Below are 72,089 nucleotides of genomic sequence, written 5' to 3' on the forward strand. Positions count from 1 at the left end.
GCCATCCTCATGCACTCTGATTTTAGAATTATTGTTCCTTTCAATGACAAACGCAAAATGTGCCCTATTTTATTTTTCTATTGTATTCAACAACTCTGTTTTCATACGATTATTCAGGCTATACAGTTATCTACATTAATTTTATATTTGTTCTGTTATTATAACCTATTACTTTATCATTAGTAGGAGTATTGAATCAAGCTATACTGTATTAAATACCAACTTATGTGAAAGTGTACATTTGTAATGGCTGTGATTTTATTCGGCACATTACAAAACAGATTTTGTAAACGTTCAGTCTTAGGGAATGTACTTTCCAATCGTTATTGATCATGAATGGTATGCATTTAAATTGTCACAACCCCTCCGTTTTTTCAGCTTCAAAGAGCTTTCAAGAGTCTCGAATAATGAGCTATAATAAACTTTATTTATATGGCGCTTGTCTGAACACAGTTTACAAAGGGCAAGGCATAAAAACAAATGGCAATATACTTGAACAGAACGCTATAAACAAGAATATGTGCATAGATTTTAAGATTTTGAAAAAATTTGGAACGAGAAAATGGATAAGAAGAATAAATCTGTAATGATAAGATCAAATGTCGGCAAGATAAAAAAAACATAAAGTTTATAGTACAAGTCTGAAGTAACCTAAGAAACTTAGAAATAGAACTATAAGTAAGCTAAGGCTGAAAACTGTCAGGAACCTCACGATGGGTCGAACACGATCGTTTTCATGTTCATAAAATTATCTAATTTATTCTCAAACATTTTCTTTGTCAATAAAGACAGCAGGAGGAAAGCCATGATAGAGCACACACTACAAAAAAAGTACTTTGCACATTTGCAGTCACCACTAATAATGTGTATATATACGTATCCATAAATAGCTATTTCAAGCTCTCTACACCACTGATCTACTTGTTACAAAGTCAGGTAATGGTAACCAGTCATTTCAGCTGACAGCAAAGGCCCACTCTTCACTTCATATCAAATGGGGTGGTTACAGTAGCAGTCTCAACTGCTGCATACACACAACAAATACAGTGAATTGAGCTGTGCTGTGGGATACACCACCCCAGCTGTGGGATACACCACCCCAGCTGTGGGATACACCACCCCAGCTGTGGGATACACCACCCCAGCTGTGGGATACACCACCCCAGCTGTGGGATACACCACCCCAGCTGTGGGATACACCACCCCAGCAGAATGAGCGGTGGAGGCAACTCTATTGAAAAGGGAATACCCACAAAATGAAGCTCACTTCCAATAGGGAGTCAACATGTGGCTATGGTTTTTTTCCAACACTACTTAGTTTGGGTGTGATATGAATGAGATCCTCAAGGCCAAATACTGCTCTCTCTTATGTTGAAGGAGTAAGATTCAGTGTGCGTATTCCTTCCGTTTATTGACTTTGTTGTACCCTGCGGTTGAGACAAAGTCTCACTTGGTTGTGTGTATACACTACAGTCGGTGTTTGCGACATCATTCAAGTACATGCAAGTGTGTGTCTGTGTGTCTGTGTGTGTATGTGTGTCTGTGTGTGTCTATCTAAGGGCAGCTGTCATTCACTTTCAGCACCAAGGACAGTTTGTGTCAATGAAGCGACTGATTTCGCTGGCTTCTGGCTTTGATGGAGACTTGTTAATATTCACGTACTGTTCAAAGCCGTAAGAATAGTCGGTGAATTCTGAATTCTTAGAATTGGGCTGTGTATGTTTGTAGTTTAACTCGCGTGTCATTTGTATCATCTTGGACAAATGTGACTGTGTAAGCCTTACCTGTACAAGTCAGTCTTTCATAATGCCAGGAACAAGAAAGCCAAGAGTCCAATATGTGACTAGGCTTTGTGGATGTGTTCCACAGGCCGGTGACAGCAGGGAGATTGACACGAGATGAGGGTAAGTTATCCGCCTCAGTGCTGTTAGCAGCACTAAGACTGACTAAAGCACTTTGGACTGTAGAAGCTCAAACAAGCATCCTGAGTCCACAAAGTCAGCCTCCCATTCAGAAGTGAGTGGGGTACGGTGGTGCAGTGGTAAGCGCTGTCGCCTCACAGCTCGAAGGTCCTGGGTTCGATTCCCACCTGGGACGCTGTGGGCGCTGGAGTTGTGACCCCCCCATATCTTCAGTGCCTACTGCCCAGGTGGGCTATCTTGTCGAAAGGGCCTTTCTGTGTGGAGTTTGCATGTTCTCCCCGTAGCCCCCAGGGGGTTCCTCCGTACATAACCCCCCACTAAAAACATGCAGAAGATCGTCATCCGACCAGTGACGACAACATCTGAAGTTGGTCCAATGATGGTCCAATGAAGGTCCCCGGGCGCTGGAAAGAAATAGCGACCACTGCTCCTGGCCTGCCCCCTGGAGGAAAGGACAAGCCTGGATGGGTCAAATGCAGAGGACATATTTCACCGGCCACCGTCAGCATGAGTGTGTGTAGTGGCCGCATGCATGTGTTGTAGTGTTTGTGTGACAATAAAGACGGGCTGCCGTCTGAAATCGTGTTTAAGTGGAGGTGCCGCTACATGTAAAAAAAAAAAAAAAAAAAGTATGTATATATACAGTATATACATATATATACATATATACAGTATACACACACACACACACACACACACACACACACACACATATATATATACACACTTTTTTTTTAAGATGAGCGGTGGAGGCAACTCCATTGAAAAGGGAATACCCACAAAATGAATCTCACTTACTTCCAATATGGAGTCAACATGTGGCTATGTCTTATTTCCAACAATGCTTAGTTTTGGTGTGGTATGAATGATATCCTGAAGGCAAAATATTGCTCTCTGCACGGCCTCGCCCGTAGCTAGGCTGCTGCGTGGACTGGCCTCGCCTGCCCTATTGGCGTGCGTGTGTGTGTATGTTGCTCACTAAATGTTATTACATCAGTGATGTCACAATTCCTCCTTGTGTGTGTGTGTGTGCCCCATTATGATAGCACTGATGACATAATCAGTGTGTGTGCCCCCCTATGACCCACGTGCCCTTATGACATCACTTTTGACATCACATCATTAGCTAATTAAAAAATCTGGCTCTGTCAGGTCACCCGCATGGGTGCCCTTTACACACCCTGAAGGTTTCAGCCCTATCACACGTAAATTAAAACGGCATAGCTGTGGCCGAACACAGAACTTGAAACAAACAAATGAAACAAAGCCCACATACTCGATTTGATATATAATATAGATATATAAGATAGATATGTGTGTGTGTGTGTGTGTGTGTGTGTGTGTGTGTGTGTGTGTGTGTGTGAGAGAGAGTGAAAGTGAGAATCCTGTAAGAATAACTGAACAATATTATAATCTTCTAAGGCCGTAATTATGCTGATGGGAATTTAAAGTATGTATACACAGACAAGCAGCAAGCAAAAAATAGAAGCAATAAAAGTGAATTTGATTAGTCCAGTGTTTATACTCATTGACTGTGTTGACATGGACTTGAGAATCCCGGTATCGCTCAAAATAGGAAGTTCAATATCAGCATTGAACTATGCAAAGAAAGTGTGACCCAAAATAGATAATATTGTGTAGGCTAAATGGATTCGAAATCACTTTGACAATGACAAGTAGCCTACAATAAATTGCATGGGGACCTGTCATGGTGATATGAGTGGAGAGACAGATAGCGGCAATGTGAAACAACAAAACTGTAAATCAGACTAGTAAAAGTTGGGCTTGGAGGATAGTTCCCCTTTCGATGCAGATGCTGTTATTTGGTGGAGAGAGACTGCTCATCCACTGATGCTGCCTCTGGTTTAGCGGGTGATATTTAAAATAAAATGACGTCGATTGTAGTATGCGCCAATGCCAACGGAGGGGGGCGTCTCCAACTATTTTGTTACAAACACGAATCCGGAGTAAGGAGTCTTTTTCTTGGGTATGTAACAGCTGGTTAAACTAAACAATTGTAAATAGTATCGCTACTATTTTTAGTAAATGACGTCCATTACGATTTAGGAAGCCCTTTGTTTTCAGTCCCGCCTTTTGTGTCCGTAAATTAATTGAAGGGGGTTTGTTCGGGAAAAGGGCAGAGAATCAGGCAAAACATAACGTGGTGTCTCGCAAAAAGAATCGACAGGACATCATTTTTCGGTTAATAAACAACCTCCTTGACATGTAAAAAAACGATATTTTGAGGCGTTTCGCTATTCGAAGTCGAAACATTTGCCTGCAATGTGCATGTAATGCTGTTTGCAAATGGCTCGGGAGGGGGGGGAGGGAGTTGTTGTGGTGACTGAGACAGGTTAGACATTTTACTCAGAATATTTATTGAAGTAAACAAAGCATTATGATTTGTGACGCCGTCCTTTCCTGCAGGGAAACGGGGTTAGCGACTGCGTTTTTTCGGGGCGTCTTGAATGGCGTGTGGCGAAGCCGTGCCGATATGTCTATAAACGCTGTAGTTCCCGTTTCCTTTGACTTTGGCATTGTTTATTAAGGGCAACTGGATCAAGCTCTTGACGCCTAAAAACGTCCGTAAAGATGCAACGTTATCTGCCCTAGGCCGTACACTTCATCGTGTCCACGCAAAGCCAGATGATGCGTTTAATGCCCTGAACCCTTTGTTTGGAGTACGGGGGCCAGCAAAACACCCACACTGGCCGAGCGACGACGCGAGTAGGGGCTAGTCCGTCCTAGCCTAGCCGCGGTCTGCTCCGGTCGGTGTTGTGGCTCTCTGCAGCCCCACACTACGTTTCCTTTGCATGCGTTTGCACGAAACTTGGTAAAAATGCATGATCAGCTAAGGTTAGCGTTACTTGTGAAGCAGCCGAGCCAGCAGTACTATTTTCGACATGCCCTATTAATCGGTTTTGCAGAAAGGCGAGCTTCACGTTTAGCCGTAGCTGGATCCGAGGTGTGCTGAAAAAGATGCACGCAATATGGGGGGGTGGGGGGCGACAAGTCGAGATACAAATGTGCGTATGTGTGCTGCCGCTGCTGCTGCTGCAGCCGACGATCGCTGCTCAATGTGAGCGAAATTCGCTGCTCGGGTGGAAGAAGAGAGAAGGAATCCCGGGCTGGCGTTTCAGCTCCGCCTCTCGTGGGCGATGGTTTATTTTGGAAGTTCCACCTTTTGGGGCTTTGTAATAAGAATTACACGCGCTGATTGGCTGCAATGCACACAAGAGGAGGGACACACGAGCAAAGGAGGGCACAGTACATTACAAAATACGTAACCACGCCTACAGAGTCACGTGTTCCCAAACACCCAGGAAGTAGTAAATGCGATTTTGTTTGCAGGTTGAAATCCCGTTGAAATGGTTAAAAGGGAACAAAAACATCAAATGTGTGCAAGCTGCAGTTCATTTAAAGATCGATGTATTTAGGCGATATGCAGTGATTAACCTTAGCCCCGTGTTTCTTAACTAACTACGTTCTGTGTTGCGGTGGGGGTACATCGCGCTGGCCAGGCATATTTTTTTTATCCCAACACACACAAACGGGGCATTTAAAAGCATATTTCTACAATAAAAGTCGATATGCACACAGTATTGAACACTTCTCCATAAGCGGGATGCAAACCCCGGGTTGAACTTGTCGCGCTTCAAGTCAAATGCCATTCGAAATGGGCGTGTCCGTAACCAGGATAAATCCTTGAGTGACATTCCAAATTCACAATCCTGATCACTCGACCCGCCCCCCTGCGGATCCTCTGGGCGGATTGACCAATAATATCCCGCATAGGGCGGGGAAATTTACACAAGCCACACCTCTCAGCTAACCGAACGGAGATTGTTTTCCTCTCTGGACTCTGGAGGAGATTTTCACTTTGCAGTCCAGAGCTTGAATTGTTTATTTTAAATCAAAAGCCATACACAAGTTGCTTCTCGCATACCTCTCGCTTTGGCATCTCTTCCGGACAGCACTTTGATCGCCAACTACACACATAACGGGATATCAAAGAATAATCTGTGAACTTCAGCTCGCTGTATAGGAGAGGGGTGAGTTCAGTTGAATTCATTCAGCAGGCTAACCTGCTAACGTTAGCAAACGTTTTGAGTAAACCATATGGGTAATCGGCAGTCCTTTGCAAGTCACCAACTCGAAGCTAGACACGAAACAATCGTTCTAATACGCCGACAGTCAATTTTTGATCAACAAAGCCCGTGTCGGGAACAGCAACCCATATTGCTAAATGGTTAACGCTGCATGTGGTTCTCTGCTAGCCTAGATGGTGCTCGGAGTCGGGCGACTCGTGTTGTTTACATTAGCTACCAGCTAACTGGCAGCCCACAACCTCTGCCAACTAACAACTTCTCGGCAACTTTAGCCGAAATCGTTTGTTTTTACATATTTTCAGGCAAGATCGTCAGCCGACATGCTAGCAAGTCAGCGGTGGTGCTTACCTGTGGGAAATGGAGTGTGTTTGCTGCACCCCCTGCGCCATGCTTAGTAAATGGCGGGTGTGTGGAGAAAGCGTCGTGTTGTAACTCGAGGCCGGTGCTTGTGTCGCTAGGCCGTAAAGCGAATGGGGAAAGGGCGAACGCTGACGATTTTTACCATCTGTCAAACTCAATATGTATTCGACTGGATATTACGATACTATTCCAAAGAGAGTTGGTGTATGGTCTGGATTGCAGCCTTGCTCTCGAAAAACGGGCTTCACTGTCGTTAGTTGACGACTCAATGCAGCTCTAACGTTACTGTACTTGAAAGGTCGGAAGAGCTAATGAATGTTGCACAGTCGCTTCAGTTTTGACAGCAGATCTTTCACTTTACTTTGCCAAATATTTGGCCTTTGAAAGAAACGCCATTTATAGTCTCCTGTTGGGTAGCCTTTCTTCACTAACATCATTCATTCAGTGGCTCGGTAGTTGTTGCTGGCTTGAGGAAGTTGTGAATGGCAGACTCCCACGTTCCTCCAACACCTGTTTGTTGCATCGGTGACGTTACAGTGTGTAGATTTCATTGGCTACTGGGACTGCACACAAGTTTTACATTCAGTGCATGTTTTAATGGTCCAGCATTGACCTATTTGCACAGGCGACAACATCACAAAAGAGTGATATATCGATCTCAGTAAATGCATGCACTATGTCTTGCAGCCGGGAATCCCATCTTTGTCACATAATATAAATCCAAATCTACTGGAATGACTTTTCCTATCTCTCAAGGGATGTAGTTGAGGGTAAACACATCTTTTTATGTTGAGATAAAGCTTCGATTCAGAGTTCATAAATTCACAATATTAAATTAATTTAAGTAGTATCAAACTGTTGCAAGTTAAATTAATGTTTAAAAAAAAATTCTGAGGGTATACTTTTTTTTTTAAATATTGGTGATTTGGATGCCTTATGATGATCACTGACAAGTCATAGTTTACCCACCTTTTTATTCACCACTACATCACTGGCTTTAGTGTAAAAGAAATGCCCCAAACTAGTTGACTGCTGTACACTTCCTGGCTTCTTTATTGTGCAGTCAAAACTATGTAACATATTTCTTCTTGCTCCTACAAACAACAGAAGTGGCTTGCTGGCACTGCGTCTATCCATAAATTCAGCGCTGAATAAAAAACAGAGATTGCCATATGTTCCTCTGCAAATTATTGAAGGCAATCAAGAAGCTGATTTAATGGTTCCTTCTGATAACTTGAGAAAAGTCTTCCAGTGTGTGAAATAGTCCATCTGCTGTTTGTTCGCAGGTCTCTCAGCTCTCAGGAGTATGAGTTCATAATGAAGCGACGACTGGAGGATCAGGAAACGGTTTTTGCGCCCCAGCAGCAGCGGCGCCTCCCTGGCAGCGCGGAGGCCTTCCAGCACCGCGTCCTGGCCCCGGCCCCCGCCGTGTATGAGGCCGTGCCCGACAACATGCAGCCCACAGCAGGCAGCGTCCAGTACTCCGTCCCCCAGGGATACCAGGTACACACTGCTGCGGACCCCAGTGTGGATCTGCTCTAAGCTTAGACTGTTTGGCAGTTAAAACTAGGTCAAGTGTGAGTGTTTAATTTATTCGAGTCACTCATCAACTGTCGTTTTAATAACCTCCTTTGGTTGGTAGTGCCTGGCAGCCACAGTAAGCCAACACTCTGTTTAATCTCTCTCTGAAGTTGTCAGTATGAGGCCATTTATACCTGGCATGAACATGCATTTTCTGCCATCAGATTGTGCTTGACCACATTAGCCTGATTCCATTTACACCTGGCATTAACATGCGCTTTTCCTTATCCAGATAACTTATTAACACCCAAAATGGTTGTCCTCTTAATCCACATGCAGTTGCTGTATCCAGATTGAGAGGACACATTGCATTTACACTTGTGTTCAATGTGTACACAATGCATCCCTGACCACCTCCAGAGGTGGTTTGGCCGATCAGATTGCAATCCTTCTTCAATGTGTCTTGGGGGCGTTTACACCTGGCATTTCAAGTGGTCAAGCACAATCTGATTGCAATCTGATGGCAGAAAACACATGTTAACGCCAGGTGTAAATGGCCTCTATTATGTCTCACTCAGTGGTCGCATTAACCAAATATTTTCCGTCTTTTACTGATTTTTTTATTTTTATTTTTTACAATGACAGCAAAATCTGAAGGCTGTCTGTCATTTAACACCGCTAATAATAGATTATGACCGAACTTTTACGACCCCGTGTGTCTGTCAAAATGACATCAAGAAAGTCTAATGCAACCTCTGATCTGACTGTCATCAACATCAATTCCTCTACATTTTGTACTTGATTTAAGTGATTCTTCTTGACAGGAGATTAGTCTCAGTGCAGCCTCTCAAATTTCCTTCTTTCTGTATTCACCATTTGCCATCATTTTCATAGACCTTTGTACTTTCCCAGGTGCCCACGGTGGCCCAGAACAGCGGAGGACATGGGCACACTTCTAGCCCGGCCATCCACGGGGCGTCCCACCACCACAGCCCGGCGGTGCTCCAGTCCCACGGCCCGCCTGTGATGTCAGGACATGGCCACACGGCGGCTCCCCAAGCCACAATGCAGGGCCAGCAGTTCCAGAGGCTCAAGGTTAGCTGGCTGCTGTATTCTGACTTTTAATTTTCAGGTTCTCTGCAGGGATGGGCGGGAGTACTCCTTCATAACATCAGTACTTGAGTAAAGTTTCAGCTGTTCGGGTACGCACGCTTCGTCATGTGGATCTGGCAATACAGGAAGCATGGTGTCGTATAAGTAATGTTTGGAAGTATTTCGACCAAAACGACGAAACGATTTGGCATGGAGAAAGCGCTGCCTGGAGCACTTTTTGTGAGGAGAGATAAATGGACGGACCATGAATAAGGTGAACTGATTTTGGCTTAGCATCTGTTAGCCTCAGTAACTCCGGTGGCCGGCTGGTTAGCGCTTGTTTCAAGCGGACAAAAGTGTTGTGGAACAAGCGATGGCTCAGATATTCCCAATACATGTCGGGTATAATCCATACTGCTTTATGGTCACTGGTCCAGTAACGTAAATCCACTGATTACAATGTCTGGTGTTCTGCCAAAAAGTGAAATTAGCCCTGTTCGGAATCTGTCCCGATGACAGAAATAGTGGACTATTTAGTGTGTTCGCCATTTTTTTTATAGTGTCCGAATTCTCCACTGTTCATTTGAGTCCACTATAAAATACCCCCAATGCACAGCGATTTCTAGTGAACAGCAAATGTACCCTACATTTTCATCGGTATACCGCAATGCACTGTGGTCGTCTTTACCGGAGGAGAAGAAGGAACGTTTTAAAGCAAGATGGCGGGAGCAGGAGAAGCAAGGGCTGCCAGCGCTAATTATTTATAAATGTAAGTAACGTAAAGTTAGCTGTCTTTTCTGTATTTAACACCTTAGTAGTAACTACAGAATGAGCCGGTTTGTTTATGTGAGACAGGGCGCGGATTGCTTGCGCCACATGAATACCCGGCGCATCTTGTGACGCAATGATCTTCAGATTTTTTTTTTGTAGTGTCCGAAACTCATTTGATTGTTCCCCATATAGTTCACTATATGATAAACACTACATGGGGAATAGTGAGTGAGTGAACCATTCCGAACACGGCAATTGTCTGCTCGAAAGAAGCGCCAACCAGCCAACCACCGGAGTTACTGAGGTAGGCTAACAGCTGCTAAGCTATCGTTAGGTCGCCTTGTTCATGCTCCGTCCGATTATCTCTCCTCACAAAAAGTGCTCCAGGCAGCGAATGTTCCATGATGTGTGAACAGCCCTACACATCAGATTAGCCCTGCTCTGTCATTACCATCATGCAAAATGAACTGCTTAACACATAGCCAAACTTTATTTATTCCCACATGTGTTGACACACGGACCCCCCCCCTCCCCCAGAGTACCCGGTTACTCATTCATAATAGGAGAGCACTCGAATATTGGAGAATTCATGGGGTTTGGAAATAGTGTTTTCCAGGCCTCAAAAGGTATACCTCAAATAAATAGGTATAAATGGGCAGTGATGTCTTTCGTCATGGGATTACAATCGATAAGTAGTGCATTTTTGCAATATAACGTGTAGGAACTAGGGCACAGAACTTTTTTTGAAAATATATATATATCTCTAAATTCAACAGCAATGAATCTGAATTTCCCTTTTTGTCTCTTCCTAAGGTTGAAGATGCTTTGTCTTACTTGGACCAAGTGAAACTGCAGTTTGGCAACCACCCTCAAGTCTACAACGACTTCCTGGACATAATGAAGGAGTTCAAGTCTCAAAGGTTTGTTTTTCGATTTGACATAAAACACACTGTCCGGCGTTAGGCGACACACTCAAGCTCTACGCATTTTCTAGTTTGATTAGTCTGCCGTTTTAAGAGTTCTTCCTCACAGTTATATCTTGGATTTCATTTTCAATACGGTGGTATCGCCAATTTGCACGATGCAGCACTCATATATAATTAACTCCTGTAATCTACAGTAGGGATTGGCAGGATTAACAGACAGGTCATCTGAGAATTTGGGGATGTAACTTTTTAGTATCGAGGACCCAAAATGAAATATGCATTTGGACAGGAATCCAATGACTGACTGGACCACGAGGTAATAAAAAAAAATATATATATATAACCGGTTAGTTACCAGCAACGCGTGTCAGCTTATCGAAAGTAAAATTAACCAAGAATAACTGACATCCCCAATTCCCATTCCTCATCTACATCAGTGGAGGGTTTGAAATGTACCGTGTGGGTTTTTGCCTCTCCAGTATCGACACCCCCGGGGTCATCAGCAGAGTGTCCCAGCTCTTCAAAGGTCACCCCGACCTCATCATGGGCTTCAACACCTTCCTGCCTCCGGGCTACAAGATCGAGGTTCAGACCAACGACCTGGTGAACGTGACCACGCCCGGGCAGATCCACCACATCACCCCGCACGGCATTTCAGTCTCCAACATCCCCATCGCCGGACTGCCCACTGCACACCCGGTCCAGCTTCCGCCCGCTGCAGCCACCAGCGCCCCGCCCCTTCTGACGCAGCCCACCCCGGCCAAGATGAGCAAGGTGAGTACCGAGTAGTACAGACTGAAACGTGACTTTTTTTGCCTGTTCTACACACCACTTTTAGGTTGGTTTTCATATATAGATCATATTGTTTACTTTGTCGGTCAGTGATCCTCACTATTTTTCCCGTGAGCCGCACTGGCAGGACAAAGTCAATAATAGGAGAGCCACTTTTTACCGCAAAACACCAAAAGTAACCCCAACCAAGCATATCGGCCTACTAATTTTATATAGGGCCCTATGAAATCAGTTTTATTGTTTAAAATTTTTATGCCTCTGCCGGCGATAGCCAGGTCGGAGGCATGTCCGTACGTCCGTCCGATGTTCGTTAACACAATATCTGAGGAACACCCTGACAGAATTTCATCAAATTTGCCTCAAACGTCGACTTGGACTCAATGATGAACTGATTACATTTTGGCGGTCAAAGTTCAAGGTCACTGTGACCTCACGAACACCATTTCCAAGCTCGTTAACGCGATATCTCAGGAACGCCTTGATAGAATTTCTTCCAATTTGCCTCAAACATCGACTTGGACTCAAGGATGAACTGATTAGATTTTGGTGGTCAAACGGTCAAGGTCACTGTGACCTCACAACCGCTCGTTTCATGCTCATTAACGCGATATCTCAAGAACGCCTGAGAAATCCCAAATGTTTTTGGGATTCAACACATTAACATGCTTGGTCAGAAAAAGTCAACAGATCACTTTTGAGAAATAAAGTCGCCAGGTGGGCAATATGACGCAATATTCCACGTTGAAAGTGCCACGAGCCACCAATTAAAGCTTAGCAAGCGTTTGTGAGACGCACAATGAGTAACACTGCTGTAGGTCCTTTACTTTTGAATTCTTCAATCGCCCTCCCAGTTTGGTTGTTAGAGCCAAAAGTTGGGTTTCCTGACTTGACCGAAATATGTCGTTAAGTAATGTGTCGTAGCATTGTAGGTGCCTCTGCCAGTCTCTAAATTGTGCAGTTTATGCATTTATCAACTGAAATGATTCTGATTCATCACAGCCTAGAGTCTTTCTGTCTTTGGAAAATATTTTGTTGTCTCCACAGAGACTTGTTCATTCGTATAAAAATCGATCCTAAACTGCCCAAGATAATTTGTGGCCCCCACCCCCACCCCCATGCCACAGCTCATTAAACACCCCACAATCTTAAATCTCCTGGCCTTTCTGTCATCCTCTGCAGCCGCTGCAGTCTCCAGCCTTGACGCCGAGCAGCCAGAGCAATCCATCCATCCCAGCGTACCCCTCTCCGCGCTCGCCGCCCCTGCAGCTCCACCCTCCGCTCAGCGGGACCCCCGCCGGCCCGCCCACGCAGAACAACCAGCCGGTGGAGTTCAACCACGCCATCAACTACGTCAACAAGATCAAGAACCGCTTCCAAGGCCAGCCCGACATCTACAAATCCTTCCTGGAGATCCTCCACACGTACCAGGTCAGCGGCCGCAGCCAAAACATTAAAGGCCACTCATAGGGCTTTCACACCGGCAGGGCTCCGTGCCGGCTCCGGTTCCCGAACCCAAATTTGAACCGGCCGGCGCGTTCATCAGACAGAAAAGATAATTGGTTCGGAACCTGAAAAGTTGGTTCTCAGCGGAACCAAGAAATACTTGGTTTTTCCTTGGGAACCGTGACATCATCAGTGGGCATGTCTTATTCTAGGCTGTAAAAACGAGCAGGAAGGAGATGAAGGCAGCGACAACATTGAGAAAAATAATTTGCAGTGGTCTCCTGAGGAAACCAAATGTTTAGTGGCGATTTGGGCATCTACCGAATTTCAAGAAAAACTCAAAAGCAGTACAAGAAAGAGCAAGTTGTATGCCGAACTTGCGGAAGAGATGGCCATGGCTGGGTTCACCCGAACGCCAGACTAAATAATTAATAAACTTAAAAAACTGAAGAAGGACTACCGAATAATGTCCCCCCACTTTGGTTCCGCTTAAACTGGTGTGAATGTGGGCTGGTTCACCAGAAAGCACCAAGGTTCTGAGACTCCAGAACGGAACCAGAGCCAGAACCAGAACAGTGTCTGTCTGAAAGTGGTAACATTGATTCATTGTTAATTGGATGGCCATTAAATCACTGTTCAGTAGAGAAACACATAATGACAAGTTGAATTAAAGTTTAGGACAGAGTTTCTTCGAATTCCCTGATTTTACTCTGTGAGACAAAATGTGTTTTTTTAGAGGACTTTCAACATTTAACCTGACAAAATGTATTGAGCCAAAATACTCGTTGATTGATTCAATAAAATGTTGCGCTTGTATTCTAAACCTTTGGGCGTAAGTGTAACCCAGTGGTTTTCAAACTTGTTGTGCCCAAAGCACCCCAAAGGGCAAGACAAAACCCAAGGTACACCTGGATATCTGTGTAAAATAGCCCTATGCGTTATCACTCTAAATGTTTGACAAACAGCTTGTGAAATATTTATTAACAAAATAATTCAGGAATTCATTTGAAACTTAGTAAAATGACTACATCAAAGTAGCAACACACCCACTTTTTGTATAGTTGTAGGCTATATTTGCAATAATAATGTATGGTTGTCAGAAAATCCCAAGGCAGACCAGTGTGCCTAGGCACACCATTTGGGAAGCACTGGTGTAAGCGACTGTGTTTCTCTCTGGACGATTGAGGCAGTGACATGCTAGTTGTCTTGTGTCCGTCCTGCAGAAGGAGCAGCGTAACGCTAAGGAGGCCGGAGGGAGCTACACCCCACAACTGACGGAGCAGGAGGTGTACGCCCAGGTGGCCCGGCTCTTCAAGAACCAGGAGGACCTGCTGTCAGAGTTCGGCCAGTTCCTCCCTGACGCCAACAGCTCGGTGGTGAGCAAAGTCATCATGCATTCTGAGTAGGGGTGTCACGATACACTCAGTTCACGATACGATACGTATCACGATACTGGGTTCACGATAACGATACAATACGATACGATTTTAACAATATTTTTTTAAACTTGAATAATGACAATATATGACTGGAAAAGTAGTATTTTATTTGAAATGCACAAATACAAAACATGCTGTTGTGGGAAATTGTTATTACAATAACAACTAGAAAAAACATGAGATTGGAGATAAGGCTTATCTTGAAATAGAATGAGTTACACCGTCACTTAGATTTACTTTGAACTAAAAGGTTTCTCAGCAGTATAAATTCTCATTATGCATCTTCAGTTTTTCTTCAAACTCAAACAACAAGACTTTTCTTAGTCTATTTTTTATGCTTCAGTTTTTCCTGTCAAGTAAACAGTTTTGCCAGAAACTCAATTGAATGGTTTCTCTCCTGTATAACTTCTCGTGTCTCTTCAGAGACTTGTTCAACTGAACTACTTTCCACACAGTGAACTTCAACAAACAAAGACGTTTCTTAGTCTATTTTTGAAAAAATTTTTTTTTTTTTTTTTTTTTTTTTTTTTTTTTGCGATATGAGATTTCATCTCAACGATACATATCGTGACGTTTTACTATCGCGAAATTTCGTGGGACGATATATTGTGACACCCCTAATTCTGAGTACATCTTACCTCTGTCCTCGGGTCGATGGAACAGCAGTTATTTCCCCAGAATATTACTCATTTTTGGTTCAATGTCTCAGTTTTGCTCTCAGCCCAATTCCTAGAATTATAACTTTGTCTATATGCTATCATATGGAGTAACTGTATTGTGATTGCCCTATATAGTTGATTTAGGTTTGGTGACGGATGAGTCATATTTCTATCAGTGGGAGCAGTTTGCAAACACTATAAGTTACAGTGTTGGTAATAAAAAACATCAAATGTAGCTGAAAGTGCTGTCCAATAAATAGAGGAAAAGACAAACTAAGGTAGAATACAGAGTGAGAGAAAAACAGATCAATTTAAAACAGTAAACATTTTAGCAATCAGAGTTAAACAGTGAGACAAAAACAGGAAATGAGCAAATTGCAAAATAAGTAAATAGATCCCGTTAACATCCATATTGTGTCTTCTTTATAGCTATTAAGTAAGACTACAGCAGAGAAGGCAGAGTCGGTACGGAACGACCACGGTGCTACGGCCAAGAAGCTGCAGCTCAACAACAAGCAGAGGCCCAACCAGAACGGTTGCCAGATCCGCCGGCACCCAGCCGCCGGGGCCACACCCCCCGTCAAGGTACACGGGCTTTCTGTGCTTAACGCTGCTCCGGTCATCAGCTCCTGTTGCCAGGTCTGCCATAGAGAGCCGCAGTAACGAGTCCGGAAATCATCGATGCTAACAGCCCTGGTTCTTCACAGTTTTCGCCTATGGGAGTTTTGAATGGGTTTTTGGCGCGATGCTTCTAATAATCTCTCTGGGCAACGCTGGCTTAATCAAACGCGAACCAGTGTTTAGTAACATCATCTTCACACATGAAGACCACTTTTATGAGTTTTGAAGCTTTTATGTGCCGTTAAAAGGGTGGCTAGCTAGCAAACGGCTAAATGAGACTACACTGTTGAGTCGATGGGGATATATACGTCAATAACGTCACCACTTCAAGGACGAACACGGAAATTCTCTTTCCCTCACCTGGTTCAGCCCCGTTCAGCCCGGGGTAATCAGTGCACACATCAACAACAGTCCAGGTTGAGTGCTGACGTGACGTGGCAGCCTATGCGACAGTGTGTAGTTCTGGATTAGCTTAGCTCGAGGCTTTTTACTTCTAGGGCTCGCATTTACGCTACAAAACTCATGCAAGTGGTCCTCATGTGTGAAGATTATCCCGCTGAACACTGGTTCGCGTTTGATTAAACTTGCGTTGCCCACAGACATTATTTGAAGCATTGCGCCAAAAACCCATTCAAAAATCCCATAGACAGAAACAGTGAAGAACCAGGAAGTTCGGGACTTCCGCATTCAGCCTACAAAAATACGTCATCCCTGCGGCTCTGTATTGTTGCACTGTTTTGTTTTTTAAACGATTGTACCTGATGTCTTCCCTGTTACGTTTTGGTAATGCTACAGAAGAAGCCCAAGTTACTGAATTTGAAAGATTCCTCCCTGGCAGAAGCTGGCAAGCATGGAACCGAATCTCTGTTCTTTGATAAGGTGAGTTTTTAGTCTGCTGCACTTTTTTTATTTTTATTTTTTTTAATCTCGGCACACCCTTTTAACACGTTCACTGCCATTGACGAGATATCTCGGTTTACAAAATCCAACGGTTGACTGCCAATGACGAGATATCTCGGCTTAAAAAAAAAAAAAAAAAATTTGACGGTGGGACGTGGATCAACGCCCCCCATGTCTCCTATAAAAATATTGGAGCCACCGAACGTGTACAACCCATTCCACCGACCCACTAAGTGGCGACAGTGCCCTCCAAACTAGAAAAAGCCCAGCCAAAACTGCAGGGGAACGCGCGATGAAACCATTCTCTACTGTAAAATGGATTGGCGAAAACGCTTTCGTTTTCACGCTGGTTGCTGGCGGTGAGGGATTGCAAATTTGCATAATAGATTATGGGTGCAACACACTTTGAAACACGCAGCATAAATAAGACCAGAATCGCAAAAGCTTCATCAAAGCTCTCAACCGAAATCCCAAGAAACGAGCGAGCCCATCCAGACTTGCCCAAAGAGCGGCCGCCAGCAGACAGGAGCAGCAGCAGCAGCAACTCGCTTGTGACACGCCCGCTGCAGCCAAGAAGAACACACACGGAGGGAGGAGTTTGAAAGAGAGGGGGGTTTCCTGCTGTTATGGAGGAAATTACTGTTCAAAACTATTGTTTAGATGTCTGACGTCTTACTGATGCCAAAAATGAATGGTTAAAGTGACTGTTCTATCGAATTTCACAAAAAGCTATTTATCTCAGCTTAAATTTTCAGACGCTGAAACCATGCTGTATTCAAGTGCTAATGCCTACATAACTACTAACTCTACAAACTCTTTTAGACAGAGAAAGCACACATTCTATTAGTTCTTTTGAGATATTTTGTGTTCACAAAATCTTAGCAGAAAAGAATCCTCGGGTCTTGAAAGATGAGCCAGAATCCTCAAAAAAACCCTCTGGCAGAAGCTACCTACAGTAAAAAAAAAAAACGGCTGGCAGTGAATGTGTTAAGATTGGCAATTCACTTTGGTTCAGTTTTTGGTTTTGGTTCAGCTTTCCTTGTTTTTGTACAGTAGAAATAGGGACAGAAATGATAGTAAAGAGCAACAAGCCAAAATTCAAACTCAGTCTGTAAGTGTCTGTGTCTGCCTGATTGAGTTAATATGATGCCTGAACATTGACCCCACTTTTTGACAGGCGTGTTCATTTAGTTTCTCTACGAAATGATAAAAACACAGTCGTTCAAAACCTACCGCACCTTTTTTGTTCAATTCTTTTTCGGTTCAGCTGGACCGTCGTTAACGCTTGGTTCACACCACGAGCATCTCAGAAGCGGCGCTTCACGGAAGCTTCCAGCAGGAGCCTTGCCATTCCCCCGCTCACAACTTGACGCGTGGCTTCAGCGTGGCGTGCGGGTGTGGTGTGATCGGTCTCGTCTGTTAAAAGCCCCATTCAGCAGCTTTTCCTAAGTTTTGCTATTGGAGAAACTGCGCCCTCTGGGTGCAATAGTATCGGTATCGATATCAGCGTTCAAAGTCAACTTATGGCCCAATTCCACAGCAGCTAGTAGCGCGGTCCCGCTCCGCTCAACTCGACTTTTGGTCTCATCCCACCGTCAAAAACCGGCCCAGCTCGGTTTGATTTTAGGCCGAGTCGTGCTACTTTTGGTCCCTGCCTCGTCGGGGTACTTCGGGCTGGCGAGTAGGTCCCAAATGGTGACGTAAAACTCTGATGGCTACTGATTGGTCAGAGAGAATCGTGTTTACTCTGTCTACTGACTGTCAATGCAATGCTGGCGGCTGCATACCAGTTTAGTGGTCTTACCTTATCTTCTGTTATGTATATTTCCATCAGTATTTTGTGTCGCTGCCTTCACCTCCGGTGAAATAAAATCGTGGCGGGTGTTCAATTGTCTGAGAAAAAAGTCCGCTGCTCGCTCAGGGAGCTCTGTAGCTGAGAGGAGGCTGCAGCGCTCCGCTAGGCCGCAGCGGGTGTTTGGAAGCCCCGGTCTTGCCTGGTGAGAGGCTGCGGGGTAGAGGCTTCACTCTGTTGCGCCTCTCCCGTCCCCGCACAGCACAGCACATGCCTGTGATATCATTCTCTTGGCCGATTGTCACATTTGCCCATGTACACTGTAGGTCATTTAGAGGCACCAGTATTTCATAAACAGTTTAAAAGTTCTGTGGATGGATTTAATTGTAACGTTATGTTATAGCCGAAGGACAGATATGCGGTCGCTATTTTTAGACGACCAGCTGTGGGCGGGGGTGGGTGGGGGCACATGATCCGCGGTGGAAGCAAAACGTCAATAGGGCTGATACGATTAGAGCCGAGTGGTGACGAGCTGTACAGGGCAGTAAAATGTGGTGGAAATGAGCCAAAAACACAGCGCCAGAAAGCTCTATGTACATGTCGTGACATCGGGTAGTCCCCACGTGATGAAATAATAATCCATAGTTAACGTGAAAGGTCATTTTTGTAGCAAATCCGCACCGAGTTACTTCCTTGTTTTACTGAACACAGTGCTTCCGCTGTACAGCGCATGCGCGGTATGCCGCACATGCTGCCTCCGGGATGCCGGCACAAAAATGCTTAGTCCCAGGAGAGGCCTTTGGAGGGCGGTGTGGGACCAATAGAGGCAACATTCTCCCTGTTACAAGTCACTACCATCTTCAATGACTAAAAACTGTTACATTAAGGTGAAAAAGTTACTGATTGGGGCTTTAACAAAGACGCTGAAATGAAACTGCCTCCATGCTGCGTTGCTTCAGGCGTACGGTGTGTTCGGCCCCTTCGACTCATCTCTGACGAGGGTCCAGTTTTGATGTTCTCAATTTAAAAAAAGTTGTTGGACTGTGAGTAGCACTTTTTTGTAGTATTTTTCTTTGTTGAGTATACAGCTTTTCTCTGGCACACCTGCACAAACTATTTTTAGATGCGTGCGGGTTTCCCCTTTGCAAAAACACTGTGATAAAATGGAACAGTACAGTATGAACACAGAATGCAGAGAAACAAATGACCAAATTATGCAGAAGAGATTTAAAACACCGCCCCAAAGGACATTCAAAAACATCCCTTGACTGAATCAGCACATTTACATAAGACCGCTGATTTGTAGGGTATACTTTCAAAGTGCCCATTACAATAAGGCATTGTTTTATGAAATATGAGTCCCTTTGAAATGCGTTTGAAAGCAATACTACTTGACTAAATATAATTACTGGGGCATGTAAGAGCCTTAATTGGTACCTTCAGATTGGTGCATAATGCTAACTGTTTTCAATCTATTTCCCAACATAGGTGCGGAAGGCGTTGCGGAGTGCAGAGGCTTATGACAACTTCCTGCGGTGTCTGATCATCTTTAACCAGGAGGTGATCTCCAGGGCTGAGCTGGTACAGCTGGTGCTGCCCTTTTTGGGGTGAGTGTTCAGTCGTCTTCCACGGCACACGACACTGCTGACTAGAGCTGCAACTATCGATTCTTTTAGTAATCGAGTATTCTACCGAATAATCCATCGATTAATCGAGTAATCGGATAAGAACCCTTTTTTGTGTTTTCAAAGGCTTATTGTAAATATACACCAAAAAATAAGATAAATCTCTTCAAATAAACAACTACATTAGTTTCTTTCTTAGAAAAAACAACATTTTGATTTTTAAATTGCATAGAACTGGCAGTGGCACCATTCATCTTTTCAACCTGACGTTTGAGTTCTTCCAGTGTACAGCAACCGTTAAATAATATGAATGAATGGCTTACTAGCTAGTTTACATCCTTCATTTACCTTACAGCTGCATGACACACACACTCTTTCTCTCTCACACACACTCACTCTCTCTTTCTCTCTCACACACCAACAGGCTAGTGTGATCACACACACACACACACACACACACACACACACACAAAACGCTGTTAAATTAGCCGCTAACGTTAATGTTAGGTTGAGCTTTGTATTTCTCACAGAAAACGGTCCAAACTTCTCAGAGAGAGCGGTCGGTATTCACTAAAGCCTTCATATCTCAGGCTCTGTAGTACATAGAAACATAAAATAAAAAGCATTTGAGAGCTTAACCCTTTGGCTTTTCGTATTATATTTGCTCTAATGTTCATTAAAAAAAATCTTAAAAATCTTTAACCCCTAAAAATAAAAAGATTCTAATGCATTTTAAGACATGTTAATAAAGATTACGGCAAATGTAACCCTTCCAAATAAAAAGCCACAGGTTTAAGCTGTCAAATGCTTTTTATTTCATGTTGATAGCTACTATACAGGCTGAGGAAATACGTTATGTTGAACCCTTGACAATTACTGCAGCAACGTTAACGTTAGCGATCTCTGTTTTGCAGTCGTTGTGAAGACAGTGAAAAGCCCCGTTATCTAACAACTACAACTGCAGTGAAACAACTTATCCAGCTAACGCTAGCTAATTAAATAACGTTATCTGATGTTGTAGTCGATGCCTCTCTCAACGTTACAGCTGAGGAGGTGCTGCTAACAACATTAGCTGCGGTGCGCTGCCTGCTTCATTCACCCTCAGCCTATCTAGTAATACGTTACAGTCTTCAGCATTTAGCTACTGTAAATATATCTTGTGTTTGACCATGCTTCCTCAAGTTTGAGGTGTTTCCCTGGCCAGCTTTGCAATTCACATCACAAATGTTGCAACCAGTGTTGTCTGTGTCTATCTTGGGAAAGTGTAGCCACATTTTCGGGTGGGTGGTCCCGTTTGTTGACGTTTCAGGTAGAGTGACGGACTGACGTAATGCGCTCTCACGTGTTGCCTTAAGGTTCCGTCGGAATTTCTATTTTACCCACTCTCTTCTATTACTCAGATGCGTGTCGAGGCGAATCATTTTGGCCTCGATCAATTTAATTATTCGAGTTATTCGAGGTACTCGAGGAATCGTGACAGCTCTACTGCTGACTTTCTCATAGTATACATACACAGTTGGGAAAACACGATTTCTTTTCTTTTTTTTTAGTATTTTTCACATTTTAGAATAATAGTACCCAATAAAGACAATAAAAATGCAAAATAACCCAAATGGAATTATGCAATGAGCAAAAAAAGTTAAACAAATCAAAATTATCTGTTGATTCTTTAACGTATCCGCCCTTTGCCTTGATGGAAATCATACATGGCACCGATTTCACTATTGATATTTGTCTAAAATGATTCTTTTCGTTTAAGCATAAGCCTTTTAGATCAAAGGGTACAAGATAATAGAAAACATGATTCAATCAGCTGTGTCCAAACTTTTGACTGGTGGTATATATATATACGGTATACTATTATATATATATATACTATATTACTATACTATATAATATTATATATATATATATCATAGAGATTTTGTTCTACTTAATTTCCGCCTGCTACAGGAAATTCCCCGAGCTGTTCAACTGGTTCAAAAACTTCCTGGGGTACCGAGAGATGCCCCACATCGAGACATACCCGAAGGAACGGGCCACCGAGGGCATCGCCATGGAGATTGATTATGCGTCTTGTAAGAGGCTGGGCTCCAGCTACAGAGCGCTGCCCAAGAGCTACCAGCAACCCAAGTGTACCGGCAGAACTCCGCTCTGCAGAGAGGTGAGAGGGCCAATGCTGCAGGCATGGACCGTATAGAACAAGGACAAAAACATTTTTCAAGCCAGTTTAAAGTGTTGTTGTTGTTGTTTTTAAAGCTTGGCTGCATTTGAAGGAATAATAACTGCTAAACACATCTTTATTATAACTAGCGGGATACCCGCCCCGTGCGGTGTATATAGTGTATATAGTGTAAATGTTGCGTTCTCTGCATGTTCAACCCCTATGGACTGTATCCTGCAGGCTGGCCAGCACGGACACGACAGTTCCCCAGCCCCATAAAATATCGTAACATTCGTCTGAAATAGCTCCCCAACAGAAACAAAAACATGAGCATATATGTGTGTTTGATGTACATACAAACAAGTTCCGCCATAGGATTTGTGAAACACGCATTAGAAAAAACACACAACACAACACAATGCACTTTTCATGAAGGAAAAGGTCTGATTTGATGCGTGTTCTCCAGGTCTTGAATGACACCTGGGTCTCCTTCCCCTCCTGGTCTGAAGACTCCACCTTTGTCAGCTCCAAGAAGACTCAGTATGAAGAGCACATCTACAGATGTGAGGACGAACGCTTTGAGGTGAGCGGACAGCCTTTTTTGTTAGTTTGGTTTTTGTTTGTTCTTGTGAGCGGCCACATTCAAGACTCACAACTTAGCGTTGATGATGTCATCACGAGGTTGATGCCTCAGGCTGCTGCACTTGCCTCCTTCAACACCTATTGTTAAAGTGACCCTGAGCTCCTGACATCGAATTGCTCCAGGGAGATAGCTCAGTGGCCCACAGAAGAAGATCAAGGTTATACCACAGAAGAAGATCAAGGTTATACCACAGAAGAAGATCATGGTTATACCACAGAAGAAGATCATGGTTATACCACAGAAGAAGATCATGGTTATACCACAGAAGAAGATCATGGTTATACCACAGAAGAAGATCATGGTTATACTACAGAATAAGATCAAGGTTATACCACAGAAGAAGATCATGGTTATACCACAGAAGAAGATCAAGGTTATACCACAGAAGAAGATCAAGGGTATACCACAGAAGAAGATCATGGTTATACCACAGAAGAAGATCAAGGTTATACCACAGAAGAAGATCAAGGTTATACTACAGAAGAAGATCAAGGTTATACCACAGAAGAAGATCAAGGTTATACCACAGAAGAAGATCACGGTTATACTACAGAAGAAGATCATGGTTATACCACAGAAGAAGATCAAGGTTATACCACAGAAGAAGATCATGGTTATACCACAGAAGAAAATCAAGGTTATACCACAGAAGAAGATCAAGGTTATACCACAGAAGAAGATCAAGGTTATACCACAGAAGAAGATCATGGTTATACCACAGAAGAAGATCAAGGTTATACCACAGAAGAAGATCAAGGTTATACCACAGAAGAAGATCAAGGTTATACCACAGAAGAAGATCAAGGTTATACTAAGCAGCGAATTGTAGAAAAGCAAAGGAGTTGTTGAACAGTAGAATGCATTCCAGACTGAAAAAGGGTAATAACTTAAGAAATCGTCTGTGTTTTAATGCCCCGCAGCTGGATGTGGTGCTGGAGACCAACCTGGCTACCGTCCGCGCCCTGGAGGGCGTGCAGCGGAAGATGTCGCGCATGCCGGCCGAGGAGCAGGCCAAGTTCCGCTTGGACAACACGCTGGGCGGCTCCTCGGAGGTGGTGCACCGCAAAGCCATCCAGAGGATATACGGAGACAAGGCACTCGACATCATCGACGGCCTGAAGAAGAATCCTGTCATTTCTGTCCCCATTGTGTTGAAGAGGTAGGTGTGCTGCCAAAACCAAGTCCAATACTGTTTTAATGGATCTGTTATACCCAATTGTTGGTCATCAACTCAATTCCTTTTTAAGGAGCGTGGTGCAGGTTAAAACATTTTATGAATTTACATTTTGGGCTCATGATTAGTGCAAAAATACCACCAAAAATTAAAAAAATTCAGACTCCCAGGGCAGAAATATGGAGAAAGGCGTGGCATTCTAAATGGGTGTCCTCCTCTTGTGACATCACTTGTTGCTGGATGTTCTGCTGCGGCTGACGTCACAGGAGCCATTCCATTTCAGGAACAGTGCCCCCTGCAGTTGACAAAAACAAGTCTAGATGCAGCTATAGAGTCCAAAGGCACGCTCACTTTAGGTTTAGGCATACACACCAGAGGAATTCGTCCCGCCATCCTTTTCTTCGTCTACATTTAGTAAAAATACAAAAATAGTTGTGCTTGGTCAAACCAAGCGGTTCAGCTATATTTGGAATCACGAGAGACCAGAGGACATTTCACCCAAACCAAAACTTTAAAAAGAAAGTGGGTCCCATTGCTATATAATATACCCCTCTCACATATTAGTGCAATGTGGTCTTCCAACCTGGCTGCACCATCACTCAACCCACATGAGAGATGTGTCTGTTGTGCTTTAGTTTAATTTCAATCAAAACCACCACTTCTCTTCTCGTCAGGTTAAAGATCAAGGAGGACGAGTGGCGGGAAGCCCAGCGAGGCTTCAACAAGATCTGGAGGGAGCAGAACGAGAAGTATTACCTCAAGTCTCTCGACCATCAAGGCGTCAACTTCAAACAGAACGACACCAAAGTGCTACGATCTAAGACCCTGCTGAATGAAATCGAGAGCATCTACGACGAAGTAGGTTCTCCTTCTGTTCTTCTCAGTGGGGTTGCCTGGTTTTGATGTGATGTTTCTTTTGTTGAATTCGAATGTTTCTGCGCCGTGACTAAATCAAACAATAATTTACAATGCTACACTATACAATACCTGAAGTGTTTTGCTATTGTATGCATTCAAGTGTTAAGAAATGATTTAGGAAACTGTAAACAAATAGTTAGAATAGTTGGGAATAAAGCCCCAGGTCAAGGCAGGCGTCGCACAAAAGCGGGAAAGTGAGTGCACACTAAAAATGCTTCAACTTTGTATTTTCTCATTTTCCTAAATCTATTTGTGTCTCACATTATAGTCGTGTATAATGCACACACGCTATTCTTGAAGAGTTGACCTGTGTTGTTGTTGTCGTTGCTGTGCAGCGCCAGGAGCAGGCGTCGGAAGAGAACGCCCCGCCCCCCGCGGGGCCCCACCTCTCGCTGACCTACGAGGACAGCCAGATCCTGGAGGACGCGGCGGCGCTCATCATCCACCACGTCAAGCGGCAGAGCGGCATCCAGAAGGAGGACAAGTACAAGATCAAGCAGATCATCTACCACTTCGTCCCCGACATGCTGTTCGCCCAGCGCGGTGAGTCGCCTCGAGTTGATCTGTGTAGCCCTAATTCACAAGCATGTCTCAGAGGGCTTTACATAGAATGTGTCTAGCTAGGTCTAGCTAAGCTCTATCAATAAACAGGATTGAACAATCTTATATTAGAGAGAGAGGGGAGAAAAGAGAGAACGGAACAAATAATAAGGATCATTCTCGATACCAATGTATATCACAATATGGTTCATGTCAGCAAAATCACATTTAATAATCAAGGAATCTAGCTAATCTACCGCCTAATCTGCCCCATCAGGTGAGCTCTCGGACTTCGAGGAGGAGGAGGAGGAGGAGGATGAGGAAGAGGAGATGGATCTCGAGGAAGGGGCCTCCAAAAAGCACAACGGCGTCCCCGGCGGCGGAAGCCCCTCCAAGTCCAAGCTGCTGTTCGGGGGTCAGAAGCCGCGCGGCTCCGAGGACGCCTACAACCTCTTCTACGTCAACAACAACTGGTACATCTTCCTGCGGCTGCACCAGACGCTGTGCGCGCGCCTGCTGCGGCTCTACGGGCAGGCGGAGCGGCAGATCCAGGAGGAGGTCCGGGAGCGCGACTGGGAGCGCGACGTCCTGGGACTCAAGAGGGACAAGAGCGACAACCCCGCCGTCCAGCTGAGACTCAAGGAGCCCAGTGAGTAACGCCAGTTAGGGCTGCAACTAATCCTAACCTTCATTATCAAGTAGTCTAATCAGTTGGTGTTTTGATCATTTAACTATCAAATCCAAATAAATGACTAATGCCGGCCCCAGGTTACCAGACGCCTCACCAGCAGAAAATCAAATCAAACCAAACCAACAAACATGATATGAAATGGAGAAAAGGAAGCAAATCTTTGTAAATTACAAGAATCATCTATCTATCTATCTATCTATCTATCTATCTATCTATCTATCTATCTATCTATCTATCTACCCAGTACCTATCTATAGATTTGGCAATGTGGGATCTCTCCCAGCACAACACCAATGTCTCAAAACACATCTTATAATTACTTCCATTTTAGCTGCCACCATCATTCATATTTTTACATGAATCCCTGCAGAAACTCGCCCCCCCCCCCCCAGCTCCAAGTTGTTAAGGCTCGTTAAGGCTGTCCATGCATTCTCCATGCATGAATGTGCGCATTACTTAAAAAATAAAAATATAATGATAACAGCGGCCCTCAGAGCAGATTCTGCATCTTGAGCAGAACCTCTGCAGTTCCGTTGCGACATAAAACGCGTCACAACGGAGGGTTTAGCCAGAGGAGGAAATGGGAGCTCTCCGTGTGGAAACAGCGAACAGCCAACTGTTTCTCTCATCCATGAATCCACTGTTCCATTTGATCCAAAGATCAACAAGAACCTTTCTCGTCTGCAGTGGACATCGAGGTAGAAGATTATTACTCGGCCTTCTTGGAGATGGTGCGGAATCTGCTAGATGGGAACATGGAGGCTTGCCAGTACGAGGATGCCCTGAGGGAAATGTTCACCATCCACGCCTACACCGCCTTCACCATGGACAAGCTCATCCAGAGCATCGTCCGGCAGGTAACCTTCCGTTTCTTCCCTCTGTCCTGATCTTGATCTCACGTGAAAGATTCCTTCTTGAGTTGTCTTGCTATGGTCTCGGGACGAGGTCATCGTGTGCTGTGTGACAACTTGAGTCTTTTGGAAGGTTTTTGGGGTATTTATATATTTATTATATTTATATATATAGTATTAGGTCTGTTCAGGTGAATTGACTGTTTAACTGCAGATCCATATGCAATGAAAATGCATTTGAAAAGTAAACCATATACTGTATATAGCTACGGTCACAGAATAACCTTCATATTCGTTGTAGACGACACCGGCTGACCGATATCCAATAGTTGATATTAAACGAGTAACAAATTGCTATATCGCTCTGACCCTTGTATAGAATTCCCACATTGCCATCAAACAGTTCCCTTCAGTATTATCAATACTACTTTTACATATTAGGGTACCATGACATAAAGTTAGATTTCATGTGGCTCTTTAACTTGTTTTAATTATATATATTGGGTTGTTGAAGGAACAAAAATAAAAAATGATTGATGTTGTTTGAATGAATTATAACACCATAAACACCATCCGTCTGTCTGTCCACCCAGCTGCAGCACATGGTGAGCGATGAGATCTGCGTCCAGGTGACAGACCTGTACCTGGCGGAGAGCACTAACACCGCCACCGGGGGCGCCACCTCCACCCAGCCGTCCAGGAGCGCCGCGGAGGCCGCCTACCAGCGCAAAGCTGAGCAGCTCATGTCCGACGAGAACTGCTTCAAGGTAAAATATACAGGGGTCGAACGGTCACCGGGAAACCTGGAAAAGCCATGGAATTTGAGTATTGTATTGTGAACGCCTGGAAAACTTCAGAGAATGAATAATGGTACAAATGACACATTTTACACAAGGCTACAGCGTTAGTAGTGGTTGAATTTAGCCAAGGGCAGACCTGGAACACCTATTCAGCGGTGGGGGGTGGATAAGAAATTGAATCTTAACTAGGCAAGTTTTTTTTATGTAAATAAAACACCTGTCTGTGCCACCCTGGTGGTGGACCGCAGGTTTGCGGCCCTGTTGTTACCCCTGACTGGGACAACTTAAGGCGTTTACAGACTCGTCCGTCAGAGCCTCGCCCCGCCCTCCCCGTATGACTGCGGAGGATATGGATGTGGATGTGGATGTGGCCATTGCTTTGCTTTACTTTGCTTTATTGGCCTAAAGCACGAAGTTGAGCTGTAACGGAAAAGAAAATAGTGTCACATGATCCCCACTAATTGAGACCCTGTAGACTTTCCCTATTTGGCCAAATGAAAATCTGGCATCCAGTATTGACATTGGCAATTCTCTGTGCCCAGGAATTCTCAGTGAAATGCAGACTCTCCTCAGTAGCAGTGAGCAGAGATCTGTCCAGAGAAAAGCCACACTCACACTTTGATCTTTTCCTTTGTCTTCATCCCTTTGTTTGCCTTTGATGTCAAGCATCACAGGCGGGTGGGACGGTGAACGTGTTTTACCCACGTTATCGTACATGATGTTCAGGGTACCATCGTACATGATGTTCAGGGTACCATCGTACATGATGTTCAGGGTACCATCATACATGCTGTTCAGGGTAGGGATGGGCGCGAGTACTCGGGTACTCGAGCATCTCGTTCATAACGTCAGTATTCGAGTAACGTTTCTGCTGTTCGGGTACTCGCCCCACTCCGCACCCCTTTAAAAATGGTAGAAGATCTACGCACGCATCGTCATGTGGATCTGGCAGCAACCAGCAGCAACTGCACGGCCGGTCTCGCTGTGTTTCCCTCCCATTCAACGAACACGCCTGGGTTTCTTGTGACTAAACTCTATCAGGCGTCAAGTCAGCCAGAATGTACCAAGTACGTCATCCGCTTTGTTGCTTTCAAAATAAAACGCTTATTGTAACCTTATTTATTTTGAGTAATGCGTTACAGCCACAGTTACACGCCATATAACATCACGAGTATTTTGATACAAGGTTTGCTGCTTCATCCATTGAAATACCTTTTCTCCTCCAACGTGCATCAATAAGCTATTTACTTTTGTTTAAGTAACATTATTTTGAAAGTTTTAACCGGAAGTTTTCCAGCTCTTCCCGAAAATGGTGGCTGGAGATGTTCTCCCGAATGAGAAGCACGCTCCTTCATAGCGCACGCCCGATAAAACTCATTCAAAACGTTGCACTAGTTTACTGACTACACTGTCGTTTCCCATAACGTTAGTCACAAGAAATGTGGAGAAAGAATCACTTTTTGGGAGACAATCGCATCATGGTGATCACTATTCTGCAACAATGGACATGTATTGGAAATCAAATGCCTTCGCTTGTTTCACAACTTGTCTGCTCCAAAGCGCTAATCCAACCATCGGAGATACTGTCTAAAGGTAGGCTTTAGATGCTAGCTTAGCGTCACCTAATATCACAGTCAGTCCCTCTCCTGACAAAAATGCTCCAGGTAGCGCTTTTTCCATGCAAAAATGCAAACGTTATGTGTGAACAGCCCGATACACAGCAGATTACCCCTGCTCAGTCATTACCATAGTAATCACACAGCCCGCGCCCCTCGTGCGAGTACTCGAGCACTCGTTCATAATAGAAGGAGAGTACTCGACTATTTAAATTGCTTAAAATGCCCATCCCTAGTTCAGGGTACCGACGTTATCGTACATGATGTTCAGGGTACCATCGTACATGATGATCAGGGTACCAGAGTTCACATTTTTCACTTGCCCCTTTCTCCCGTTTGGAGCCGACAACATGTAGAGTTGCATTGAAGAGCAGCTTTGTCTGAAATCTCTTGGAATAGTAATGGCAATGGTCATGAAATTTGATGAGCAGAAATGTGTAGGAACTAGGGATGGGCATTTCTAGCAAAAAAACACTAGTCGAAATTCACTGGGCCAAAGTTGATTTTTCGTCGAAATTCACCCACCCAAAAAATAAATCAGAGTCCAATTTTACATGTTCTCCCCTGATTCTAAGTATAGTTGAATCGCTTGGTTTGGCCAAGTAAAACCTTTTTTATAAGCATTTTACGCAAGGTCTATGGAAAAATGAATGGCGGATGAAATCCCATGTACAGGGAGAGGGGGTGACTTTGGCACGCTAGTTATTGTCAATAGGTAGCCAGACCTACATTAGCAACGTTAGTTAGCATTAGCGCCAAGATGGCTCAGGGAACAGTAGACTTTTCTTCATGCAGTAACAAGCCTTGAAACCTTTTCCTTGTGGCTGAGTGTTGCTGTTATAGACCGTTTAAGACCATTTCTACTACATTTCTAGCATTTGTAGAGCTACTGGGTGCTGCACTGCTGTCAGCTGAGCCTAGAGCCGTTCTGCTCCAGTGTGCACTGCGCAGCTCTGGTGCACAGCTCCTAGGGCAATGGAGTCATTCTTAAAGAGACAGGCGCGGATCAAAAATAATAATAATAAAAAAAAAAAGATTTTCGACTTTCAATAATAAAAGTCGATCTTGATAATAAAAAGGAATATTCGAAATTCGTTGCCTGCCTATCCCTAGTAGGAACCCTGTACGTTGAGAAGATCCCCAACTTAATGGTCATAATAGTGTGAAAGGCAACAGGGAGCCTTTTTTATTTATTTCTGACTTCGTTCTGTCTCAAATACTTTAGTGATTTCGCCCCTTGCACCCCCCTCTGTCGCTACGTCTGTCTTCTTCTCAGCTGATGTTCCTGAGGAACAGAGACCAGGTCCAGCTCACAGTGGAGCTGCTCGACACGGAGGAGGAGAACTCGGACGAGCCCATGGAAGCAGAGGTGAGCTGCCAAACCCACGTCAACGTCCATCCATCGCACTTCACAACACGCTCCACTGGCTCCAGGTCTCCAGGTTTGACCAGTGAGAGACGACTCGGAGAAAAACGTCTTCATCAACTAGCCACAGTGACAGATGTTTTCCAAAAATGCCACCATTTTTACCAGCCTACTGTGATCTTTAGAATTAAAGAGTACTTCTATGATGGCTGGTAACTTGTCAAAGTGGCTAATAAAATGCTGAAAGTTCCCAGTGACAGCCAAAGTGGCTACTCTTACTTTCCCACCCTATGGTAGAAGTCAGGGATCGGGGTAAATGTTGGATGTAGGGCTGCACATTATGCCAAAAATAAAAAATAAAATCATATTCCAATAATACGATTATATTGACAGATATTGTGATTGCAATATGACTGAGTCACGATTATAGTGGGAATGCTAATTTATATATATATATATATATACAGTATATATATATATATATATTGCTTTTATGTAAAGTAGACGTTTATGTTTTCTTGTGTTCAGACATAGGTTTATAGATGTTTTTTATTTACCTTGACAGTTTCGACTTGACAGTTTATGTAAAGTAAACGGTAATGTCTAAGAATGCAAAGAAATGTAACTGGCTCATAAAACTCGCATTCCAGGATAACGTTAACGCAAGGGGTCGCCCCTCGGAGATTCCAGGCGGGCGGGCAGCGCTCATGCATCGGATTGTCCGCTCCGCTGCACACAGAAGCAGCTGGCTGCCTGGTACTCTGCGGATCCCACTCGCGTAGCACCACAACACGTTGAATCCCACTCGATTTGGGGGTGGAACACGCCAGGATTGGCCAAAGCCAAATCCAGTCCCCAAAATTGTCAAATCAAATCATCGACATGCTACTATGCCCCGCGTTTCAACCGGTCATCTCAGACGAGTTTTGTTTTTCAGTCTAAAACGTGACTCCGACCCACGCGCCACTTGGGCTCCGTTGGGTTCATCTCATCTTTAAGAATATCCACACTTTAAAGTGTTTTAACGTACTCCTCTCCGTCATGCTCTGTCTCTCTGTGTGTGTATCTCTGAGGGAGCAGCAGAGTGAAGTGCAGCGCTGATCCCTTTTGCGCTCTGCCTCCTCCTATACGCACAGATCAGCAGTGGCCACCGGCCAGTCTGCTCTGCTCTGCTCTTCTCTAGATGATGGAAGGGGAAAATATATCACTATTGCTGCAGACATTAGTCTATGACATAATACATATAGACTGTCAAATTCAAGTGGATTTGGTAGTGTGGGAAGCACTGCAGTGCCAGACACTGTCTAAAATAATGGTCGCAGGTTGAAACCCTGAATGGAGCGCTGGACTGAAAGGCACGTGCCAGCTGCCTTATTTCACGTCTTTAAAAAAACACACAAAAAAAACGGTTATCAATCGAAAGTCAAATTAACCGAAAGCTGACATCCCTAGTAGGGCTGTGGCGATTCACTTATCTCCCAATTCGATACTATCACGATTCTTGGGTGCCGATTCGATTTATATTGCGATTCTTAAGTATTGCGATTCTACGATTATTGCGATTCGATATTACGATTTATTGCGATTTTTGTTTATTTTTTTCTTTTCTTTTTTCAGTTTGTTTGCTTTTTTACACTAGATTAGAACATGGGAAAAGTTGAATCATACACTAGAGACTGTATATTATATATCATGAGTAGGGCTGGGCGATATAGTTAAAAACAGGGGCGGACTGGGATCATAATTCAGGCCGGGCATTAGATACCAAGCAGGCCAGGCCGATATGGGCCAACGCGCGTGAAATTTGGGCCGTTTGAAGCCAGATTTGGGCCGTTTGAAGTCCAATTTTACAATGAGATGCACCCACTTTAACCCTGAAGTGTAATTATTACTTCAGACTAACTAATAAAGTAATAAAACCACTAGTAAACCAGTAGGCGGCGCCTAGCCTGCTGTTCAGTGAGTGGCCTGACTGCAAGCACCAAAAAAAATATATATATATATATATATTTTTTTTAATTTGCGATTATCGATTCTGGAATAAAAGATCGATCCAAAAAATCGTGACATTAAAAATCGCGATACTTAGGTGAATCGATTTTTCCCCCCACCCCTAATCCCTAGTGGAGAATGTGATTTGTAGGCCAGTGCATCTCTGTAGCACCACACAACATTGAATGGGATGTTGTGACACATTTGACCTTGATCATTCAAATTGCAGCTGCTCCTGCGATTTGGATGTTGCACTTGGCCATGTTGCAATTTTGATATTGATTGGATTAATTGTGCAGCCCTAGTTTCATGTCTTATAGAGAGGCAAAGTGACCGCCTACTTCCGGCCTCAGCACTGTACCAGAGATTTTCATCCGCCATTTATTTTTCCCATAGACGTTTTTGTAAAATGCTTTTATAAATAGTTTCACTTTTTCAAACCAAACGGTTCAGCTATATGTAGAATCCGGAGACCATATAACATTTCACTGAGACCAAAACTTAAAAAAACTACATCGAAAACATATTTTCTTTCAATCTGCAATTTTGTTACGTTTTGGTCCGAGTGAAATGTTACTGGGTCTCTCCTGTTTCTAAATATATCTGAACCGTTTGGTTTGAACAAGTAAACCTATTTTTATATTTACTATTACTATTTATACATTTTACGAAATGTCTATTGGAAAATAAATGGCGGATGAAAATCTCTGGTACAGTGCTGAAGCAGGAAGTAGGCGGCCACTATGCCTCTTATTATTTGGATGCTTACATCATAATCACACATGTGATTTTATTCGTTTTTTTTGTCAGGATTGCCATTTTTTGGACATACAGTTCAAATCCTAATTGGAGATGTATCTTTACTGTTCATTTGTCGTCATCACATCCTAACTGTTGAGCAATCGCCCCATGTTTATATCAAGGAATTCATGAACGCACATTACTGTTTTTCTAGCAGGAGGGGGCCACAGATGTAGCGGGGAAATACTAATCACGATCCGTTTTGCCAACAACGTCTTGGTAATGTTAGTGCACCAAGTAGTGTGTCTATTCCTGGCCTGTGTCTTAAGAAGACTTGTTTTGTATTTTCAGCGTTGGTCCGATTATGTTGGACGCTACTTAAACTCAGATTCCACCTCTCCTGAGCTGCGGGAGCACCTCGCTCAGAAGCCAGTGTTTCTCCCCAGGTGAATTGTTGTTATTTTTCCTGACCTTGGAGTAGGGCAGCATGATCTTGCCAAAGAAATCATATTGCGATTCCCTTTTGTTGAATATTGCAAAAGACATGTGAATTTGTGACACAGTACATATGGACGCAGCTTTCATGTTTGTTTTCTCAACACATAGAAAAATTGGGGGGCGGCAGGGGGGGGTGGAAAATGCGATATTGAGGGTTAGGTCTTGCCTTTTTTTATGTAACGTGAGACTCTCTCCAACATATAAGTCGTGCACAGCACTAGAGTCCCTCGTTTAAAGGGGCTTTCCCTCTAAAAGTCAGATTTAAAAGTCGATTATGAATCCCTTGATTAAATTAGGCCTACTTGATCTGTTGTGAAAGGTTTTTGAACGGGTTCCATTTAGCCGCCTCTTCATCACACACGCATCCCCCCTCCTGGCTTTGTCACCAGGAACCTGAGGCGGATCCGGAAGCACCAGAAGAACCGGGAGCAGCTGGACAAGGAGGCGTGCGGCGAGGGCGGCAAGAAAAACCTGGAGAAGGAGAAGATGGAGTGCATGTTCAAGCTCAACTCCTACAAGATGGTCTACGTCTTCAAGTCGGAGGACTACATGTACCGACGCACTGCCCTGCTGCGAGCTCTCCAGGTATCTCAACCGCCTCTTCTTACCCGAATGTCAGCGACAACGACACTTTGTTAGTCCTCCCATCATTTACTCCTCTGGTATTCCAGCTACTAGCTGAACACCCGTCCCTGTGTGACTGGCCGGTTAGTCAGGCCTCACTCACACTCGCACTTTGCATTCTCCTTATAGGATAGGATATTATAGGTCCCCATGAGTCCGGAGTGGTGGCGAGTAAGTTGGTTAAACTTCAACTCTATCCACCTTATTTTTGGCGGCCATTTTTGCCTGATCTGCATGATGGGTGCTTCTTCCGGTGTGATCCTCCCAGCCTTGTTGCTGACAGCTTGACACCCGTCTGGGCGAACGGAGCAAATCACTAATCGGGTCCAGCTTGGCAAAAATCTCGTCGATAAATATCCCTTTAAGAGCGCAGTGCATTCATGGGTAATCGCCTGCTGTGGCTAATATTAACCATTTCGAGTAACACTGTTTCCATACGGATCACCAGCGTTAGTTTGTTGTTTATAACGTGGCTATGTTCATAACGTTTTCTATCTCGGATGCGTTATTTCGAATCGCACATGGGTTACGCCTGGCGCAACCTATGTGGGTTTCAGGAAGAAACAGCCTCGACTCCACTAACGTCATCTTAAGAGCACAATATTCCTGGAATGCAAGTTTAACTAAACAGTTACATGTCCTCTGCATTCTACTTAAAATGAAGATATTACGGCTTGTTTTATGTTGTATGTTACATACGTATTGGCCAAGATATGTTAGTTTATGGGGGAGTAATTTTGCCACTTTAGGAGGGGAGTGTGCACGGCCATTTTGCCTGCGGGGTTTTTGGCAAGTCAAAACGGAAATACTATTACGAAATGACGTAATGCGGAAGCGTCCATGTGTGGGCAAAGAATAAGGTGAATAGGATAGGATATTATAGGTCCTCATGAGTCCGGAGTGGTGGCGAGTAAGTTGGTTAAACTTAAACTCTATAAAGGCCCGTTAACCAGCTTACTGTAGCTCTCTTGGCATAGTGGTAAGCGCGAATCCCGCTCCACCCCTGGGCAAGCCCTTAACATTAACATTAACAGTGCTGTCAACATAACGCAGGTTACATGAGCATGCCACTGTCCTCTTTTCCGTTGGTCCCTCTATTCAAATTCACAGTGCACAACATATTTGTCTGTAAAACATTTAGCTTTCACACAGATTCTTAAAGAAATTAAATTCTACGTGGAGAATAAGCCTTTTGCAACTTGCATAACATGTCATAACTCAAAATACAGCTCTGCTTTTCTCTCAATTACAAACATGGCCAGCGGCATATGGTTACAACAGCAAAATACTTCTAAAACCCAATACAATTTTGGTTTGAAAAAAGAAATACTTAACTCAATACATCAAAATGTAAACAAAACCAATATAACAGTGGTTCAACAAGGCATACCATAATTAAATATTGGGTCTATAATTCAAAACTGCACTTCTTGCAATGGTATAATTAAGCAATAGCTCATGACAGGACGTGGTCTATACAACAGTTACAGACTATGGCAATATGAAAGGAATAAACAACTCCAATTTAAATGGCTGTTATTCATAATACTCTTCCGTGTAATAAAATAGTCCCTCCTGGGCCTCCGTCCTGCACAACAGACGCAGTTGCTGAACATCAGCTAGACAGGCTTGGTTGGTGACAAACGGCTAACGTTAGCTAGCTAACTTTGGCTAATGCTTGTGGCTTTTTTCTGGAGATGGCATGTCCGGTAGGCACTACTGAATCCACTCATCCATAGATGAGCCACGTTTCCATTTCGGTAGGCAGCTAGCGAACGCTGTTATCACCGTTAGCTAGCTCTGCCGGCTAGCTAGCTCTGCCGGCTAGTAGGGATGGGGCCGATCCGATCCAATATCGGTATTGGGTGCCGATTAGGGGTGTCACAATATATCGTCCCACGAAATTTCGCGATAGTAAAACGTCACGATATGTATCGTTGAGATGAAATCTCATATCGTGGGAAAAAAAAAAAAAAAAAAAAAAAAAAAAATTTTTTTTCAAAAATAGACAAAGAAACGTCTTTGTTTGTTGAAGTTCAATGTGTGGAAAGTAGTTCAGTTGAACAAGTCTCTGAAGAGACACATGAGAAGTTATACAGGAGAGAAACCATTCAATTGAGTTTCTGGCAAAACTGTTTACTTGACAGGAAAAACTGAAGATGCATAAAAAATAGACTAAGAAAAGTCTTGTTGTTTGAGTTTGAAGAAAAACTGAAGATGCATAATGAGAATTTATACTGCTGAGAAACCTTTTAGTTCAAAGTAAATCTAAGTGACGGTGTAACTCATTCTATTTCAAGATAAGCCTTATCTCCAATCTCATGTTTTTTCTAGTTGTTATTGTAATAACAATTTCCCACAACAGCATGTTTTGTATTTGTGCATTTCAAATAAAATACTACTTTTCCAGTCATATATTGTCATTATTCAAGTTTAAAAAAATATTGTTAAAATCGTATCGTATCGTATCGTTATCGTGAACCCAGTATCGTGATACGTATCGTATCGTGAACTGAGTGTATCGTGACACCCCTAGTGCCGATATGGCACTAATTCACGGATCGGATCGGATCGGAATTGGATTTTTTTTTTTTTTTTTTGCAATTCCAGCACACAGCTGGCCGTAATTTGTGTAATAATGTATAATAGTATCCTTCTTTGCCTTGTATATTTTCTTAATTTTGTCTGCTTTTTGCAAGGTATATTTAAAAAAAAAACTTTAATTGGCCAAATCTTTGCCTATACTGTATATTCAAGAAAAATATTGGTATCGGCATAATATCGGCATCGGCAGATATCCAAATTCAGGTATCGGAATCGGATCGGAAGTGAAAAAAGTGGATCGGTGCATCCCTACCGGCTAGCTAGCTCAGCTGTTGCATACTGATGACGTCACTAGCAGGGGACGACATTAAACACTACTGCAAGGCACTCTGGGTATTATGGTGACACGGGTTGGCTTAGGAGCTCCCGTTTGCGAGGCTAGCTAGCTGCCATTTGTCTTCTCAGAGGCGAAGTAGCTGTGGTATACGCTAAATATACCACAGCTGTGAACCAATCGGATTGCTTGATCCGAGAGAGCCGTTTTATCCAAAGCAATAAATTTTTTCTTTTGAATCATGAGTGACTTCACTGCCCCTAAGCCCCTAACCCGAGCTCTACAGGACTGCAATGACGATAACCACCATGTGTTGTCTCTCCCCTCCCCTCTCTCCTCTGCCCAGTCACATGAGCGGGTGAGCACGCGGCTGCACAATCGCTTCCAGGCCTGGGTGGATGTGTGGGCGAAGGAACACGTGACTCGCGACATGGCCGCCGACACCGGCAAGTGGCTGATGGGCGAGCGGCGTGAGGGCCTGTTACCCTGCACCACCAGCCGCCAGCCACAGGTCCTCAACTACGTGAACATCAACAAGTACCGCGTCAAATACGGCCCGCCCAGCAAGGCGCCGTAGCCCAGGGAGAGGAAACGAGAGGTGGACTTCTGGGGGTGGGGTGGGGTGGGGTGGGGGGTCGTAGGTCAAACAGGTCAGGTCTGGGGGCGGGAGGGGCGGGGGGGGATCTAGAGGTAGGGCCGAGGGTTTCTCAATATGTTTTTAAGGCCGACATGGGAGCACAACTAAGCTAGCTACTGTGTTGGTTGTACCCCGGGGCGGCAGGATTACTGATTTTACCAGCGTTTTTAGCTGGGCCCATCTTTTTCGCAGGGCCTCTGGTGCCAAAACTTAGGAATCGTCATAATGTCCCCCAGTCACACAGACCCGAGCCCAGTCACAGTCACAATGTCCCCAGTCACGAGACATGTGCGCCCAGTCACAAGACCTGAGCCCAGTCACAAGACCTGAGCCCAGTCACACACCTGAGCCCAGTCACAGACCTGAGCTCTTACCAGCACACTTGAGCCACATCACAAACCTCCCTCAGCCTTTTAAGAATAGGGCTTTAGAGACATGAACAATAGGCCCCCTCAGCCTGTGAGAGACAGAGTGGTGTTTGGTTGAGTTTCTTTACCGACAGGCTTTATCTGCAGAATTATGACCGATTATTACGTACGTGAATTTTTCTCCCGATAGTGTTCCACTGCAGTATCCATGGAAACAGTTTGGTGGACAAGTGCACTTATTTAAGAAGATGAAAATGTTTGTTTCAGGTGTCCCCACCATCGAAGCTCAACAAAGACTGGCGTTGGAGAGATCTGGTTCAGACATTCCTGCGTTAAAGTCGAATCACAATTACGTACCTATTCGCTAGAAGGAAAGAGGGGGTCACGTGCCCTTTTCCAACACAAACGGCAGCATTATTAGAAACTGTGCCTGAGCCCCCAAACAGTATTGTCGGGTTAAGAGTGGAAACGCACTGTGGCGTCTTTACGAATGAATTGAAAAAGATTTAGCCTCACAACACTGTTTGGTCTCGGGACTGTAAACTTGTATAGCTTGTGTGAATGTCAGATGCTGACATGTATTCCAGTGTATGTGTTGTGTATATATATTATATATAGTTCTATTAACACAAAAATCCTCGCCGCCCCGGTATTCAACCTCTTCTCTTTTTTTTTTAAAGTTGCTGGCAATGCCCTACTACGCCAAGACACCAGCTTGCACATACACACATACACACACACACACACATCTCATTCTGGGTGGTACTGTCCACACACCGCTCACGTTGTAAATACACTGTACATAGTCTCAGACTTTTTATGAACCGATCCGTGTTGTTGTGCTAGTAATACTTTCCAAGCTTACTGTGGACTTTAGTGATGAACGGCTAAAGTTAGTATGTATATGAAAAGACAAAAATGCAAGACCATTTATTACAGTTTTTACCAAAGGGAGTTGATTATGAAAATACCCCCCCCCCCCCTCTTGTGTGCCCTTTTTGTCTTTCTTTTTAATTTCTGTAGTAAAAACATGTTGAAAGTAGAAATGTATCCAGGTCTTTCAGTTTTTATATATGACAAATGACTAGATTCTTTTTTTTTTTTTTTTAAATTGTGACTATTTGGTCGGTACACGAGTCGATATGATCACTGCTCCTTTTTGACATACTCCAACCGACACCGTCCGCGGGATGGTGGGACTGGCGCTCACCACAGCACAGTCTCGCCTTGTGATGCACGCTCCTCCCCCCCTCCCCCGCCTGGATAGATTTCTGCTGACGAAAAAAAAAAAATCACCTGACGCCATATTTTTGATAATGGAAAAAGTCACATGAGCATGTATTTAGTCCCTTTATTAGACATTATTTAAAGTAATAATAAAAATGAAATTTGTAGCCTACATAACCCTTTTGTGTAGTTGTTTTGCTTCCCCCTTTTCATCTCTTGTTTCCCATTACTTTGCATCGACAGGAAATGAATGAAGGAATTTATTTTATGATTTAAAAACATGCAACACTGCATCGCCGTCAGGATTACAACACAACATCAGAAGGCTTATTTTACACTGTGGTCCTGTAGTAAAACACTAAACAACACAAGATACAAACAACAGGACAGCCAGCTAAAGACAATACAGTCGCATTGCTACCTCATGTGATTTAGGAATTATCCAGGGGAAATAAGTATTAGCTGGTCAGCTGCGACTGCGTTGATTTGGTTTGGAGCAGAGGTTTTCAAAGTGGGAGGCTGCAAGCAGTTTCAGGGGAGCCTCAGTGAATGGAAGTGAAAAAAAATATTAGTTATGAAAAAGGAAATGCCGAAATGTGTGTGATTTGGTTCAAGAGATAGTTTAGAGATACAGTAGTTTGGGTGAATTTGACAGTTTCCCCCACTTTCCCAGAATCAGAAACAAATATATGCCTTCAGACAGATCTTTTTATGTATTTGGTGTAATATGTCAAACAGCAATATCAGGCTATCTTGGCTCAATTGCTGAATGTTTATATGGGATCAAACAACATAATCATGATCCCGTAGGCATCTAGGAATTGAGCGAGGGTGGCATCTTTTTCCAAGCTTTGTCTGGGGGGAGGCCCACAGTCTCAGACTTTGAAAACCCCTGGTTTAGTCAACCCTAACTCCTGCCACCCATTTAGAGGGATTGGAGAAGTGTTCACACCTGTTAGTGAACTGTGAATCACACTCACGTTTCAGAGTAGTGATTGGAGAAGCGATCACACCTGTTAGTGAACTGTGAATCACAGCCACGTTTCAGAGTAGTGATTGGAGAAGCGTTCACACCTGTTAGTGAACTGTGAATCACAGTCACGTTGCAGACTAGATATTGGAGAAGCGATCACACCAGTTAGTGAACTGTGAACCACAGCCACGTTTCCGAGTAGTGATTAAAGAAGCGTTCACACCTGTTAGTGAACTGTGAATCACAGTCACGTTGCAGACTAGATATTGGAGAAGCGATCACACCAGTTAGTGAACTGTGAACCACAGCCACGTTTCCGAGTAGTGATTGGAGAAGCGATCACACCAGTTAGTGAACTGTGAATCACACTCACGTTTCAGAGTAGTGATTGGAGAAGCGATCACACCTGTTAGTGAACTGTGAATCACACTCACGTTTCAGAGTAGTGATTGGAGGCGTTTGCGCGGATGTACCTGAGAGGCGGCCCAGACGAGCTGTCAGTCATCATTACACCTGGAAGCCTGGGGGTGTGGCAGCTGATTGAGGCCAGGTGTGGTGGTCGGTGAGAGGACTGTTTGAAGATAGAAAGGTGAAAGGAACATTTTCCATATGGACTGCTGGAATACAAAGAATAAAGGACATGGTTTTCCACTAGTGCATGTCCAGCTGGGTGAACATTTTAGCCAGCTGGTGAAGGGGGGGGGGGGGGGGGTCACATGCCAATTTGCATATCAACTACAGTCTCCGCTCGCAGCGGAGGGGGGGGGGGGGGGCTGCTCTGTGTATGGGAAGCGCTGTGATGTGATTGGCCTGAAGGTTCAAACCCCGCCCAGCCGGGAAACTAGAGGCCATCTCACAAAGTGACACCTCTGAATTACACACAATAACACAGCACGGTTGTGGCACTTGGTTGCCATTCACTGTGGTTGGCTTGTCTATAGCACGGTGTGGCAATATAGGTTATTGTGACAGTAAGAAAGTAGCCAGCTGGAAATGTTTTAATGTCTGGCCATAACTGGCAGCTGGTGCTTATTATGGAAAATCCTGGCTTTTTAAGCATTTTCTAAAAATCTTGTTTTTTTAAACGCATTTACGTTCCAAAAGTCACAAAAGTTATTCATTTTTGTGAAGATTATCATGCTGAACCCAAATTCACGTTCCCATAAACTTTTGTTAACCACAGACCTTATTTTATGCATTTAAGTGAAATCCCCATTCGAAAACCCAATTCACGTTTTGCCCGACGAACCCGGAAGTATACTTCCGGATTCATTCCTGCGGTTCTCTATTGGTATGAAGTCTGTCGAACTACCTCTGTTTTTCCCCCACCTTTATTTATACAGGGGTGAGGCCCTTGAGAGCAAGCTCTCATTTTCAAGGGTGCCCTGTTACAATAAAACATTTACAAAAGTTACAAAATTACAAACAGACAAATATAGACAAACAAGATGATAAAAGCACATCAAGTTAAAACAACACTCCCCATGCAGGGTACCCTCAAGGAGCGCTCAACGACTAAAGAGACCAATCGTTCCAATTTGAGAGTGTCCTGGAGCCTATTCCATTCATCAGGGGCGTCAAATGAAAAAGCAGTTATGACCCGGGGTCATATGTTATGACCCCGGGGTCATATGTTTGTTTGTCAATGTGTTCATATCTATCCTTTCCTCCTCAGTATGGCGGTGTGTGCGTTCAGTGTGTTAATATAATGAGATGAGATGAGGTGCAGGTGGTGTTCGCCCTGATTGGCCTGGTCAGGTGATGGCGCTGCTGCTGGCTGATTGGCTGGTGGGACATGATTTAACACAGCTGATGCATCCTTCCGCAGTCTTTCCCAGTTCAGTCTTCACATGCAGGATAAACAGTGTGATCGCGAGCGTGTTCCATAACTTGTGTCATTGAAACTGAGAAGCGAGGACAGATGAAGGAACCTTGCCAGTTAGGGCTTTATAAATGAGTAAGAGACGGTGTTGCTCTCTTCGAACCATCAGGGAGGGCCAGCCCACCTGATAAAACGCGGAGCACTATGATGCACCGCGATTGACTACAATGGACTTTTCTAGTATAGAATGAAAAGCAAGACTTACTCTTGCCCCATGATGCTAGCACTCGTACTAGCATCACACTCACGTACTAGCGTCACACTTAGGTCCGTAAGGCAATAGGGGGGAACGGCTGTTCAAAACACTCTCCTACCCGTCTCCAACATCCGATTGCAGATCTGAAGATATGATAGTCCTACGGAAGCATGGCTGTCTGAGGGAACAAGATGTGCATGAAAACTCACCCTTCCACTAACTATTAGAACATATTAGCCACACTTACATTTTTTATGTTTTGTTTTGTTATGTTACAGTATGTTTGGTAGAGCTTTTCCCTAGCCCCACCCCTTTCCTGACCACACCCCCTCCCACCTCCCACATACACTCCCCCCCCGATACACCTGTCCATGCCCCCTACCGACCTCTCGAATCCAGACTCTCTACGACCTTCCTATCCCTAGCAACAGACTCTTTTCCCTAGCCCCGCCCCCTCCATTGAGCCGACCCGGATCAGATCCGCTCCAAAATGTAATGGGTTCTTCCTTGGCCCACGCTACACCCTTCCACCAAGTTTCATGAAAATCGGCCCAGTAGTTTTGCCGTAATCCTCCTGCTAACAGACAAACGGTCAGACAAACGGCACCGAAAACATCGCCTCCTTTGTGGAGACAATGCCAATTTTGAGAATGTTCCACTACTGGGATTTTCTGGGATTTTCAGTATGTTAAATTGGAAGGTTTCAAGAGCTGAATACAACACAAATAATTTCTGTTCCAATTTGTTTAAGGTTGGGTCATTTTTTCTCAGATTCCCTAGGCTGCTCCCCTCCCCTCCCTCTCTCCTCTTCTCTCCCCCTCCCCTCTCCAGGAACCATAACTTCATAGTCATGTCATTCACGAGTCTCGCATTGGAGGCAATTTGATTTCGGCAAGGCACAGCGCAAGTTGTAGCTCAAACATGCAGACGAGTGGACAGGTAGGCTAAGTCTCCATATCCGAAGGTTATGGGTAAGTTGACCGCCATTTATTGTCTGTTACCAATGACAGTCATTGTCTGTTACCATTCAAAGTAGGCTAGCTTAATAAGCACTTACTAGTTAGCTATAATAAGTATAGCTTAATAATAGCTTATTAAGATACTTGTACTATCTGTTATTCATTTTCTTTGTGCAAATAAACAATAAACAAACATAAATAAACAATAAACACTTACTCTGGAGATGATGTAGCCTACCACTTGTGCTCTTCTCCCTACTTATACTCCAACCACTTATAAAGCCTCAGCCAGGCGGTAATGCAACATAAAGGATGCCAACTGCCATAAAACACCACAGAAGGATTTATTACATCACTGATGACATCACAATTGCTCGAGTGACATCACTGATGACATCACAATTGCTCAAATGACATCACTGATGACATCACAATTGCTCAAGTGACATCACTGATGACATCACAATTGCTCGAGTGACATCACTGATGACATCACAATTGCTCAAGTGACATCACTGATGACATCACAATTGCTCAAGTGACATCACTGATGACATCACTGATACATGACAATCGTGACATCACAATCGTGGCACACACACCGCCCGCCCACTTATTGGACCATAACATCAGAACCATTGATGGCCACAACACATTCCATGTTATGGGCATTATAGCTGGAGTTACACCAGAGAGCCAAACCAGTACCTCTGATAGCTGTGACATAGCAGCAGTTGGACACATCAATATCCAAAATCAGAGACCCCCTGGCCTTTCATCCATGTCCTATGGGAGGATTGAGAATGCCACAGGTGTGTGATTCTCATGAACATGGTACAACTCATAGCAAAACTCAAAGATATCAAGTAGGATCTAATTTCACCATTCAAATTGAAATTATAATCCACTAGGCATCTTGCGCCCTACGCGAGTTCGCCTGCCTTGCAGCTCGCTGAGCTAGCCCTGCAGCTTGCATAAGCAGCTGCTTCACATTGGAGGCAATTTGATTTTGGCAAGGCACAGCGCAAGTTGTAGCTCAAACATGCAGACGAGTGGACAGGTAGGCTAAGTATTCTCCATATCCGAAGGTTATGGATAAGTTGACCGCCATTTATCGTCTGTTACCAATGACAGTCTTTGTGTGTTACCATTCAAAGTAGGCTAGCTTAATAAGCACTTACTAGTTAGTTAGCTAATAGCTTACTAATAGGTATAGCTTAATAATAGCTTATTAAGATACTTTCTAAGGTACTATCTGTTGTTATTCATTTTCTTTGTGCAAATAAACAATAAACAAACATAAATAAACAATTATAGCTGCTGCGCAGCAATGGGTCGTGGCCGGGCAAGTCTCAAGGCTTTGAGCTAGAGTCCCCAAGTCAAGGCTGAAGTCTTTTAGCTATACTCCAAGTCAAGTCTCACGTCTTTGGTCACAAGTCCAAGTCAAGTCTCAAGTCTCTTATGGATGAGCGTTCTATCATCTGCTTCTGCTGCATGCCATCCAGTCTGCTTAGAACATTGCATAGCTAAAACTAAGGGATTCAAAGCAGGTTCTGGTTTCTTTGCAGCATGTAGCTTTTTCATCATCTGATTCCGTTTTTTGTTGCGAGGCATCTCACAACAATACAAGTAGGAATCAGTATATTCACAAACAAAAGTAGTAGTTACTTGCCTCCTTGCTGTTGTAGAGTGGATGAGGTACTGGTGGAGTTGATGTTAGATGGAGAGGGAGGCTGAGCGATTAATAGCCACCTGGGGAGTTTGTATCTCTTCGGTCCTACGCTGCAGGTCTGTGAGGTCACACAACTGATATACCAGCAGGAGCTGCTTTTTCCTCTTATGGACAGACTGGATGCTTGCTGGTGGTGTTTTATGGGACTGGCTGCTTGCATGTAAAAAGACACACTCCTTCCACTTATATAGGGTGAGCCAGGAAGGATTTATGACATCACTGATGACATCACAATTGCTCGAGTGACATCACTGATGGCATCACAATTGCTCGAGATGATGTCATCAGTGGGACGGACAGACAAACAGACAAACAAACAGAGCCCTAGCTCCCTTAGATAGGTAAATGTGCTCATTTCTGATGTATTTCCAGACACTTTTAGAGACACTGTGAGGGAATAAATTCATTAGCGTAACACATTTTTTTATTAGTGCAAAACATATGAAGAATAGTTCCTCTTTCTGTGAAATGGCAAAAGCTGAAAGCGATGGTCCTGTATGCGTTTCATTCTCTAAATCCTCTTCTGTTGTGAGGAGGATTAAATAAGCATTTTTACACCTGTAAAAATGAGTGTCAAGTCAAGTCAAGTCAAATTTTATTTATATAGCACCTTTCATACACAAAGGCAATTCAAGGTGCTTTACAAAAAAAGAATCGAAAAAACAAGCAGCAAAGCAATGCACATATAAAAAACACATAAAAAACACAGCCGACAGTTTTAGTTAAAATATATACTCAAATTAACAAACATGAAACATTATTTCTGTTTTAAATAAGTTACAAGGCATTCTTCAGTATTATTATTACATGTACAGTCCATTTGTTGGAAATGTACAGGAAAAAAAATAAAATAAAAATTACAGGCCGAGAGAGGCAGTAGTTTAGTAGCAGTTAAAAGCAAGAGTAAACATAAAGGTCTTTAGCTTGGATTTAAAAATAGGCAGAGTAGGGGAAGATCTAATGTGTTCAGGGAGTTTGTTCCAGTTATGAGAGGCATAGTGGGAGAACGCGGCTTCACCATGTTTTGATTTGGTCCTCGGGACAATTAGTAGACCAGTGCCTGAAGATCTCAGGGATCTGGATGGTTCATAGTGTAGAAGCATTTCAGAGATGTAGTGTGGGCCTGACCCGTTGAGAGATTTGTAAACTATTAGCAGAATTTTAAAGTCTATTCTAAGATTTACTGGCAGCCAATGCAGGGATTTGAGAACTGGTGTAATGTGTTCAGCTTTCAGAAAGTGCTCTTAGTATTTGGTGTTTGCATCTTTCAAAATGAGCTATTCCCTTATAATCCTGCAGAGGGAGTCCTCTCACTGTCCAAAGCACAGATCACAGATCTCCTCACACGCTGCATACCCTCTATCTATCTATTTATCTATCTATCTATCTATCTATCTATCTATCTATCTATCTATCTATCTATCTATCTATCTATCTATCTATCTATCTACATGTATCTGGCGTACAGGGAACATTTGTGAGGATGTGAAAGCTGCAGAATGGCAAGAGAGACCTAAAAAATACTCAAATATACAGTAACTATAGAATAGTTGTAGTTACAGCAGCTTTGGCTCCATTATGAGTTAAAAATTAAAATGTCAAATGATTTTGATTCATTATTTTATTTAAAAAAGAACACTGAGTGGAAGCTTTGTGGTGAGACAGTTTTATTAACCAATAGGGAAACACGGGCAGTAGCTACAAGGAAATGCTCAAGAAAATTCACAAGTATGAGGGAAAGTTAGTGAGAGGGAGGAGAGGATCAAAGAGATGAGTGGAAACGAGAGGTGTGTGTCAGCACAGTTGTAGTAGTAAGTGAGTAGCATACTTACTCATCTGTTGTAGAATATTATAGGCCCCGACTAAAAACAGGCAGAAGATCGTCATCTGGTCCCCTGGGCGGTGTACACAAGAAAGCTGCCCACTGCTCCTGGGCTGCCGACAGTGCAAGATTAGGCTGATAGGGTGATGTCACTCAAGCAATTGTGATGTCATCAGTGAGTGATGTTCATCAGTAATGTCACTCAAGCAATTGTGATGTTATCAGTGATGTCACTCATCAGTGGGAAGCAGGGAAGCGATGCGGCATGTCGAGAGGCGGGATCTGAAAGTTTAGCTAGACAGGTGAGAGACCGCCCTGTTACCACACACACGATGAGGGTAGACAGGTGAGAGACCGCCCTGTTACCACACACACGATGGGGGTAGACAGGTGAGAGACCGCCCCGTTACCACACACACGATGAGGGTGGACAGGTGAGAGACCGCCCTGTTACCACACACACGATGAAGGTAGACAGGTGAGAGACCGCCCTGTTACCACACACACGATGGGGGTAGACAGGTGAGAGACCGCCCCGTTACCACACACACGATGAGGGTGGACAGGTGAGAGACCGCCCCGTTACCACACACACGATGAAGGTAGACAGGTGAGAGACCGCCCCGTTACCACACACACGATGAGGGTAGACAGGTGAGAGACCGCCCTGTTACCACACACACGATGAGGGTAGACAGGTGAGAGACCGCCCTGTTACCACACACACGATGAGGGTAGACAGGTGAGAGACCGCCCTGTTACCACACACACGATGAGGGTGGACAGGTGAGAGACCGCCCCGTTACCACACACACGATGAGGGTAGACAGGTGAGAGACCGCCCTGTTACCACACACACGATGAAGGTAGACAGGTGAGAGACCGCCCTGTTACCACACACACGATGAGGGTAGACAGGTGAGAGACCGCCCTGTTACCACACACACGATGAGGCACACTCACCCCCCCAAATCCAACCCAATTAGCTGAGGCCCTGACGATGGGCCAGACCAACACAGGCCAACAGAACCAGCGTGCCTCCCACCAGCAGAGGTAATGAGTGTCACTCAAAAGAAACAAGCTGGGGGCGGGGGGGGGGGCTGGGACCAAAGCCCTTCTGCGTGATGACTCCTTGGAGTGCACTCTCCCTAACTTTCAACACATTTCAGCTTCCTAACAGCGGTGCTTCTGCTCTGCACTTCTGACTCTGAGCAGCGCTCTTGTCACAGCCACAGAGCCGGTATTGTCCCTTCAGCTTGGACGCCTTGGCACCCACAATGCAAAGCACTTAACTCATTGAGGTTGTCCACGAAGAGTTCTGTGGTCTTCATTCTTGTATATATGAAGGCATGGAGCAAGCGTTTTTTTTTTTTTACAGTGCGTGGCTGTATTTCAAAATTCAACAACCACTTTAGATTTTTCACTAACTTCAGTTTAGAGCAGCAGTTAACTCTGATAGCTGTCACACCGCCTGCGAGAGGCAACGAGCTTTACCAGCATTTGGCTGCTGGCAGTTCTCCACCCTGTGCACCAGACATCTCAGAACATTTCTGAATCGACCCAGATGATCTAAAACGGTCTGTTGTTTGACAAGTCATGTCTTTTTGGAATGGCTGGTATGCGTTTTGGGTCAGGTCACAAGTGGGCTAAAAAGCACATTGAAAAAATCAGGAGCATAGTCTATCAAGTCCTCATTGGTTTTCTCTCATACAACTGCCACAGTGCCTCCAGTTGATGGGTGTTTTTCTTCTTCCCACTTCCAACTAACACAAATAGAAGCTTCCATAGGCAAAAAATAAATAAAAAATCACTGCAGGTTCGGTTCAAACCTGAACAATATTCAGTAGTTTAGGAAACAACATGCTGCTCTTTGCGCTCGGAAGCAACCGCGTTGATGTAGGAAACGCCAGCACTAACAATACCACTGACCAATCATCTCCACCATAGTCTCATTTGTTACAGTAATTAGACCGGCATTACAATTATTTTGACAATGATATATGCATGTTTAACATGCTACATGTAGCATACCTTTAAAAAAAATTACATGCATGGTCATTCTGCAGACAGAGGAATATTATATCTGGGGAGGCGATTAAATAAGTGACGTCATTGATCAGTGCAGTTAACCGCCAACAATTAGAGCAGCTCAGCATCCACCAGTAGAAGACTAGACTCTCCCTGGAACAAATATTAATTTATTCATTCATTCATTGTCTTAATCAGCTTATTTCTATTCAGAGCCTATCCCAGCATGCATTGGGCAGCAGGCAGGGACACACCCTGGACAGGCTACCAGTCAGTCCACAACAGGGTGGATAAATTCAGCATACGCTGGATTGTGATGTCTTTGCTTTTATCATTATCATTACCTGCAGTATTGAAATGTAATGACTGCTTTATCATTATCATTACCTGCAGTATTGAAATGTCATGTCTTTGCTTTTATCATTATCATTACCTGCAGTATTGAAATGTCATGTCTTTGCTTTTATCATTATCATTACCTGCAGTATTGAAATGTCATGTCTTTGCTTTGTATCATTATCATTACCTGCAGTATTGAAATGTCATGTCTTTGCTTTGTATCATTATCATTACCTGCAGTATTGAAATGTCATGTGTTTGCTTTTATCATTATCATTACCTGCAGTATTGAAATGTCATGTCTTTGCTTTTATCATTATCATTACCTGCAGTATTGAAATGTCATGCGTTTGCTTTTATCATTATCATTACCTGCAGTATTGAAATGTCATGTGTTTGCTTTTATCATTATCATTACCTGCAGTATTGAAATGTCATGTGTTTGCTTTTATCATTATCATTACCTACAGTATTGAAATGTCATGTCTTTGCTTTGTATCATTATCATTACCTGCAGTATTGAAATGTCATGTCTTTGCTTTGTATCATTATCATTACCTGCAGTATTGAAATGTAATGACTGCTTTATCATTATCATTACCTGCACTATTGAAATGTCATGTCTTTGCTTTTATCATTATCATTACCTGCAGTATTGAAATGTCATGTGTTTGCTTTTATCATTATCATTACCTGCAGTATTGAAATGTCATGTCTTTGCTTTTATCATTATCATTACCTACAGTATTGAAATGTCATGTCTTTGCTTTGTATCATTATCATTACCTGCAGTATTGAAATGTCATGTCTTTGCTTTGTATCATTATCATTACCTGCAGTATTGAAATGTCATGTCTTTGCTTTGTATCATTATCATTACCTGCAGTATTGAAATGTCATGTCTTTGCTTTGTATCATTATCATTACCTGCAGTATTGCAATGTCATGTCTTTGCTTTGTATCATTATCATTACCTGCAGTATTGAAATGTCATGTCTTTGCTTTGTATCATTATCATTACCTGCAGTATTGAAATGTAATGACTGCTTTATCATTATCATTACCTGCAGTATTGAAATGTCATGTCTTTGCTTTGTATCATTATCATTACCTGCAGTATTGAAATGTCATGTCTTTGCTTTGTATCATTATCATTACCTGCAGTATTGAAATGTCATGTCTTTGCTTTGTATCATTATCATTACCTGCAGTATTGAAATGTCATGTCTTTGCTTTGTATCATTATCATTACCTGCAGTATTGAAATGTCATGTCTTTGCTTTGTATCATTATCATTACCTACAGTATTGAAATGTCATGTCTTTGCTTTTATCATTATCATTACCTGCAGTATTGAAATGTCATGTCTTTGCTTGGTATCATTATCATTACCTGCAGTATTGCTGCCTCTCTTGCTCTGCTGCTCTTGTCCCTGCAGGCGACCCCTCTTGAGAAAGCCGTTTATTTGGACTTTAGCGTGACTAAATATCACAGGATGAAACTCAGTGGGGACGTCAGATGCACAAAGCACTCTGGGTAATTGAATGTGACAGCAGCAACACCCCCCCACACACAAACACACAAACAAACACACACACACACACACACACACACACACACACACACACACACACACACACTCACCAACAGACACACGCACACACACTTGGCTGAACTTGACCTTTTGCACCCTCCTTGTGTTTTCATATCCAATCATTTCATTCCAGGTTAAAGCTAATGTGTTGCATTTGACACCTTCTGGTTTGTCAGCACTGTGTGCCACAGACACATACATGTAGTTATTACATACCGGTATTATTATATTAAATAGTATTACTTATTAATAAATAAAAAAATTTGATATGATAATTTTTTGATGGAATAACAGCATAGTAGGTATTCTTTGTGGGTTTTTTGGAGATGGAGCAGTGTCACAGCTAGTTAAACTTGTTGCCTCACAGCGAGCAGGTCGCGGGTTCAAACCCCGGCGCGTCCCGGCCAGGCCCTTTCTCGAACTAACCGGTTGCACGTTTGAGCTGAGCTGCCACTATTTGGGAAGTCTGTTTCTCCTCGTTCCTCCAATGCCTAATGTTAATGCAGTCAAAAGCACGCATCAATCACGCTCTTTGGTGTTCAGAAAGGCCTTTTCAGTGGTCGCCCCCTAACCCTCCAAACACCCACTCAGGAGCAGGGAGGAGCTTCGCCCGGGGCACAAGTGGCAAAGGGACGGGAGAACTTTGCCTTTTGTTTCCGTAGGAAGTGGCATTGTAGGCCTACTTCACTGTACACTCACAGAGGCTCCACTGTGCCCGGCCCGGAGCGGCTATAGACAGCCAGAGAGAGAGGGGGCCCCCGCGGGCACCCGGCCCCTTCTCCTCCAAACGGAGAGGAGAACACAAACACTCCCTTTATTCGGCCGTTTGGACCAGCCATCTGAACAGCGGCTCGTCATTCAATTAACATCACAGCAGGCGCGCGCCCTGGCCCTTGCTTCCCCGCAGCATTGTGATGCACTCAGGAGGAAACTCATTCTTTCAGGGGGGATACCAGGTCAAAAAGCAGGGGCGGCGGCGGTGCGGAGGCCGCGGACTCGTCCCGGTGGCCTTGGCATTGAGATATGGGAACAGCGGGCCGTGCCCACTGTGTTGGAGGCCGAGGCCTGAAAGGACAACCTTTGAGTCCCTGGCAGCCGTGGAGGACAGAGACAGATTGGCTTTTTGTTTGTCGTGTCGTTCCACTTTCTCGCCACATCCACCGTGGGGGGGCGGAGCCGTGGCCTGCGCCAGCTAAAGGCCTCTGACCGCCGGTGAGGCTAGCACACATTTCACAGTCAAAAGCCCCGCGCCGGCTAGGCCATCACATCTTGTACCCTGTACTTACCCTGTAAGTACAGGTGATACCTGTGGTACCCTGTACTTACAGGGTAAATTCACATCTTGTACCCCGTACTTACCCTGTAAGTACAGGTGATACCTGTGGTACCCTGTACTTACAGGGTAAATTCACATCTTGTACCCCGTACTTACCCTGTAAGTACAGGTGATACCCTGTACTTACCCTGTAAGTGTAAGTACAGATTTGGTACCCACCTGTACTTACAGGGTAAATTCACATCTTGTACCCTGTACTTACCCTGTTTTTTTCCCCTAAATAGTGTTGCAATGCAGCACAGCACATGCACCAAGTACAGGGTACCACACCTGTACTTACAGGGCAAGTACAGGGTACCACACCTGTACTTACAGGGCAAGTACAGGGTACCAAACCTGTACTTATAAGTACAGAGTGCAAGATGTGAATTTACCCTACAAGGTACCAAATCTGTACTTACAGGGTAAGTAAAGGGTACCACACCTGTACTTAAAGGGGAAGTACAGAGTACAAGATGTGAATTTACCCTACAAGGTACCAAATCTGTACTTACAGGGTAAGTACAGGGTACCACATCTGTACTTACAGGGAATTACATTACAGGGAATTATTATATTAAAATAAATGAAACAAATTATTATTATGATTACAGGAAATCATTAGGTATTGTCACTTTAATTCTACGACAATGTCATTAGTCGTCTAATCCAGTGATTGTCAATGTGGGGTACAAGTGTCCTTCAGGGGCAGGAAATTGACCAATGACATCACTGTTATTTCATTTACAAGAAGTGAATACAATTAGAGAACAAATACAACATTGACTTGTACAGCACTGTCTTCTATTGGAAAACGTCTGAAGACTTGTCCCCTTTGTTTCCTGGACCACACATCTCTGGGAAACAGTCCACTCTGAGACTGAGTTCACACTTCATTTGACTCATGCCATTCATTTTTGCCGTTAGTATTTGAACTGTGTGCCGTTCTTCTGGTTGTCATCATGTGGCTTCCTTAGTCGGGTCTTTCCTGAAAAAGTGGCTTTTAATCTCAGTGGGACGACATCGTTGAGTGGAGTTTAAATTGAGTTATGGTTGATCACCACTCTCTCCTCTGTTTCCTGTGTGTTTAGTACCCGAACTTTCCAGCTTCATGTAAAAAATGTAATCCACAAAGTAAATAACAATAAAAATGTCAACTGTGAGCTACAACTCACAGTTACATTCACACAAATGCTGTTGCTATTAAATATGGTACATATGGAGGCAATTGGCACTGTTTTTGGCTGGGTTTTTCCACAGATTTCCCATTTAAATGAGACCTTTGGGTCACTCTATATCAGCCCAAATTCCTGACAGCGGTCCGGCTATAATGAGACCAATACCAACGGGAGGATGGATCATATTTTCACCACTGTCTCTCAGCCATTATTACTCTTTCCAAGTATTCCTTGAACAAAAGTTTCCATTCTTCCTATTCCTCTTCCCTCTTCAGTCTGATCATGGATTTAACTGATGTTCTCTGCGGCTCCAGTGATCTTGTCTTTCTCCTTGGCAGGGGCGTTTCTACGGGTGGGCCTGGGTAGGCACAGGCCCACCCACTTCTTGCCCTGGCCCACCCAAAAAAAAAAAAAAAAAAAATAATAATAATAATAATTGGTTGTTTTCTAGAGGCGAACTTGCTGCTGCCTTGCTAGCTAATGGTTTTGTAGCTTAAAAACGCAGGGCACATCATCTCCAGAGTCTAATGCATGACGACTTCATGACATCTAGGAATTTTGCGCGCTTAAATTTCATCATGCAATTGCCCCACCAATTTTATCCAGGCCCACCCAATTTTATCCAGGCCCACCCATAATTGAATTTCTGGCTACGCCCCTGCTCCTTGGCCACCTTGTTGGTAAAACAAGACAGCACACACACACACACACACACACACACACACACACACACACACACACACACACACACACACACACATACACACACACCAGCGGACAGCCTCATCAGGTTAGAAAGGCTAGTGAAGCAAAAGAGGTCAGATAGAGACTGACCGTAACGCTACTGTGTCTGTCTGTTCCAAAATAACATCGTCTCTGCACTGCATGACGAGGCCCTGCAGGCAAGTCACATAAGGGTAAAGTTACATTTACCTTAGGTAAAGGTAAGTTTACCTTAGGTAAAGGTAAGTTAGTCTACCTCACATCTAACCTTGCAAGGCAGCTGGATTGGCGTGAGATCACAATCCCATCCAGATCTCTTTCAGAAGGCACAGAATCTGTGCGCTCCCCTGGATTTAAACCCCTCTGTCTCCATGAATGGAAGACTCATGTAAATGTGGAACAGTGGCATTAGCTACGCTGGGAGCAACAAGGCCGCACTTGGACGCTTTGACTGTAATTTGCTCCAGTCTGTCTGTTCTTATCTCGCCAACGCATTCGGTCTTTAATCCCCTTGCCTCAGTCAGTCAGTACTGTATGAGACACAAAGAGCCGTCTCCTGGGAGTGTCTGGGGAAGAAACGGTGCAAGAGACGAAGAGCAGCGAGCAGCGGGGAGTGGAAGGTCGCTGCGATGTGGGCTTTTCAACCCAGTGCACTCTTAAAGGGCTAGTTCAGCTTTTTTAAGAAGTGGATTCAGTGGATTCAGACCTTCAGTTGATTAAAAAAAACACCTCCAGCAATTATTTCATCTTTGAGATTTCAGGAACAGAAATTAATTTGCTATCAAGGCTAGTAGTCATTCTGTGGAAAACTGTGTTTGTATTTGAATTTGTATTTGTTAAGACTATAGGGTATTATGTGAGTGATTTTTTCTAGAGTAGGCCTACATGCATTTAGTGTGATAGACTTCCCCTAGCATTATAACTGCCTAATTTATAACTGTGAGCATGAACAACTCTTTCCCAAAGGCAGAAACCAGAGAAGATGCATCTTCAGCTATTAAATCTGACACCTTTTACACAATTTATACCCTTTGCATTTCACGTAGTTCGAAGAGAAACTGTGGAGGCAGATAACAAGAACACAACAGTATACCAAATAATCACACGACTACCACCAAAAAATGTTAGACAAATCAAAACTATCTTAGATTTTTGATTCTTTAAAGGAGATACCCTTTGCGTTGATGGAAAAAGTCAAATGTTTTGGAAATAAATTCATACATAGGCATCAACTTCACTATTTATTTTTGTCTAAGAAACTAATTTCAAGCATTAAGCATAAGCCTTTAGATCAAAATGGCTTAAAAGAGAATGAAAAACATACATTCAATCAGATGTGTCCAAACTTGTGACTATAGTAGCCTATACAGTAGATGTATAGTAGCCTATACAGTAGATTGGTTTCTGCTAACTGGAAATGTCAAGAAAGAAATTCCAATACATCTTATTTTGGTTTATTGTTGCTTGTCATTGAACATGAATGCCTAATAATTGATGCAGTTGACGCCTAAATTCTACCAAAACAAAAATGACACCAGGGTTGCATCCAGCGAGCAGCTAGCTAGCTACTGTACCGCAGGACTGGCAAAACAAAGCACACGCCACAAATGAGCAGGTTACAGAAACGTTGCTACCGTATGCGTAGAGACTATGCAGGTTTTGCTGAGAGATTACACAGGATAACATTGCAAATTTGCTACTGTAGCACGTTAGCATGACAGAGGTTTGTCGGGTTTAATAGAGGCGTGGTGTGTCCAGCTGGGTTCCTGTCCTGTAGGTTCTGTCTTGTCCCGGTGAGGTTTGCGGAGTCTCATCCCCGGAAGTAAATCCGTGTGCACACTACGTCGTCTGCCCCAAACGTCTGCAGGAAACACAAAGAAAGTTCAATATGTCAGCCATATGATGCGCATTAGTCCTCATCTTCAGATGGCAGGGAAGGTTAAGGATATAACTTTACATTGTGTACTTTAGTGGCCGGCCGCGACAGTCTGGCTGGTATAGTTTTCACCTTGTGGGTCTGTGTTTTTGTGTGTGTGATTGTTACGTGGGAGTGTCTGTGCTTGATTGTCAGAAATTGTTAGAAATAAAACCTGTCTGTCTCCTTTGTCCCCTGGTTTGTTGTTTTATATGTTGCATCCTTTCTCTCCTGGTCAAACTTGGGAACGTAACAGTGATCATGGCAAAATGAGGTCTTGGAGACGTGTGTGTGTGTGTGTGTGTGTGTGTCGACAGATTCTGTCAAAACTGTGCAAGATCATGCTGACAAAACCTTACAGGTGTGTAGATGAGATCAAGGCCGAGTTCAAGGATGGGTGGTGGTCCGAGCAAGGGGCCGGAAGCCAATCTGACCCCATCACAAAATGCTCTCTAGTTTATTATTTTTCTTCAATTTCTTCAGTTTCTACATTCCTTCAGTTCCGCTCAACAACTTTTTTTTTTAGCTTTCCTCATTGAAATGAATGGGCACACCTAGCCTCAAGCTAGTCAGGTTGGGATAGTGTGGGAACGCCCACAAAATGTTACTACGCGCAGCTGGTGCGCAAGACTAAACGCTGGGGGAAAACCCCCCATATATCTCAATGGGCGGACTCACCAAAGGACGGTGCTGCGGCTCTACATAGATGTGTGTTCAGATGTGCGTTTACTGCGGGGATTGAATCCCCGATCCTGTCTGCCTGAGCTGGGCTAGCAGCTAAATGCTAACTATACTGGCTGGGAAGAACAGGAGGATTTCCCCCATGACCAAATTCTGACGAGACACCGCCTGAATGTAAAGCTTTACCCCTTTGTTTAAACGATTATTAAGATGCACTTAATTTATCCCCTACGGGAAATTCGGGATGTTGAAAAATGAGAAGAGTAAGATAGTTTTTGGTTACTGAAGTAAGTACTTTTTTTTCTGATTTGTCCCCCATTTTCTCCCCCATAATTGTACTTGGCCAATTCCCCCTGCTGCCCCAGTCGCTCGCTACCCCCTCTGCCGATCTGAGGAGAGCGTAGACACACACGTGCTTCCTCCGATACATGTGCAGTTGCCAGCCACTTCTTTTCACCCGACGGCGGGGAGCTTCACCGGCAGGACGTAGCACGTGGGAGGATCACGCTATTCCCACCAGTTCCCTTCCGCCCCGAACAGGCGCCCCGACCGACCAGAGGAGGCGCTAGTGCAGCGACCAGTATACATGCACTCCGGCTTCCCACCCGCAGACACAGCCAATCGTGCCTGTATGGATGCCCCGACCAAGTCGGAGTTAACACGTGGCGCGAACCTGCGACCCTCATGTTGGTAGGCAGGGAATCTACCGCTACACTACCGGGATGCTCTGGTTACTGAAGTCAATAAATAAACATTAACTTCACAATGTGGCAAGTTCACAGTTACTCTTACTATTTTACTATTGTATTTCCCACCTCTGTGTTTTTATTATAACTTTTTTTTTTTTTACTGTGATTGTAAAAAAAAATCTGATGTAATTTCATGTGTTCCATTGTTGTATTGTTTTATCTCTTCTATTTCTGTAAAGCACTTTGAATTGCCTTTGGCATGAAAAGCGCTATATAAATAAAGTTGCCTTGCCTTGCCTTGAGGAAAACTGTCAAAATACAACTCCAAAAGTCAAGGAAATCCTATACGGTCTGCTGCATTTTTCATAACATGCATTCAACTTTATGTCCATCAATCTAGGTCATACTGCAAACTATCGATGACGAAACCAAAAGAAAGCCCTCAATAACTGGCTGATCCAATCCCCTTCATTTCATACACGGGCGTAAGTCAGCTGAATTGAAATTTCAGATGTGCCATCATCAGTTGATATTTGAGGCCGATATAGCTGCAGAAAATTAGTGTTTTCAGACTAAAAACCAATTAAATGGAACATGCAAATCTTATGGAAATGTGCCCCACTTACAGTGTGAACTGCCACAGACAATCAGACCATTGCATTATGATCGTTAGTCCTCCTTTGAGTCTGGAGCTGCGACGCTGCAATGGTTCAATTGTCTGGGTGTCTGGAGGCTTCCTTGGAGACGGAGAGATAGGATCCAGGTCCAGACAGTGTTTGTTTTGGCTTCTCCCTCTTCTTTGTCCCAATGGACCGAGGCTGTCTGGGAGCAGTCGTGACTCATGGCTGTTTTGTTTTTTTGCTTGCGAGGCAGAACATTCTTCCAGGATTTTTTAACAGTGTGATATTTAATCAATACCACATTCCACAATTTATTCCTCTGGAGCATTCAAAGAGATCATGTCGCATCACTTAACATTTTTTTTACTTTTAATCGGGTGTATGAGTTTATGAGCAGATGTTGGAAACTGCACCGATGTCGTTGTGTCCTTTATTTTGTGGGTCAAGATGGGATTGGTTTTGCCATATGGTCAAATCAGAATTCTTACATACAGAATTGAATTAGGTACCATGTGACACTAAACTTTCACCGGACCTTTTCTTTGGGGAGCATCTGGGACACACAATGTAACTTACAAAACAATTTACAACTATTTAATAAACCAATTAATAAAGTTGCAAGGATTCCTTTTTTTAATGGGGGGGGGGGGGTGAGAGGAAGCTCTCGTTTTCAAGGACGCCCTGATTACAGCATATATGAAAAAACATAAAACAATTATAGGGGGAAAATAGGGGACATATAAAACAATAAAAATAAAATCACAAAAAAAAAAATTGTCTGCATCTGTGCACCTGTTAGAAAAAACAGGTGCAATCCCTATTTAATGCATCTTGCACATGCACTTTTTCACATGTAGCTGATGTGGTCAAGGAGAATCCTCCATCATATTGGCAGTGGGAGACATTACCACAAACCAATATCTGATCCCACCGCTCTTCTGTGTGTCGCTGTGATTGTTTCAGTCGGTCAGAGTCTGTGCGGGTCTGTTTATGGCTGCAGGCCTTCATGCTCAATTAGATCTCATTCTTCAGATGGCTGTTCATATCTCCTCTAAGATGATGTCATCCAGAGCCATCTAGTAAGAGAGTGGCGCCAGAGGAGGTCCAAAATGCATGACTCATGTAGCCAATGAACAGCCAGGAAGGGGGGCTCACACTACGTTTGAATGCATCAAATAAAGCTGATAATATACAATTGGATTCTTTAAACATCTGACCCTCTCAAAGTACATCACAATTTGCTGCACCTCGACAGCGCTGCTTAATCCAGAACCTTACTTCCGGGAACTTTTGTGAGGTCAAAATAAATAAATAAATGCAACTCCGTGCAGCTTTTTGCTGTTCACTCTGATCAGAAATCGTCTGATCTGATCTGTGTGTCACATGTGAGGGACAAGTTTAGATATTTAGAAATTAGAAATCGATATTTAGAAGTGGGGCAAGTGTGTGTGTGTGTGTGGGGGGGGGGGGGGGGGGCGTCCACACAGACACTCAGCTGCTGTCACTGGCTGGTCCCCGGTCGTCCACACAGACACTCAGCTGCTGTCACTGGATGGTCCCCGGTCGTCCACACAGACACTCAGCTGCTGTCACAGCTCGGACACATCCCTCTCCAATAGCAGCCGGGTCAACGTGTCACCAGAGGTGTCGTGTAACTCATAGTAAATAAATACTAAAACAGCGTCAAGGATATTATTCAAATAGGTAAAAGCTGTTTCTGCTCTTCTGCCCACTGCATTATGCAACATGATGTCATAGACATTGTGACAATGTGACATCATCAGTGATAATTATTGACCAAAATCATCTTATGACATCACTGGTGATGTCATAGGCACTGATGATGTCATACGCGTTGGGACATCATCAGCGATGTCACTCGAGCTGTGGATTTTGGTTACCCTCGGCTCTGCTCTACTCTGCTTCATCTGACAAACACGTTGGAAGCGGACCGTGGGAGCGTCGAGCATTGAGAGGGCAAAGATGTTGATGCAGGGTTCCTGAGAACTGTTCGTTGCCCTGCACCCCCCCCCTGCACATCGTTCGGGGAGGGGGGGGGGGGGGGGGGGGGATGACTCCTACCCATATTAATCTGGCTAAATACGGGGGGTATTAGCCGAGTGCAATGTCAGCGTAGCAGCTCCTCTTGTTCTCCTTTCACGTCTCTCTGTGGGGAGGATGAAAGCTGGGCTCCTTGGGAAACGGCCTCTCTCATTTCCTTTCTAGATGAATCTCCAGGGTGGCTTCATACACTCCCTGCCTCCGTTTATTACCCATCTCTCATACAGAGAGGAACACCGCGGCTGCTTTCAAATCCCATCTTAATGCATCTGACGTCCTCCCAGCTGCTGCACACAAGCCTCAGAACAGACCCACCATACACATCTCTCTATTGCCTCTGTATTACTTCATGCACCGTGCGGGACATTCATCTGTATGGTTATTATGAGCAGGGAGAGAGAGCAAAGCTTAGTAAGTTGAATTGATTTTAAATTGAAAAATTGTTTGGGGAATTAATTTTTTTAAATCATTTTTGAAATGGTCTCTGTTTTTTTTGAGGGACACTAGGACCTCGGCCTGAAATGACAGTTGTGTATTATCTTGTTACTTTATGAGTGGCCTCTATCGAGTGGCCCGGGCGGGGGGGCTAGATGAAGATTAATCATTTTATGAGCACTCACCAGTATGAGCTCGTCGCCTCTCAGCTCCCTGGTCCAGTAGGTTTTGGGTCCGTCACCATCCACCAGAGTCTGCTGACAGCGCATCTTGTTCTCCGTCTCCCAGGTGGCGAGGCTCTGCGGGTGGGACAAACAGAATGAAAGGTCACACTGTCCTGGTCCAGGTCAGTGATGACGGCGATGACGCATCCGCAAGGTGTATCTTAAAGCAACAATACATGACTTTTTACATAGAAGTCAAATGTCTTGTTTTGCAACTCACTATCGCCGACTGATAAGACAAAATAGTGACCCATATAGTTCATGAAAGTTTCATTATTCTTTGTTCCAAACATCCGGTGTCGGGTCGGTCTTTCACAATCCTCTTGCGCACAGGAAGTGATGCGTTGTACGTTTCCCGCAGCAGCATCAACAGCGGTTTCTTTGGAATAAACAGAAGTCCTAGGTCATTAGCACGAGCAGTGATGGCTGAACAGACAAAGAAAAGAACATCACGAACAGAAACTTAAACTTCATCGACAGAAAATCCAAGGAAAAAGACGTCTCAGTCCTGCCCACACTGTTTGATTGACAGGTGGTCTCAAGGAAGAGTAATAGATACTGAGTAATAGATGGTAAATGGTGTACATTCACCCATTCACACACCGATGGCGGCAGGTTACCACGCAGGGTGCTGGCACACCAACGGGAGCAATTTGGGGGTTCAGTGTCTTGCCCAAGGACACTTCGACATGCAGACTGGAGGAGCCGGGAATCGAACCACCGACCTCTTTTATCCAAAGCGATTAGTGGATTTCTTCCTCCATGATTATTGAATATCTCGGCTCTATCTAGCCTTTTGATTACGAGGGACTGAAACCAAAACCTTGATGTTTAAGATAGCTGAAAAACTATCAAACTCTGTTTTATCACAAATTTGATCTGTTGGGCGTTTGACGCTATAAGTTGAACTTTAGAATGCATAGGTTATATTTTCCAACTCGAAATTATATTCAGCAGTCTGCAAAGACAACATAAAATCTTCTGAGCTTTCAGTAGGTCAAGGTCTCCCTCTCTGCTATTTTCCTTCCATATTAATAATGAGTTTTACACGCGCTAGTCAGATTTTGACTTCTGGACTAATTTCTTTTGGAGTAGGCTAATTGACTCAAATTGCCTATCAGAGTTAGCAATTCATAAAGAATTAGGTCCGATGAGACCGGTAGTGCTAATTTGTGCTCGATGATTTATGGTTTTGGTCAGTTTAGGGGACATTAGCATCTTCTTTTATTTCCTATAATGATTGTCCACTTCAAACTAAGCAGTCATACAGTCTGCTTTGTTTTCAGCTGTTTTAGAATATAGTTTCCTCAACCCCGCATGTTGGCTTTCCTCAATCCAGAGAGTCAAAATGCCATATTCACCAATATGTAGCCCCGCCCACTTGACCCAGGTGTGTTATGACTTCCTGTTCAAAACACCGTCTGGTTTACCTGCTCACTATAGTACTGTACTGTCACAGGACGTGTCAACACAATAAGAAGTAACTGGCTGACCCCTGTGTTGGAACATGAGGTGAATACTGTAGGCTATAGCCTGCTATCAACACATTCATAACTGTTTGGCTTATAGAATGCTGCTATCAGACACTTATGATATTCTCCCACAGTTCAAGTGTGTTTTTCTCGTCAATAAACCAGCTGCATTTTCCTTTCCAAACTGCTGTGATCCCGCTCCAAGGCCTGCAACTGATCAAAGCAGCATAGCTTCATCCAACTCAAGCGCAGAATCCGGCTCTGCGCACCGAGCAGTGGCTTTTATTTTGAAAACCGGGGATTGTTTTTCCTGCCGGTAAAATAGTGTATTTGCAGTGTTGCTCGTGGGCATTTCTGTCTGATCATTTGTCCTGTTGAAAATAAGAGAAGTGTATATTTTCAGCACCGCAGTGTCGTTTGGATGGAGCCTCACTTTCTTTCCAGGCAAAATGTTAATCACCATATCAAAGGTAAGGGAAGCCATCACGGGTCCCTGTGGGCCGCCGTCCTCAGACTGAGCCGAGCTGAACAGCACAGGGGCTTTTGTACAGCTCTTCCTCTCCCTCTCCCTCTCCCTCCCCCCTCTCTCTCTCTCTCTCTCTCTCTGGCACACACACACACACACACACACGCACGCACGCACGCACGCACGCACACACGCACGCACGCACGCACACACACACACACACACACACACACACTCCCTCCTCTCTGTTTTTTCTTCTCCCTTCTTCCCAATAAAGCCAGAACCCAGAAAAGTCCCATTAGCCACGGCCCCATTCGAGCATCAGTCTCTGGCACTGACTTGGATGGATTTGCTCTCTCATTCTCTCTATTGCACACTAACTCACAGATAAACACACACATAAACACACACACACACACACACACACACACACACACACACACACACACACACACACACACACACACACACACACACACACACACACACACACACACACACACTATTTGTCTGAGGCATTTGTTTTAGGACATCTTGTTTTCTCTGTCTCTTTCTAACGAGATACTTATTGGAGCATCTGCTGCTGTTGGCTCCAGTTGAGTCCAAGTTGCACCACAGAATTGACTTGACTGTCCCCATCGCTTCTCCAACACAAAGAGAGCGTCTAAAGCTAAGTGGGAGAACATCTCCTTTCCTGCATGGTTTTAAGCTCTTTTTCTCGTCTTGTTTAACAAAATGGCTTCTTTCAGTGCCCAAAATAACAGGCTCGCTCCCCCTTCAACTCATCTCTTCACACTGTGTGCTGCTCACGCTGTTTCTCCTGTCAGTGGTTGCTCACTATAATTTGCAATCTGAGAAGCCTATACGAGGGATCAGCCGAGCAGCATTTTGGTCATCAAAACGCGTCACATAGGTGGCAACGGCAATGGAACCCTATGGAGCCTGAGCTTTGGGAGGCTTTGAGTGTCTGACTCTGTTTACATTTTAAAAACGGCAACAATTCACACAACTTTAACACGACATGCATATATTATACATCAAACTCTTGAGCTACTTCTGCTCTCACTCAGAATTTCAAAAATATAAGCGATGTGATGTATAGTTTTGTGATGTATAGTCGCCATCTTGGGGTTCTTGCGCAGCTCACGCGAGACGGCACGAGACGAGGGGTTTCCCAGAGCCACAGCTCCGCCTGCTATTGGTCCTTTGATCCTCTAAGCTGTGCGATCACTGGACAGGCGACCTGTCAATCACCCCCAAAACATAGTCTTTTCTATCATCTATTTTACTGCGGGTGAGCATCAAATCAGCCCCTGTACAGTTGTTATGAAAGGTGACATTAGCTATATTAAACATGATTAATCACGGTTACAAAGTGGGGTATTTTGACATGCGGGTGAACGGGGTACGACTCCCTAAGGGCTCCAGCTTCAAGTGGCCATTCAAAGGAACTACAGCTTTCAGGATCACTTCCACGGCTTCCTCTGTATAACCCCGAGCTAGCCCACTGGTTAGAATCAGCCAAGTGAATTATGAAACCCCTCTGGGTTAGAGAGAGAGAGGAGAGGCTGCATGCCAACTCTGTGAGCCAGGCCCGACTAAATGGCCGGTGACACAGGGACACTAGAAGAAGGTAGCACAAACTCCTGGCCCTCTATAAACACCTCCATCCATCCATGCAGAGCAGGTGTATAATCACCAGTGTTGGGGGTAACTCATTACAAAAGTAACATATTACATGTAATATATTACTTTTAGCAGTAACTAAGTAATATAACTTATTACTTATAGGATTTCAGTAATATTATACCAGTTACTTTGTCAAGTAACTCAAGTTACAAATTGAGTTATATTTGATCAAATCAAAGCACATATTTAAAAAAGATACAATTATTTCCTAATCAAACTGTGTGTTTTTATGCAAATAGATGCACTATAGATGACAATAACAAAGGAAAAGAATAACATTTAGAATTTTGGATTGTTTACACTGATTTCAAGGCGGTTGAAATTATTTTTCAGGATCGTTCTGGGGCAGCGATGTCATTCTGCTGCTGCTGTTGTTTTGGTAAAAGTAATGCAAAAGTATTTTCATAACGAGTTACTCTACACAGAAAGTAATATTGTAAAGTAACTTATTACTTTAAAATGAAAGTAACTAGTAATATGTAGTATATTACATTTTGAAAGTAACTTGCCCAACACTGCTTATCACTTCCTCCTCTGAACAGGAGAGGAGGCCGTCTGATCCCTCGACAATCCGTCAGATTAGAGGGAGCTTTTGAACTTTGCGGCGGTGTTAATCAGCTCTGTGCTCTTTGCCAGGCACGGATCAGCGTGTAATCCACCTTCTAACCACACGGAGGCGACCGGCCCGGCCTCAGCCAAACCCTACTGCGCCATGCCTGCAGTTATGGAAATCGCCCCCCGTTCTGTGGGCTCCCAAAATCGTGACTGACAGACAGACAGACAGACACCGCCAAGGGCGCCATCGTGCAACTGTTCGCCACTGTTCAAGTGACATCACTGATGACATCACAATTGCCAAGTGACATCACTTCCGTCACAAATCGTGACTGGCACCGAGCCCACAGACAGTTGCTCGAGCGACATCAATGATGACATCACTGATGACATCACTGATGATGACATCACTTCTGTCACAAATCGTGACTGACACTGAGCCCACAGACAGACACCACTTTTAGTCCATTTTAAATGAAAGATAGTGTGAACGGTTAACCAAAAAAAGCAATAAATCAGAATTGGGCACAAAGGTTTGCGGTGTGAACGTAGCATAGAGACCAAATAATCTATCACCAACAACATGATTTCTTTTCCACGACTGAATGCCAAGACGCTCAAATAGCATTTTAAGCCTAAACAGAAGGAGCTGGTGAATGTGTGATAACAACAAGGTCTGGTCTGCCTCCTCACAGCGAGGCGTCACTGTGGCAGAAAGCTGTGGCGCTGATAGCCGTCTAGCCCCACCCACCACCACCCAGCATGCCCCAGGGCCCAGACAGAAGGAGCCCGACTCCCGGGATCCAAATTAGGTCATGTCTGCTCTCTCTGACTGCAACATGTAACGTTAGTTCATCAATATTTGAGATTTTAGCTGTTGAATGCTGCTTCAGTATAGTCAAAATTACTCGGTTTGACAGTTCCATTTGTGAATGATATCTCCAAAATGTACCATCGTTGTCTGAATTGTGCATATTCATCGGTGTCATTTGGACAGACAGAGATCAAACCATTTAGTGCGTTCTGTTCTGCACACATACGCAGAAGTGCTTTGTGGTTTCCATCAAATATCTATCTCAAATATCCTCGGCTCTCGGTTGAATTATATTGATTTAATGTGCATGCAGGCAATTACACATTTTCCCCTTTCCACGTGTTTTCTCTCCGCAAAGCATGAATACCACTTCAGTTCCATTGCCCAAGAATTTCTAGGGTCACTTTTCCAGTACAGTCATTTTTCTCGTATACATTTGTGAACAGAACTTGAGATTGTCCACCCGGTTTGGGAACGACCGGCAAAGGAACTCTGCGGTTGTATTGTCTCCTCCGAGAGAGTCGCACAACAATGTGTGTGCTGTTTCAATACCGTCGTGTCATGACTAGACGACATGTTTTTAGCCTTTTGTGAAATGTCAAAAAGTCGATCAGTCAACTGCATTATAGTTATTGTTCTATAATGGAAAAGTTTCATTCCAAACTGTTGTGAATTGAAACCAATTGAAATATGCGACTCTCCTACTTGACAATATAGTTGCTTGCACAAAAGCAAAACTCATCATTATACTTTATTGAATTTATTGACAATCTTTCTAATATTTCCCCCCCGTTTTTTATCCCATTTGTATCAGCCATTAATGCTAATTTTAATTGATTGACAATCTATTATTTTAATGTATTGACAATCTTGAACACATTTATTTACTCAATATATACTAACAGTGGATGTAACTGTCTGTTCTTTATTAAACAACACAGAGCTTTCCTAAACAGATATGTAACATTTACCCTTCATTTCAACTTGATCATAATATTTTCTTCTAGAGATCGTCCGATAGACATCACCGTTAACCTTGTTAACATAAACGGACAGCCTCGAGGATCACTTTCACCCAGGATGTGTTTTCCCCTGACTTCAAGAATACGAATGTCCTGATCCACAAAGCCCAGATTCCTCCAGCGGTGAGAAAAGCAGTGGAAGCTGTCAACGACTCGCCCATCCTGGATCCGTTACGCAACCATCCTCTGCTAGCGGTGCAACAGACACTGCAGCCTGTTCTCCCTGAAAGTTGGCATATTCCGCTGAATCGGCATATTGCAGCAGCACACCGCTCACTTCTTTCAAACTGAAATTGTTATTTTTCAGCCGGAGGACGTCAAGCATCCCGCCCCGCTGATGTGTCCTTGAGAAAGACACTGAATCCCAACCAGCTCCAGGTGTGCTGTTCTGTAGCCTGGGCCATGACCTTTGACCTCTCTGTGGCCGGGGGGGGGGGTAGAATTTCCTGATCTCGTCTCGCTTCGCTGTCCCCTTTTTACTTGTTACTTTGTGGCATACAATTCCACATCTCATTTCGTATCAGAAAGTAGCGAGTTCTGTTTTGGGAAAATCTAATATGGCTTTATATTTAATTTCCATGACAAGTCCTTCACAGAGACACAGGGCTTCTGTTTCTGTTCTACTAAGCCTACATGAACCATTTCAGCTTCTCTTCCTATATCAAGACGAGATCAGATTTCATAAGCCTTCCCTTGCCCCTCTCATCATAATGGATCCTGTCAGAAGCATATAAGAGCTGCGTCATCTCCATTCACTCCAATGGACCAGTTTTTTTTTTTACCTCGAATAGCAGTGTTAGGGGTAACTCATTACCAAAGTAATGAGTTACTTTGAGTAATATATTACTTTTAGCAGTAACTCAGTAATATAACTTATTACTTATAGGATTTCAATAATATTATACCAGTTACTTTGTCAAGTAACTCAAGTTAGAAATTGAGTAATTAAAAAAAAAATCAAAGCAGATATTTAAAAAAAGTTACAATCATTTCCTAATCAAACTGTGTTTTTATGCAAATAACCACTATGACAATAACAAAGGAAAAGAATAACATTTAGAATCTTAGATTGTTTACACTGGCGGTTTCAAGGCAGTTGAAATTATTTTTCAGGATGGTCCTAGGGCGGCGATGTCATTCTGCTGCTGCTGTTGTTTTGGTAAAAGTAATGCAAAAGTAGTGTAATAAGTAACGTAACGAGTTACTGTACACAGAAAGTAATATTGGGAAGTAACTTATTACTTTCAAATGAAAGTAACTAGTAATATTTAGTATATTACATTTTGAAAGTAACTTGCCCAACACTGTCGAATAGTTCACGGAAGTAAGGTTCTGGATTACCAGCTCTGTAGAGTTGCAGCAGAATGGACCATTTGTGATGTACTTTGAAAGGGTAAGTAAGACGTTTAACCCATTGATACCTGATGCAGCATTTGTGTGTGTATCCCTTTAAGACAGCGAACCGCGTCAAAGCGGTTCGCGGTCTTAAAGGGATACACACACAAATGTGGGATATACACACAAATGCTGCATCAGGTATCAATGGGTTAAACAAATTGTATATTATCTGCATTATTTTATGCAATGAAACGTACTTCCTGGAACTATTAAGAGACGGAGGAGCAGTTCAGTAATACAGCAGGCATGCAGTAAAATAAAATGTGTGACTCTACATTACAAGGACTACATAAGTAGTCCTTATGTAGTTCCTTATGAGATGTTGTGGTCTCCCTCAGTCACCAGACCTCAGCCCAGAAGAGTGTTCATAAGAGACTGTGGACTGCTGGGTAAAAAACCATGTTCACCACTGACACCAACAAAGCAGGAAATGACTGCCAGTCTCACGGAGAAATTTGTTCTCATGGTTTATCATAAGCCTTATGATAAACCATGAGAACAAATTTCTCCGTGAGAAATTTGTCATGTCATAAGGGATCCATCCTCTTTGATCATGCAATTTTTCCACATAATCTAATTTGTTATTTGTCCATGAACTTCAGAACATCTTACAACGCCCCATTGGGATCCACACATAGTTTTATATCAATGTTTAGATGACAGCAATTACAGAGTAATAAGCCACTAATAACGAGTCTTGTTTCACAAAGGAAAAGGACAAAGGAAGTATCTGCTGGTCAGATTTGTGTAAGATAAACCTCTGTGTGACGGGACACCGCGTCTCCATGTGAGTTATCCGGAGTGACCTGCTGATACTAAACAAGGCTCCACTTCTCCCCGGTGAGAGGAAAAATGTAGCCGGGGATCTGGGGTTGCTAAGCACAGAGCGAGGCCGTTGCAATAAACAGATGTCAGCCACTGGCCAGTCAATGACAGCTTATTTTATTAAAGGCATTTTCTAATTTAGATCCTCGTTCTCTCAATTGAAGCAGGCACCATGGTTCTGTCATGACAGCAGGCACCATGGTTCTGTCATGACAGCAGGCACCATGGTTCTGTCATGACGTAGTGTCTCTAAATTCCTCAACTTTCAAGACACCATCTGTTGCAATAACATTATTCGGTCTGATAAACAAAATGACGTTCATCACATGGAGAAGCTTACCCACGTATCTATGACAGGGCCAGTGTTGGGGGTAACTCATTACAAAAGTAACATATTACATGTAATACATTACTTTTAGCAGTAACTCAGAAATATAACTTATCACTTATAGGATTTCAGTAATATTATACCAGTTACTTTGTCAAGTAACTCAAGTTATATATTTATGAGTTATATATTTTTTTAATCAAAGCACTATTTAAAAAAAGATACAATCATTTCCTAATCAAACTGTGGTTTTATGCAAATAGCCAAATAGATGACAATAACAAAGGAAAAGAATAACATTTAGAATCTTAGATTGTTTACACTGGCGGTTTCAAGGCAGTTGAAATTATTTTTCGGGATGGTCCTAGGGCAGCGATGTCAATCTGCTGCTGCTGTTGTTTTGGTAAAAGTAATGCAAAAGTAGTGTAATAAGTAACAAGTTACTCTACACAGAAAGTAATATTGGGAAGTAACTTATTACTTTCAAATGAAAGTAACTAGTAATATCTAGTATATTACATTTTGAAAGTAACTTGCCCAACACTGGACAGGGCGAAATCATTTGCAAAACATTTATAATTAACAGTCACAGTTTCTTACAAATTGAGATTTCAAAACGTAATCTATTATTTTTATTGAATTATTGGATCTTGATGACAAAGAATGATGATTGATATGATTAGTTAAGTAATTTAAGTAACACTAAGTAGTAACATTGCCCTGTAAGGTAAACAGGCCAAATCACTTTTTGAAATGGACTGACAAGACGAATCCTGGTCTTTTATTAATTTAGCTAATTACTTTGATGATGAAGAAATCAAAACAAATCAACAGAGGATTTTTAAGCATTTGCTTTCACGCAATTGAGACAAATTTTACATGTGTAAAAAAGGAGGTGGGACTTAATATTGGGAAGGTGATGCTAATATTTTATATACCGTGTTGGGCAAGTTACTTTCAAAATGTAATATACTACATTAATAGTTACTTTAATTTGAAAGTAATAAGTTACTTTACAATAACCTGTTACTTGTTACACTACTTTTGCATTACTTTCATCAAAATAACTGCAGTAGCAGAATGACATCGGCACCCTGGAACATCCCAAAAAATAATTTCAACCGTCTTGAAGTCAGTGTAAAACCATCCTTTTCCTTTGTTATTGTCATCTATAGTGGTTATTTGCATAAAACTACACAATTTGATTAGGAAATGATTGTATCTTTTTTTTTTTTATAATATGTGCTTTGACAAAAATAATGTAACTCAATTTGTAAATTGAGTTACTTGACAAAGTAACTGGTATAATATTACTGAAATCATATTGTAATACGTTATATTACTGAGTTACTGCTGAAAGTAATATATTACATGTAATATGTTACTTTTGTAATGAGTTACCCCCAACACTATACGCCGAATTTCACATGGACTTTATCAGGCACAAGAATCACACTGGGTAATCCGCCTTACCTAACTGTACACAACCTATTCATTACATAGTTGACATAAAACATCCAGGTCGTATTGAGGGATACATGTACGCCTCTTATGAAACCAGGTCGCTCATACTGCATGTAACAGAACACAGTCTTGTATTTTTTCTACACTTTTTCCTTCATTGTAGATATATTGTTTGTTTTACAGCTATGACTACAGGCTAATATTCCCAACAGTGTACACAGAGGCTCAGGGAAACAGTACTTCATTTCCAGACTTTTTTTTACGTTACTGGATACTTGTTATGAGTTCCAACCATTTCTAAGACATTGAAATTCTCAAAAGTGATTATATCGATTTTCCTTTAGGTTACTTCCAAACCTGTGTAGAGGTCGAAGAGCTGTCTTTTTTTTTCTTATTCTTTTTTCACGAACCAGAATATGTAAATTAAGTTCTAACGAAAGTTCAGTCAGGAAGACTATAATCTGCACTTTATGCTTCCTCAGTTCACTCCACCCCTTCAAATCTGCTCACATGCTCAAAATAAACCTGTCAACTTCCGGGCTTCATTGAATAATCAGCTGTTTGCTGCATGGTCTCTTTTATCCAATAGCATAGCGTCACATCACCTCTCACCCCACACACCTCCATTTGTAAGCCTATCACATTGGCTTTTCACCCCCATTCTAAGCCAATCACATGGCTGTTGTCGTCCTAAATATGCTTTTTTCGATCTCGTTCAGCCTCCCAACTTTGCTGCTGACACTCTCGCACCCTCCACCTCTCCTTCTCCACCCAGTTTTCGCAGACTCATCAGATCCTTCAGTCTGAAGAGTCTCCTCAGTTTCAGAAGGAGAGGCTGAGGCATCACCATCATCACCACCACCAGTATCTAGACTCTACAGGCGGATCTATCTGGCTGCTGCTCTGGGCTGGTGCAGCTCTATCTCATTATCTCCCTGTGCTGTCTAAGCACCAAAGACTATTAACAATACCTCATTCTCATCATATATT

At 43.4% G+C, this 72,089-nt stretch overlaps 2 protein-coding genes across 4 annotated transcripts in view; one reads left to right on the forward strand and one right to left on the reverse strand.

Moving 5' to 3' along the window:
- The first annotated feature begins 3,870 nt into the window (after window positions 1-3,870).
- sin3aa (SIN3 transcription regulator family member Aa) lies at window positions 3,871-38,058 on the forward strand. Of its 3 annotated transcripts, none has more exons than XM_083663092.1 (22): window positions 3,871-3,909; window positions 7,678-7,894; window positions 8,825-9,007; window positions 10,589-10,695; window positions 11,181-11,475; window positions 12,673-12,921; window positions 14,160-14,312; window positions 15,464-15,619; window positions 16,451-16,534; window positions 19,836-19,954; window positions 21,926-22,136; window positions 22,603-22,719; window positions 23,700-23,938; window positions 24,628-24,811; window positions 25,207-25,414; window positions 25,689-26,060; window positions 26,790-26,959; window positions 27,547-27,720; window positions 30,646-30,738; window positions 33,820-33,914; window positions 34,356-34,551; window positions 37,815-38,058. In XM_083663092.1, the coding sequence occupies exons 2-22, from the start codon at window positions 7,709-7,711 to the stop codon at window positions 38,043-38,045; spliced, it is 3,822 nt and encodes a 1,273-aa protein (XP_083519218.1). In that variant the 5' UTR covers window positions 3,871-3,909; window positions 7,678-7,708; the 3' UTR covers window positions 38,046-38,058. The 3 variants fall into 3 exon arrangements, with proteins under 3 accessions (XP_083519218.1, XP_083519219.1, XP_083519220.1); XM_083663093.1 differs by lacking the exon at window positions 3,871-3,909 and adding an exon at window positions 5,846-5,974 and having other exon boundaries at window positions 26,763-26,959; XM_083663094.1 differs by lacking the exons at window positions 3,871-3,909; window positions 33,820-33,914 and adding an exon at window positions 5,846-5,974 and having other exon boundaries at window positions 26,763-26,959; window positions 37,815-37,947.
- A 17,841-nt stretch (window positions 38,059-55,899) lies between these two features.
- Window positions 55,900-72,089, reverse strand: part of crabp1a (cellular retinoic acid binding protein 1a) — a 26,641-nt gene continuing 10,451 nt past the window's right edge. The window contains exons 3-4 of the mRNA XM_083662891.1: window positions 61,028-61,141; window positions 55,900-56,302 (exon numbers count right to left, since the gene is read on the reverse strand). Coding sequence (XP_083519017.1) covers window positions 56,252-56,302; window positions 61,028-61,141 — 165 coding nt within the window. The 3' untranslated portion in view covers window positions 55,900-56,251. The remainder of the gene's footprint in view (window positions 56,303-61,027; window positions 61,142-72,089) is intronic.

This window comes from Poromitra crassiceps (assembly GCF_964638095.1).
Source record: "Poromitra crassiceps genome assembly, chromosome: 30".
Classification (NCBI taxonomy): domain Eukaryota; kingdom Metazoa; phylum Chordata; class Actinopteri; order Beryciformes; family Melamphaidae; genus Poromitra; species Poromitra crassiceps.

What these genes read in the sequence shown, in the direction of transcription:
- sin3aa (XM_083663093.1), top strand. Translation starts at nt 7,709, where the DNA reads ATGAAGCGACGACTGGAGGATCAGGAAACGGTTTTTGCGCCCCAGCAG. An exon ending in CTGGTGCTGCCCTTTTTGGG is followed by an intron (nt 19,955 to 21,925) that starts GTGAGTGTTCAG and finishes CGCCTGCTACAG; the next exon opens with GAAATTCCCCGAGCTGTTCA. An exon ending in GCTGAGACTCAAGGAGCCCA is followed by an intron (nt 26,061 to 26,762) that starts GTGAGTAACGCC and finishes TTTGATCCAAAG; the next exon opens with ATCAACAAGAACCTTTCTCG.